The sequence below is a fragment of the Salarias fasciatus genome, chromosome 10 (assembly GCF_902148845.1).
Source record: "Salarias fasciatus chromosome 10, fSalaFa1.1, whole genome shotgun sequence".
Classification (NCBI taxonomy): domain Eukaryota; kingdom Metazoa; phylum Chordata; class Actinopteri; order Blenniiformes; family Blenniidae; genus Salarias; species Salarias fasciatus.
In genome coordinates, this window is record NC_043754.1 from 6923075 (window position 1) to 6995163 (window position 72089).

Here is a 72089-nt window from a genome sequence, read left to right on the forward strand (position 1 = left end):
TTTTAACCACTTTTAGCTATTTTCATACTTTCATATTTGCAGCAATTTCGAGCTGTTTCACGAGTTAAGCAATTTTTAGCTTATTTCCTTTTTTATTTCGACTGTTTCATTTATTTTCTTCACCATGGTTTATCCTAGTAGTTTCAGCTTTTAAATATTTTTGAAATAAATTTTAGACATTTTGAATTATTCATATTTTCTTTACATTTTATCCTTTGCAGTCCTCTTATTAGACTGCACAGGCCGCACTGTCGCCCCACCACGAGAAGAAGGTCATGGGTTCAAATCCAGGCCAGACCTTTCTGTGGAGTTTTCATGTTCTTGATGTACATCATGCCAGGGTTTCCAGTTTCCTCCCACAGCCTAAAAGCATGCACGTGAGGTTAAGCCATTCTTCATTTCACGAGACATCAGACTCTCTTTTAGAGGCTGTCTGCTGTGCAACACAATTGAAATGGAATGTTTGCACACAGTTTTGATAGAAATGCACTGATCTCACAGATTGCAGCCCCCCTGGGCTGCACGCGGTGACTGCAGCAGCGGGTTAAATAAACTGGGTCTTCTGAGGTCTCCTCGAGCGTGGCTCCGCCCACACCGGGAGCTCACGTGACCGACCGTCGCCCAGGTTGTGTCGAAAGCATCCTGGCGTTAGCAGTTCCCTCTCCGCCGACTAAAGCACTCAAAAAAAGTAAAATGTAGACATTTCCGCGGCGAATAATCGCGTCTTTGCTTCTGCCGGAGGTAGAGGAGACAGAGGAGCAGCCGCGGCGGCCCGTTCCGACCCGTTCCGGACCGTGTTATCCGAAGAGGCCAGTCAACACCAGCGACTAGCTAACATTCAAACTTTGACAATTCGCTAGCTCGCTGCTGACGCTACTTTCTCAATTCACTACGATCCACACTAGCTAGAGAGGTAACACCGCCTGCTGTTGTGGCTGCTGGTGTTGTGACGGTTCACACACCGCCTTATTCCGATCAGCCATTTACCAAGCGGCAGGGTTAACGTGAGTAACCTGTAACTACCGCTAACTTGGCCATAATAGACCTCTGTTTTTTTTGCAGCTAACGCTAGCATTAGCCACTTCAGCTGTGTTGTTTTTACTCTGACTGCATATCTGTGATTCACGCACTCTCACACAGCTCTTGTGAGTGATCGAGAGCAGTTGGAGGCGATCGAAAATCAAACAGCAGCGGAAATCTGAACAGCGGTACGTCTTGGACAGTTTTCTGATTGATTTGAGTCAGTGACAGGAGACAAACAGCAGGATGTCAGATTCGAGCGGATTAACGTCGGAACAGCAGCATTGTCTCAAAAACAGTCGCCCTCTCATTCCGATCACGCTCCTGTGAGTCTCCACGATGCTTTTGCAGTAGAATATCTCGAATACTTGTGCGCGTGTCTCTTTAAAATCTGACAAACCGTACAAATCGAATCGTAAACAGTGTGTGTAGGCTTCAGCCTCCTTCTCTTTAAGTTATGTCTGGGGACGCCTCTGACAGCAGCGATGACTCTGATGGGAAAACAAATGAAAAGGCCTGCACTGTCAAACATCAGATCACCAGTGGTAAGTAGGTTAGGGATTACTCAATTCTGCTCTCCACGTTTTTGAGATGTTTACATCTGTACACATGTGAAGTGGGCCAGCAACAAATGGCATTTCTTCTGTGTGAGTCCCTCCAGTCTGTTTCTGTCTTTGGGTGATCAGTAAACACAAGTCTGGATGCTCATCATCATCGTCACTGAACAAAATATAAATGCAAGACTTTTTTTATTTACTCCCATTTTTCATGAGTTGAACTGAAATTTCTGACTTTTTCTATGTACACAGAAGGATTATTTCTCTCAAATGTTGTTCATAAATGTATCTAATCTGTGTGAGTGACCAGTTTTCCCACTGTCGAGATAATCCATTCACCTCACTGGTGTGGCAGGTCAAGATGCTGATTACACAGTAGGATTATTGCATAGGTGTGTCTTTTGGTGGCCACAATAAAAGAACAATTGGAAATGTGCAGTTTTACTGTACTATTTGCGTCACGCAGTGCAGCACATCCCCTTCACATAGAGTTGGTCAGGTTGTTGATTGTGGCCTGTGGAATGTTGGTCCACTCCTCGTCAATGGCCGTGCCAAGTTGCTGGATATTGGCAGGAACAGAAACACACTGTTGTATACGCCGATCCAGAGCATCCCAAATATGCTCAATGGCTGAAATGTCTGGTGAGCATGCTGGCCATGCAAGAATTGGGATGCTTTCAGCTTCCAGGAATTCTGCACAGATCCTGCAACATGGAATCATGTAATAATCATGCTGCAATGTGAGGTGATATTCATAGATGAATGGTACGACAGAGAGCCTCAGGATCTCATCACGGTATCTCTGTGTATTCAAAATACCATCAATAAAATGCAGTGCGTTTTTTGTCCAAAACATTCACCTGGCATCACAACCCTACCACCACCATGGACTGCTGGACTCTCAGCATTCACATCAGCAAACTGCTCACCCATAGATTCTGTCTGCCATCTGCCCTGAACAGTGAAAACTGGGATTCATCAAGAGAACACCTCTCTGAAGGGCCAGATGCCATCGACCGAGAGCATTTGCCCATTTAAGTTTGTTACTACGACAAACTGCAGTCAAGTCGAGGCCCCGATGAGGATGACAGGCATACAAATTCCCTGTGACAGTTGGTGCAGAAATTATTTGGTTATGCAAAGCGATTGTTGTAGCATCAATCTGGGTAGCTGGTCTGAGACCATATAGGATACTGGATATGGAGATGCTGGACTGGTGGGGTTACTCATGGTCTGTGGTGGAAAGGCTGGTTGGATGTACAGCCAAATTGTCTGAAATGCCTTTGGAGACGGCTCATGGTGGAGAAATTAACATTCGAATCATTGACAGTGGCTTTAGTGGACATTCCTGCAATCAGAATGCCAATTACAAGCTCCCTCAAAACTTGCGACATCTATGGTATGGTGCTGTCACAGCTGTGTGATGAAAGGGCACATTTTAGAGTGTCCTTTTATGGAGACCAGCCGAAGACACACCCGTGCAATAATCCTCCTGTCTAATCAGCATATGATGTGCCACACCTGTGAGGTGGATGGAGTATCCGGGAAAAGTGCCCACTAACAGATTTAGACACATTTGTGAACAATATTTAAAAAATGGCCTTTTGTGTACGGAGAAAAGGAGTTAGATCTGTAGACGGTATGAATGGAAGATAATCAAAATATATAATTTTTTTTTTTTTTGTCTTGGATCATTCGGAGCTATCATACATTAACAATAATTCACCATAACTACATTAAGGTGCTTATTTCTTGTTCCTTTTAGGATATTATCAGTATGATTGTGCTTGATGTTTATACTGAAATAATTTGAATCACAGACTTTACACAGACTGTAAATTTATTTGTTAAGTGTGTGTGTGAGCACGAACTGAAGTTACGCATGAAGTTAAACAATTCATATTTCACACAAGGCAGAGAATTGCTGATGTATTTGCGCTCTGTGAGCTGCGGCTTTGAGGCTAGCTGCAGGTCAGGCTGCTCTATAATCACTGCTGTGACTGCATGTTTGTCTTCAGCAGGAATGAATGACTTTAGTCGGTGTGATGTTGACTCGAGGGCGACGTCCTCTTAAGTGCAGCAGGTAGCCAGAGTGCAGCAGGTAGCATTATGAAACATTTAGGAGGATGGAAAGAGACTTTTTGCAGTGATCGTATGTCTTGTAGTTGTACTATTTTGATTTGCCCTGGCAGTGTGACAACTTTATGAAATTCCCGTTATATCAATATGAAAATGAGGCAAATATAAAAACTGAACTTTGTTTTCCTTTGTCTCCCCAGCTAACCTCACAGGTCACACTGAAAGAGTTGGCATGGAGAACTTTGAGCTGCTCAAAGTCTTGGGCACTGGAGGTGAGCGTTGAATATACATACCCAACCTGATTAGATTCAATGTTGGGTAAACCCAGAGGACGAAGTGGAAATAGTTAATATGTGCAGCGTGCAAATTAAAATTCGCCAGACGCTCCACGATAAAGCATTTGTTGGTATTCATATTCTGGCTCGTTGTCCGCTGTCTCCATGTTTATCAGTGAAACCATATGCCGCTCATATCCCTCTTATGAAGCATCGTTCACAGTGATCCAGGAGGCAGTTTCTGTCATCAAAACATCGCCTGATTGAATTCATTGTGAAGAAATGTGTTGAGTTCTGAGTTCACCCCGTGTGTTTGTTTTGAAGTGGCTTCCACACCATTTCACCAGCACTCTGATGGTGTTGCCTGATTTAATTCAGATTGTATTTATTGGTCTTTTTATAGCTTACGGAAAAGTCTTCCTGGTCAGGAAGAACAGCGGCCATGATGCGGGCCAGCTGTACGCCATGAAGGTAAGATTTTCAGTCACCGCACTCTCGGCACGCATAGCTTTCTTTACATGTGAAGTTTGCATGTTCTTCACGTGCAGCTTTCATCAGGTCCTCTGGTTTCCTCCCAGCGTTTATTTTCGATCTCTCTTTCTCACAGGTGTTGAAGAAAGCAGCTATCGTTCAGAAGGCGAAGACAACCGAACACACTCGCACGGAGAGGCAGGTGCTGGAGCACATCCGTCAGTCTCCCTTCCTGGTCACGCTGCACTATGCCTTCCAGACTCAGAGCAAGCTGCATCTCATCCTGGGTGAGTCGTGGAGCAATAAATATAGACGCTTTCCCCTTCTGTTTCTTTATGCTTAGACCTCACTTTTCAATTTGTTTATTGTGACCTCTGTGTGTGTGTGTGTGTGTGTGTGTGTGTGTGTGTGTGTGCACAGATTATGTGAGCGGCGGGGAGATGTTCACTCATTTGTACCAGAGGGATCACTTTTCTGAGGAGGCAGTGAGGATTTATATTGGGGAAATCATTCTGGCTCTGGAGCACCTGCACAAGGTGAGTGTGTCTCTGAAAAAAGTGTTGAGTTCTCTCCATAGTGGGGAAAAAGCCACACAACACATTGTGATTTCTGAGTGACATGTTGCTGAACCTCATCTGGTGACTGAACCCACTAAGACCTGAAGGGAGACGTGCTCTTTATTTCTTTTCAAAAGCCAGAGCCATTTAGTTAATGGGTTTTCAGTTGTTGGTATCTTTGAAAAGATTCTTGTCCAGGGAAATCAGGTCAGAATTAGATTGATTTATTTGTGGCTCCCATAGTACACCTCAGTTTCCATGGAAGCAAGATATCTTTCTCCACATCTCCACATTCATTTCATACGTGAAAGTCCTCAAATGAAACCACAGACCAAACGGGAGCAGACAACAAGAACCAAAAAGCATCAGACAAAACACCATTGTAGCCATAGAAATGAAAAGAAAACACTGGAGCTGCAGCAGACTCCCCCACAGCGGAGGTGCAACTGCAGCACATCTGTACTCTGTCCCAGCTGTGCTCTGAGGTGAGGAGTCCTCGTCCACTGAGAAGACACTGCCTGGACTGTCTGAGGTCTCTCAGCATGTCCTCCATAATCCTAAATATCCCAGCCTGGTTTGTGAGCACATTTAGCAGACTTTAGCCTCATGACCTTTCAAAATAAACATGGAACGGGGTCAAATCACATGCCGTCTGATTCAATTGGGAGGGAGACGAGAAGCATTGCCTCTGGTCGTAATGGATTTGCAGTGGATTTCAAAGTTCAGCAGACCTCACAGCACCTCCAGCTCTCGCCGCTCATGTGAGTTGTGGTGTGACTGAAACAATTTGCAGAGCCGTTTTTGCTTCAATACTGGACTTTATAATGTTTATAAGTTGTTGCTGTTGACAGATAGTGGAATTAATAGACAGTAAAAGTCACAACTCCTCTTAATTTGAAATATGTGAAAAGTCTTTGTACATAGTGCGCCACAGTGCATGAATTAATTTTATGTTCAGTACATTAATGTTCAAACATTTTCGTTAGTGGGTGGAAGTTCAAACTTAACTAATGGAGAATGGTTGACTTTATTATTGGAAAATAATTAGCTTTGTGTGCATTTAATACAAAAAAAAATCTGCATGTATATTGTTTCATTAGTATTCCAGAGACCCTGTATAATGTGATTTAAATCACCGATGTGTTAAAGCTCACACCGATATTCTCATTTGTCTCTGTGGCAGTTACAGGAACAGTTATCCATGTTTTGATAAATTGGTTATTGCTCTCTCGTTTTCTGAGCATAAGTCAAGATAAAAAGCAGAAATCTTTTGGGAAGGCGTCCATCCTCCCCCGATCCCCACATCTTTCCTCCTGCTGTGTCCCTGGAGACCCGTCGTCCTGATTTGCCTCCTTTTATAAATGAATCACCGATTTGATAATTTCGTCTTTGAATGGAAAGCAGGTAGTCTTTTCTCATCGTGTGAAGGCCTAAAAAAACAAACGGTTACATAAGAATGCCTCACCAACACTGTAGCTTTGCATTTGTGTGCTAAACATAGGTATGCACCAGCGTCCTTAAATGATCCACAAGTCTTGCTCCAGCGTGTGAACCAACCACAGAGAGGAAGGCAGATGGATGTTGTGTGTTTTCAAGGGTCTTTAATCAACAGTATGCAGGCTCTCCTGAGACTTTTATTAATATGAGCAGTCGGCAGTATTGAGTTATGACCTTTAGTGTGAGTGGGAAAATTCACTCTAAAGCGTTTCAAAAAATGATTTAGTTACTGTACACGCGTGTAGGTTGTGAAAAGTAGCTCTCGTATTGGCATCATCTGCAGGCAGATGACCAGTGTTTCTCGCCCTGAGCTGTTGCCACTATTAAGAGTGGTGTTTGTGTCGTCGCTCCAGCAGCTGTTTATGTTGGTGTGATAACGGAGGAACTCTGCAGCCAGACCCGGGTTCTCCTCAGGACACCGACACACAGCCTCCTGCTTCTGTCTGTCCTCCCTCCAAACATTCTACTGCCTGACATAAACAATACCCTCGACAGCCTGACATGCTCTCTGTACCTGCGTGTGTGTGTGTGTGTGTGAGCGACTCGCCAACACAACACACCTCTGTCAGCTAGGCGCCCTTTGTCCTTGGCGCCAGTCCCAGAGCCACTCCCACCCTCTCTGACTGCCACAGCCGTGCCACGGTTCACAGTTTACACCGTGGGATGACTACAATACCTGAGTGGGCTTGAAAATACTGTGATTACTGTCGCTTTTGTCTTGATCGCTGGTAAAACGTTTCTTTATGTTTCTTCTATTATATTCGTCCCCCTCTTGTCTCACAGCTCGGGATCGTGTACCGAGACATCAAATTGGAAAACATTCTCCTGGACAGCGAAGGACACATCGTGTTGACAGACTTCGGCCTGAGCAAAGAGTTTCTGGAAGAGGAGGTACATGGTCATTACTGCAAGGAAACATCAGGATGTTTTTGCACAAGGATTCATAGAACAATGTTTGTCCTAGTAACATTATTATTATCTTTTTTTGGCTTTAATTCTTTGGGTTCATTTGTGGCGATTGCAGAAGGAGAGGACTTATTCTTTCTGTGGCACTATTGAGTACATGGCTCCTGAGATCATCAGAGGGAAGGCAGGGCATGGCAAGGTAAAGAACTCTTTTATTTATTTTTTAATCTGCTTTATCTTGATTTATTTCATGATGACCGACTGAAATCCAAACGGTCAAATGAACATTTTTTTTCACCCTTGCGGCAGATCGTCTTCCTCTTTGCTTCTCTTCTTAAGCCAGATTTGGTTTGATGTTGCTGTAACTTCCCGTTAACTTCCTCCACAAACACACCCAACTCCGCGTTATCTTCCTCCGTCTTGCGCTTGGCACTCAGCTCTCCGTCCAATCTCTCCTCCGTGAACAAAAGCTGTCACACACACACAAAAAAACCCGTCATTTTAACACTCCTGTCAATCATGCTGCTTATTCATGTATGATCACCCACAAATCCCATAGAAACCCAGAGCACAGTCTGTTTGCATGAACACACAACTGAATGCTCTTCATTTGGCATTTGCATTTGAAGATATATGGGCTGCAGATTCTTCAGTGTAGCAGTTTTGATCATGGAAGTATTTAAATGTAGCAGATAACCAGGGAGTGTGTGCCTCATCTTTTTCAGATTCGACTGTTATTCCCTCTCTTTAATGCTTTTAACCTGCGCTCTCTTTCAGTCGGTTGATTGGTGGAGCCTTGGGATCTTGATGTTTGAGCTGCTGACGGGAGCGTCTCCTTTTACCTTGGAGGGAGAGAGGAACTCCCAGAGCGAGGTGTCAAAGTGAGTGCTGCTGACCCCATTCCCATCAATCACAGATCAATCCGTCACACAGCCGAGACGTATATGTGCATTAATTTCATGTTACAGGGTGAAAAAATTGTTCCTTACTGAATATTGTTCACTACTTGTGTGCGTTGCTTTTCTGCAGCCAGGCACTCTGAGGTCCTCTCACAGTTAAAAACGTTCCATAATTTGACTTGATTACTTGTTCAGGGTGTAACCTGGGGTGATCTAGGATCAACTCCTGCCTCATGCAACCCTGAGGTCTTTAAAGCTGTGCAGAATATGGATGATAGAACATAACTTAATCGTCTATTCTGATTTGAACCAAAATGGTCACCTCATCACTCCTCCTCCCAGACGGATATTACGCTGTGATCCACCGTTCCCCTCCATGATCGGCTCCACAGCGCAGGACCTGCTGAAGAAGCTGCTGGTGAAAGACCCCCACAGGAGGCTGGGCTCTGGGCCCCGAGGGGCCGAAGACATCAAAGCACATCCTTTCTTCAAGGTCCCGCCTCTGCTTCCAGAAACTGGAGGATCTTTATTCCCCTCTAAGTGTTTCCACTGCGGTGCGACTCGTCCCGTCTTCTCTCCGTTTCCTCACAGGGCCTGAACTGGGCCGACCTCTCAGAGAAGAAGGTGGAGAGCCCCTTCAAGCCCGAGCTGAAGAGTGAACTGGACGTCGGGAACTTCGCGGAGGAATTCACGGGGATGGATCCGGTGTATTCCCCGGCGAGCACGCCCCCGAGCACAGACCGTCTGTTTCAGGTCAGGAGTCGTGATTGCGACCTTCCCGCTCGCTCCTCCGTGACGCCGGCAGCCCGCCTCTCTCTGACCTCTCTCCTCTCTCAGGGCTACTCGTTCATCGCTCCCTCCATCCTTTTCAATAAGAACGCCGTCATGGGAGACTTTGTCGAATCTCAGATCGGAGCTGACCGACCTGCTTCTGCGTCTGTCCAGCGCAGCGCCATGTTACAGGTGCGGACAGAGAAACTTGATTATCTAACATTTTAACATATTAGGAATCATAAATAGTAAAATCAGTTACAAAACCTAAATTGCAGCTGATTCACTGATGTTGACATAAAGTGGAAAATTGTTCATGTTTCATAGTTTAGTCTGTAGGGAAGCGTCGTGTTCTATAGAGTGACAGCCGGGTCTCCTCGGCGGCTTTTGGTGCTAATTAGTTCTCTACCGGCCAGACTGACATTTCCATCAGCTCTCAGTAGGTTTTCTTGCACCTGTCAGTCTGCCTGGTGTTACTCACACTCCAGAGAGCTTGGTGACATCCTGCAAGCTGTAGTTATACCTGACTGGAGTTCATTTATCACCCTCGCTGTTTAAGTACAAGTAACAGTCGTAGAAGTAGAAGTCTCAAGTTAAGAACACCAAAACAATGCTGACTTTTCTGTTTTATTACTGCTTTGCTCAGGAATCCCAGTTTTTCCAGCATTACGAGCTGTGTCTTCACGGCCCGCCACTGGGTGAGGGGAGCTTCTCTGTGTGCAGAAAATGCAAACACAAGCAGACTGGACACGAATACGCCGTCAAGATCGTCAGCCGCAGGTGAGCGCTGATCCGAAGCTGCTTTAATTCACCGATGTGTGTTTGTTTGAGGTTTGAATCAATAGCACACATTCTGCTTTATTTGTCTTAGAATGGAGGCGTACACTCAGAGGGAGATTGCTGCCTTGAGGCAATGCGAGACTCACCCCAACATTGTCAAGCTGCACGACGTCTACACCGATCAGGTAGCATTTATCATATCCACTTTAAAGAATGACAATCAGTAAAAGTTCTGGATATGAAGCTACACGCCCCACCAAGACCAGGAAGTAACTAAGTCTTCTTCTTGTGTCTCTTAGTATCACACATACTTAGTGATGGAGCTTCTGCAGGGCGGAGAGCTGCTGGAAAGGATCAAGAGGAAGAAACTGTTTGGCGAGGCAGAGGCCAGTCAGCTTTTACAGTGTCTGGTCTCAGCGGTCAGCTTCATGCACGACGCTGGAGTCGTGCACAGAGATCTCAAACCGGAGGTGGGCTGAGTCTGATTTCATGACTCTTGTGTTTATGAAGGTCAAAATATGAAGTGCAACTTCACACAGGGAAAAAAACAAAGATCCAGTATGAAGATTAAACACCATCACATCCCTAAGATCCACATATCAACCACAAAATTACACATATATATATATATATACATGCGTGCCAGCTTGTTGTGGTTCCTCAGTGTTAAAGAAAGTGAGTACAGAAAGTGTAGTGGAGAAAAAAGATTCACGCGTCTTGTTGTTGTGTCCGCCCTGCAGAACGTGCTGTTTACGGATGAGAGCGAGGACTCTGTGCTGAAAGTCATAGATTTTGGATTTGCCCGCCTGTGCCCGGCGGGCAGCGCCCCCCTGCAGACGCCCTGCTTCACCCTGCAGTACGCCGCGCCGGAGCTTTTCGAGAGCGCGGGATACGACAAAGCCTGCGACCTCTGGAGTCTGGGGGTCATCCTGGTAATTAAACCTCCTTAATAGGCCGATTCCGCAGCATCTGGCAGAGCGGACCCGCTAACGGCTGTGTGTGTGTGTGTGTCTTCAACAGTACACCATGCTGTCAGGCCAGGTGCCGTTCCAGAGTGAGCAGGGTGGGATGACCTCTTCCTACGCGGCAGACATCATGCAGAAGATAAAAGAGGGCGATTTCTCGTTAGACGGAGAGGCCTGGAAGGGCGTTTCAGACGACGCCAAAGAACTTGTTAAAGGTGTGAGATCTGGCATTTTGCTTTTAAATTCAGCCACGAGGGAAACACACAGGTTACTGCAGCTTTCAGTGTTCCCATGTCTCATTTGTTTTCCTGCTTCAACACGTCACCCTGAAGGCCTGCTGACGGTGGATCCAGAACGGCGTCTGAAGCTCTCCGACCTGAAGGAGAACAGCTGGCTGCAGGGCGGAGCGTCCATGTCTACTACTCCTTTGTGCACTCCAGATGTGTTGGAGTCCAGCGGGCCGACGGTCCGCACCTACGTTAATGCTACGTACAAGGTTTGTGTGTGCGTGCTTAAAATAAAAAAAAAACCTCTTGGAATCGGGGAAGCTTGTGGATTTTCAAACGCTCCCATTTCTCTCTGATCTTTTCTTCCATCAGGCTTTCAACCGCGGCAAGAGAGAGGGCTTCTTTCTGAAGAGCGTCGACAACGCTCCCCTCGCGAAACGGCGGAAGCTGAAGATGACGAGCACCGGCGTGGAGACCCGATGGAGCTCGTCCTCCTCCTCCTCCTCCTCCTCGTCCACCTCCTCCTCTGCCTCCGCAACACCATCCAAAGCACAGCCAAAGCAATCTGTGAGCCCAAAGCAGAGCTAGCTAGAATGACAGGGAGGGAGAGCAGCCTGGAAGTGAAGAGGTATGTGCTCGGTTCCAAACGACACACTGGAGCATCAGAACACTACTGGGTTGAAGCTGGGGGGCAGGTGGTCTTCTGGGGGAAGACGGAGTCGTCCATTCAGACACACATTCAGCATCTGTTTTGCATGGATTCTCATTTAAACCAGCATCTTATCGAACAGCAGCTCAGCGGAACTGAACATATCTGTAGTTTTAGTCACGTTTTCAGACTGCTGCGATCTTTGATAGTGTGTATCAATAAAGCAGAGACGGGAAGACTTTTTCTGCAAATAAACCTGGAATTAGCGAGAAATCTTAATGTCTAATCCTTAATGCATTCAAGATAAAGTGCAGAAGTCTTTGGACGTTTATTTGCTCCGTGACATTAAAAACTGCCTCCCCCAGCTTCGCTCTGAAGCTCCAAATGCAGACCTGATTTGCACATCTTCATCCTTCACGCTGTGATCCCCACAAACCAAACCTGCGCTTTCCTCGGTGCGCCCGGGAGAGACGATGCAGCTTGGAAAAGATTTTATTACTTCTTCAGTATTTACTCGCCATGATCTGGTGACGCCACACACTAAGCGTTCAGCATGAGACATTTCCCCCATGTTCACAGTGCCTGGCTATAAATAGGGAAAAAGGGAAAAAAGGAGCCATAAATGAGCAGAAGCCATATATCTACAGCGGAGGAGGTGAATCCTTTAATTCAGTCGTGGTCAAGACACAAGTTTGCACACAGCAAATGAACAGTCCTTCCAGTGATTTGCTGGCTAAAACCTTTGATCACAGGATCTGTTTTTTTTTTTTTTTCTCTCTCCAGTTTACCACAAATACAGTATTCAGCAAAACAGCAGACCGCAGAAGTGCAGCGCCGCATGTCGCCGCTCTGCTCTGGGTCTCCGGGAACGGTTTCTGGAATTTTTCTGAGCGTAGTTTGAGTTCCAAGTTCAGTGGTTTTGCAGTATTTGCAGAGAATGTAAAGGATCAAATGGTCACAAAAGACCAAATCGCTGTAAGAAATGAGCGCTGAGGGGAAAACGGGAAAGATGACAAACATCTTCCCTGTGGGATGAACTTTGAACTGCGATGACCTTCAGTCCAAAGCAGCTGGATCTCCTTCACACTACAACGCCACAGTTCTCAGCGGACACAGTGGAGCTCGGATCTCGGATTAAACGTCTCGTTGGAATCAGTCGCAGTCCTACAGCGGGCGCTGTTTCTCATCTTACTCGCTGTACATTACTCGCGTTATTGTGCCGGTCTGAAAATTGCTCGCATGCTTATCTCTTGTGACGTGGATCTTTTTCTATATTTTGGTATCTCGGACTGATGAATGATAATGTTATCTTTTAATTTTTCTTTCTTTTTTTTTTTTCTAAATGCTACGAAACGCAACAGGAGTGTTTGCACGTGGAGGAGAGACGTGTGTTTGGGTGACTCTGAGCACACGCTGCCTGGAATGAGTGAATTTTTAACTTTTTAAAGGTATTATTGTTGGGGTCGGCACATATGAGGCTCTTACAAACACAAACCCATTTCATAGAGTCGGATGTCACTGCCCGATGATCAGCTTGTCGTCATTTTCACCTTCAACCTGACGGCGTCACAGGAAACGACATGAAGCCAGGAGTTTTTGGGAGGTCATCTTGTTGCTGTGTATATATTCATTCTGATTTACAGCCACAATCATGTCGGAAACAATTTGACAGTTGTTTTATTGGTATTTAGTCTCCTGATGTAATGTTCTTATCAGACTTTTTCTTTTTTTTTTTTACTTGTTGCACAGTCAGTTGATCAATTAGACACATTTCGGCTTTGAAGGTGCTTTCACTGATATTTATTACATGTATTTGATTTTAATGCTGTGGTAATGGGATGATCGTACTTTGGCTTTTGTTGTGCGTGTGCGTGTGTGTGCGTGTGGTGCTGGGAGATTGATTGTATTGAGATTTCTGTGCCAGATGAAGCATTATTACAAGTTACTGTATTGTTTTCTAGTCATCGTTTGCAGCCATTGTCTGTAACTGATTGTTTTGTGTTTGGTATTTTTCCTTATGAAATGGCTCTTGTTGGTTCATCGCTGTTGATATTTTGTCGTCGTAAATGGTATTTCTCTCCTTTTTTTCCCCCCTATTTTATTTGTGACGTTCCTTCACTGAAATGCACTGTCACTGTTGTTGTAACTGGGATTTGATCTTTTGCACCATGATTTTTCTGACTGGTGCAAGTAAACATAACTTTGAAATAGATGGTCGTGTGTTTTCTCTTCTCTTCTAATTGTTCTGGTGTTAAGAATGATGTGGATATTAATTCATTAGCCCTTAAAATAATTGAGTACCGCATTGATTGTTTTTTTTTTTCCCTTGTCTTCTTATTCTTGATAGATTTCTTTTTATTCTTGAATTATCAACCATTCATATCCAGACTCATTGTAAAAATGTAACACTGAAACGAGTGGTAAAAATGTCACAGGGAGTGGATACTAGACTTTGGGGGATGGAAACTTTAAAACCTCCAAAGTGAGAAGACACTGCCTGGAGTCTGATACAGACATGAATCTCATCAAGCTCATGGAGCAGCGGCAGTGGGCTCCTCTGCAGCTTCGTGAAATCCGCCCAGTTGCTCCGCAGGTTTATATTTTTGGCCCTGATGATGTCTGCATGTTTAACAACGATCAGTTGAGTCTTCGTCCCTCACAGCATCGCAAGCCGGACCTCTCACGATCTGTCTGTGCATCTTCTAAACATAAACGTTGTTCCACAGTTATCCTGCTGATTTCACAGATTTTACTCTTTTTCTCTCAGCCTTTCACAAAGTGTCGAAGTCATCCGAATCTACTCAAAAATGCTCAAATTCACCCAGTCACTGCTCTGAACTGTTCATGAAAGTTTTAAGTTCTCAGTGTTTCTTTTCTATTACATGACATTACATTTAAATAATGAGACTTCTGTAAAGAGACGCGAATCTGCTGTAAATACACCCAACATGCAGAGGGCATTTAATGAGACTATTTTCACGTGATCTTTACTGTTGATCCACTGATATGACTGTTTCCAACTAGACCACATAAAAATTCTGCAGAACTGTCAGAAGGCGGGCCTTGGTGGACCTCCTTAAAAGGATGTTTCATCTGGAAGGGAAGCTCAGAGTCTCTGCAGCAACCCCTCAACGCCATGTCCCACCTGAGTCAGAGTAGTCAGTGGCTGTTTGCGTGCTGCTCACATAATAAAGGCTGCTGTGTTGTTTCTGATGGGGTTTGCAGTCCCCGAGCTCTCAGCCTCTGAGCTTTCCGACGTATCGAGCAGCTCGGTCAGGGGAGCCTCCAGTGCTACTTTCACCAAAGTGCTGAAGAGGATCCAAAAAAGTTTTCAGGAGGATCAAGACCACTTTCTGTCGCTGCCTCCGTTCCCCAGCTGAGGACTAATGCTGTCATGTTTTTGACTTTGTCATTCTGTACTTTTACATTGATGCAGTAAGAAGAATGTTCGCTCCACAAATACTGATTTGAATTGTAATTACATGGACGATATTTTGATGATATCCTAAAATGACAATTTAACACGGGGGTTCAGAAAAAAATGAAAACTTTAAAGTAATAAAAGACCTTGTGTAAGTAAAATAAGTTTAAAAGAGTAAAAATACACAAGGAAATACAGGAATAATGATAAGAATGCAAGAAGAATTTCAAAGGTCAGTTAAAACTCTGATTGAAAGGCTGTGTCTTTAACCTTTTGAAAGTATCGACAGTCTGGAGGCTCTCCAGCAGGCTGTTCCACAGGCGAGGGCCAGAGTGGCTGAAATCTGCCTCACAGTTCTGGTTCTGGCTTCTGGCATGGAATCAGTGCTGGTGAGCTCGCTCCATCCAGCCTTCCATCCATCCAGCCTTCCATCCATCCGTCCATCCATCCATCCATCAAGTTCATGTTTAAATTTAGTTTTTTTTTTCTATAATTATTCATGATCTTGATGTAATTCTATTTCCATTTAAATTTACACGAAACCTATTTTGACTTCTTTATCATCTTTATTGCAAATTCATTGATTTAAATGTAGGAATCTTATTTTTTTTCTTCATAACTTTAAGAGATGGAGTGACATTTCAACTGGTATAGCCCTGCTTTTTAAACATAAAATACATTTTCAGGTCTCAGTCTGTTTAGTCCGTCTTCAGTGACAGGCAACAAAAGCATAGTAGTAACATACTGCTGAGCTTCATTTTCTACATTTTTATGTCTGCAGTTCCACTTCATCTCCATAAAACTCTTGAGTTTTATCATGGTTCAGGTTGTGAAGTGGAAAAACAATGTGTGCGCTGTTTGTAGTTTGAGAGTGTTTGGGAGGCAGAGAACAGAAAGCCAGAGGAGGGATTTCAGCCTGGTTAAATTCTGCCTGTTCCCTTTGAGTCAAACTATCTCTGTAAGTCTTTATTTCTGTTCCTACTGAGCCTCCAGCACAGCCGAGCTTCTTAACAGTGCTCATCCCGGCATTAATGGTGCTTCCAATTGTCACAAGCGGTTCTGTACTGCTGCTGTTGCTACACGCTTTGAAGACTTTTTTTTAATACTGTACATGGTGTTACACCAAATATGATTTTCTTCACTGTGCCGTCCTTCAGGCTCAATAACACACTTCTTTTCTATGTATCTTTCTGAGGACACACACACTAGATTAAGCATGTGCAAACATTTTCACATGATCTTTCAGGTGTGTTTGTCACTTTGTCAGGATTGTGTGTAATGAGTTGGTTGTGCCATTAGGTGGCTGCTGTGTCCTTCTGTCTTGTTTTCTGCCTCTGATTCTATCTGATCTCATGTCAGGCTTCTGCTCTGGCACAGTGCTGTGAAAGATATTAATATGCCACGTGTTGTTGAACAGTTTCTAAAGGCCAAAACATTGATGAGTGGATTTTTCTAAATTATGTGATTGTTGATGACTTTGGACTCAAAATGCATTTTCCTATATTAAAATGGTCTACCATCAAGTGTCTGAAATCCTGCTCAAGACAAATGGGTAATTATGAAGACAGGATGCCTGGATGAGGAAACAGCTGACACATGGCAGGACATGAAAGGACACAGTTCATTATGCAAGACAAGCCACTAAATTAGACCTTCCCACTTAATGACAGCTTCAGCCAAACAGATCAGAGTCCTCAAAAACATGTTTAGTAGTTTGTGTTCAGCAGGTGTTTCCACACATTCAGCTCTAAATATAATATTCAGCAAAAAGGAGAAAGTTCTGTCTTATTATTCAGTTATTGATCAAAATGTTTCCTGTGGTTGACTTTTTTTTTGCGTGTGTGTGCGCCCCCCCTCCCCCGACAAACTTCCGGTTCTAACCGGAAGTCTGTTTTTCAATCAGCAAGCCAGAGGACGAACAGGTGAGAAGTAAGACAAGCCACGCGCTGGATAGTTTTAGCGAACTTTCAGGAATTGATTTGCAGTAACAGGCACAAGCTAACTGAAGGGAAATCAAGTTCTCTCAAGTTTATTGTATTCTTCGTTACAGTGTTTGCGTTCCATAAATAGTTTAATGAGGGATTTTCAAAAAAAAAAAATCTGTGGGACCTCGGTCCTTATTTAATTTGACCAAATGCGACAAAACTGTGAAATATACAAGAAAAATGATGCTATTTATTAAGTACAATTGTTGGAGCAGTTTCTACTCTTTGTGGGCAGCTTGTTTAGTTTATTTAAATATGTTTTGCTGTTGCATGGTTTGAACATTTGGGCAGAGGTTCTGTACTTATAGTTCAGTTAAATTAAAATTAAAATATTTACAACTTTAAAGAGGAAAACCTGGTATGTCCATCCTTCGCTTTTTCAACAAAGAAATCATCAACTCAACTATAAGAATTTTTTTTTTTTTTTTACTGATTTACCCCATATTCCACCTGCACAGTTATGACATTAACCGGACAATGGAGCATTGAATAATTGTCATTGCAGTGATGTTTTATTCATGGTCTGCTTGTTCAGAGGCTGTGATCAACTGGATCACATTTATCTTTTTGATGTTATTTGGTTTGGTGTTTCCTGAAAAAAACTAAATCCAGATATATACAGTGACACTATCATTCTCTTGCAGTGTTTGCAGGACATACTTCCATTAGAGTTTACTCCTGTGCTTTTTTTTGTATTGGATTGACCTGATAGATTTGACCGGTCCCTATCCCTAATCCTGACTAGTATAATGTATCAAGGATAAGTTATGCAGCAGCGACATTCCAAAGCTATACTTCTAGTCACTGTTCCATGTTTTACTACAACTAAAAATCTAACTTTTTCATCCGTCACAGTGTCAGCAGACGTTGGCAGAGTGACCGCTCCCCTTGTGACGATCTGTCTTCAATTGATGCTTTATCGAGCTGGCATGCGCTGGAGCAGATCCCAGCTGACACTGTGTCAAAGGTGAGGTCTGCCCTGGACATGTGGCCACTCAATCACCGGCCTGAGACAGACACACAATCACTCGCACCACATACAGTTACTAATTACATTAACCTGACTTACACGTCTTTGGAGGGCACTAAAGGAAACCCACGCACAGTGAGAATCTGCAAACTTCACACAGAAAAGACCAATCAAACCCTCTAAAGTAACCCCTACATTTTTGGGGTCTCTACCCAAGCATTGGACCCTCAGACTGAATATAGATCCACAAAAGAGAAAATTATATGAGTGGTAGTGATGCATGTGGTAACACCAAAGCAAGGAGAAACCAATAAAACTGATTGGCATGCTTTGCAGCCCGTGTATTGATTGCTGGCAGCAGATGAATCCCCCGCCGAGCCTCCAGGCTAATCAAACTCTCCGCTTCGCATGCTCCACAGACTGTGTGCTGCAGCAAAGGCCGCCGTTATTGGCACCACACCTCCCACAAACGGCTGCACATTGTGAAGGGCAGGACTATTGTCTCTGCAGGAAGCAAGCAAACATTTACTCATGAGAACTCACAAGTCTGGACGAGAAAACTGTGAATTAAAGACCGGTTGCTCGGCCGATTTTAAATGTCAACGTAAGCATATTCTCGGCTCCGCGGACACGTTTGGAAAGTGCCATCAAAGCTGTTGTTGCTTTTCCGTAACAGCCTGCAGTGCACCAAAAATTAGGAGTCCTTCAAGGATACTTTTATTGTGTTGCAATGCATTTTCTGGTTCCTGCATAATTGAAGGGAATAAAGTCCCTTCTGCACCGAGGCGGCTCGTGTCCAGTTTAAGCTCTAAGTCAAAACCAGAAGGCCGAGGGTTTTAAGTGATGGGTGTGCTTAATGACATATTTAATAGCCTATTAAAATATGTAGTTCATGATGCCATATATATATATAAGTCAGAAAATATTGCCTATCAAGGAACCACAATGCTCTATTAGCTCTCTGATAAGTTTCATAAACTCTGTCGCTGTCCGTGGTGCTGAGCGCTGCACCATAAATCCCCCACCACCGGGGGTCAGTAGGGCGCTTGGCACCGACAGCCCAGCAGGCGCAGTGAGCAATGGAGAAGGGATGGATAACATGAATATAATGTGTCACTGAGCCATTAATCAAATCAATCCCTGCGTGGATGATTTGCGCTGCATAAATGTAATATATTGAGCACGACAGAGACGGATCTGCTCCCTCAAAATCATCAATTACAACCTGTCCGTCTTGGAAGTGACCCAAGAAAGCGTGTCTGTGGCAGGCCTGCACAGAAAGATGGGGGAAGCATTTGGCAGTGACACCGTCGTGCTGCAGGAATTCACCACTTGACGAGAGTGTTGTGGTCGGGGAGTCTCCTCTCGAACACTTCGCTGCTTCCTAAATCTGAGCGGAGGACTCGAAGACACAAATATTGACTCGCTGCGAAAGGATCAGCCCGGAGAAAAAATTGATTGGAATACATGATTTATGCATGAAGCAAATTGACAAGTAGATCTGAACAGAACACTTCAGTAATTTAACACATAAAGGTCAGTTTACTCATCATGACGAGCGCGACTCAGCCTGTCACACGGTTGCGTAACGTCGTCTGGGACTCTGAAGCACTGAAAAAAATATCGTAAGAGACACATTAGGCTTTAAAGGTTGACATTAAACAGGACAGAGGATAAAAGCTTTCGAAGTAAAAGCTGGCAAGGTATCTACATAATGTCTATAATAACAACATGAACCAAGTCAGACAGGCTTGGACAGTGATCTTTTGTGGACTCCCTTAACTTGTGGTATGCCAGAGCATTTCTCTGTGGAGGTTGCCTGTTTATGTCAGTTACTACAGGTTCCTCTCACAGTCCAAAAACAAGCTTTTGAGGTTATTCCTTGTCTCTAAATTGCTTGTAGGAGTGAATGTGAGTGTGTGTGTGCGGTTGTCTGTCTCTGCGTTTGCCCTGCGATGAACTGCTGACGTGTCCAGTGTGTCGCCTGCCTTCGCTGCCCCGGCTTCCATAAGTCATCCTGGTTTCTCCGCTCTCGCCCTCTCTCAAGCCCATCTCACTGCTCCGCCTAAATACCTTTTGAAGTGTTGCTTTTAGGGGGTAAATAAGGAGTCAAAGAAAAGTGAAACGAGACGAAGAGGCTTGTCCGTTATTACTGCTGTCAGCCCAGTCCCAAAATGTCACACCGGGGTTTGAACTGAGTGACCGCGCTGCGTCTCTTTGAGCTTCTTCCTGTGCTACTGAAGAGGCTTCATTAACCTGAGGGTCAGCATATTTTCATAGCTTTAAGCTTCTTGTAATTGAAGTTACAAATTAAAAGTAGCCAGTCAAGAGGTTTCCACCCGGCACTGACACTTTGTAAATTAGTGACAGTATGTAAATGAGTGCTGCCTCTCTCTGTATTGCAGGTGAGGCCAGTTTGCTGCATTGTTTCGTGAAATCTGCCCAAAGTGCATGGCAGAGCAGCGACCCGGTGCCGAGGACGAGTATGTAGGAGCCTTTGTTGCGCACGCCTGCGCTGCTTCCTCTCCGACTCGCTATCCTCCTATGACTCGGTGGCATTTACACAAGCAACCTAAATTTTGCAGAAGCTTCCGTCTGTGAATAAATCTGAGAACAGACTGAGGTGGTTCCTCCCCTCCGCAGGTCAGAAGACACCAGGCAAATGAAAACTGATATTATTTTAGTGTTTGTTTGGTAAATTGACCGAAAAATGACAATGAGCTAGAAACATTAGCCGATTCAAATAAGCAGGGACTGGATTTGAAGAACCAAACTTGAAATATGAATAATCCCAAACAGTTGGGGGATAAAAGCCTTGCTCAGAGACCCACAGGAGGATTTGAACCAGTGAACTGAAAAGATTTTGTTTAATCCAAATATTTTCAATCAGGAAACCGACAAAATATTGGAATTCATTTCATGGATTGAAAAGTAGGAAAAAAAGTCTCACTTGTGCTTCTTTTTCTCTGTTTACATGACCTGAGTTAACCCAGTAATGTTGGTCTGATTGCATTAGAAAGAGGCGAGCTGAGAACTGTCTGAAGGACACGCTATTAAAAAACACAATCAGAGATTCAAAATGAGGAATTCATAAGACTAATACAATCACCTCAGACGGACGTGTTGCTTCTAAATACAGCAAATGTTCTGCATTTGATCTGTTTTGCAGCTCTTTATAGAGCCAAGAAAGAAAAGTCCAGTCTGTGAGGGGACATGGGGGAAGGTATAATCCTGCTGTACTGCCTATTGAGACATCCCACTTATCAAAGAATGAGAAACTCTTGGAATTGCCAAGATATATAAGGGATATATGTTACCCATTATCATAAAACTGTTTCCCGTGATGCTCTTGAGGCTTTCGGGAGCGCAGAGAGCCGAAACACACATTGATCAGTGCAAAGAAAGCAATGAAACGAAAGAGGGAAAAACTCCAGCAGGCTGACGGTTTAGTCAAACTCATTTCAGTTCATGGAGCCACATTGAGTGTTCTGTTTAATGCAAGAGTGAGGAGGAAGCACTGCATGCACTGTTATGGGTGAATTCTTGTGCATGGGCAGAGCAGTTTACTACGACTGTGGCATTTCAGAAAAGTTGCGTTTTTGACCTGAGAAACTGTCTTTCACTTTAAAATGTTGCATAAACAGGCCTTAAATATGTCCCCTCTCCCTCCTGACTGAGCGTCCTGTAGGACGGGTGCAGCTGACTGTTTCGGTTGCTCTGAGACTCACTCATGTCTCATGCTTAACAAAGAACAATCGGACAAAAACAGAAAAATCAGATGGTTTTATGGTTCCAAAAACTGAAAAAGAAAATTATTAAACACCTGACTGACTGTCGCAGGATGATTGAAACCACGTCTTCAAGAGATGACGCAAATACATTTGAGCTTTTAGGGAATATTTGATCATACAGAAGGACAAAGTTACTGTGGAAATGTGATATTTATGGTGCTTCTGAACCACTAAAGAAAATCACAACTCCAGAGTGTCATGAATGAATTTTTTTGTCATTCATTTGTGTATATCAAATTAAAAATTCTTATTTGATCAGGTTGATAAGTTTCCATGGTATTTCTGATTTGATACTTTCCCCCTGCCCTTCACCCTCTCACCTCTGCTCGCTGACAAGTTCTCCGAACAGGAGGAACTCCGCATCGATTCAGCAGCTAAAAAGGCCCTTCTCAATTCACATACCATTCCAGCAGCCTTCCCTCCACTTCTTACTCCACCAATTCCATTAACCTCACCCTCCCCTCTGGCTGCGCTTTGCCCCTCTTGCCTCTCTGTTAACCCCGCGCGCTTTATTCTCATCTCATCATTTCTGGCTGAGCCCGGCTCCTGTCATTACCTTTCCGCACACGTCCCTCTTCAGGCGTGATCGTGTGCAGCGGCACAAACAGCACTGTAATATAAGTGTGTTGTAAAGTGTAAAATCACAGGATGGTCTCCCCTGCCAGTGTTACACTTTAACAAGCCTGTTAGAGATTCAGCTGGCAGCAAGGATGCCGCGTAGAAACAAACAGTCCAAGTCTGTTAAAAAAAAAAAAAAAAAGAAAAAGGTAAACATTATTGCAGCATATTAAAAGAAATCACACCAGAGCTCCAGTCGGTAGGGGGGGGGGGGGGGGGGGGGGGGGGGTGAACTTGAGAAGATGATGAAGCGGCTTTAAGCATGTCGCAAAGCTCTAACAGAAGGAGCAGAACAAAAAGGATCATGGGTAAGGACTGAAGCATGGGTGTGATTTCTCCAGCTTTTTTGTCGTATAAATTATGAGGCGTATCTATATCTCCGGCGTTGTTAAGTGCACCCCCTCGGTATTTGATCCGCAGGACTGCGAGCAGTTTATTAAAAATGGAAGTCATTCTAAATGAGGCCGTAATGCTCAACCCTTTCAGGAAATCTTAATGGATCCCAGCCTATCTCTGACAAGGTTAAACGCTCCAGGAGACAGCCAGAAACGTTAACAGAGCAGATTATGGAGAGAGATGAATGCTAACCAGCACGCACCGAGGAACCGCCGGGAACCGCCATTCGCGCCGTGTGTTTACATGCACCAGATATGATCAGAGAAGGAATCCATTAACTGCACACTATCTCCCGTGTTATTGATTCTTCATAATGCTTTTATCCATTGAACTGTTAATTATTAGACACACTCTTTGACACTTTAGATGTCCCCCGAATGTGGTCACAACTGTTATTTTCGCATTTAGTTACATTTCTTAAAAAAAAAAAAAAAAAAAAAAAACCAGTAATTTCAGAATAAAATACAGAAAAGGAGAAAAAATGGATGTAGTGAATAACTAATTATGTTCAGTGTCTGTCAGTGGAAAAAGATATAATTGATCTGATTGTGGAGATACAGGGGTGTAACTACAGAGAGTGCAGGCGGTGAAAATGCACGGGCGGCCCGTGGGATCGGTGGGCCTTGAAAAGAGAGAGCAAACTCTTCAATGATACATAGGGCTCGATACAGAGCCTTATGAATTATCCAAATAAGCATCATGGAATTGTAGCTGAGTCCAACGGACATAAAGTGCAACATACACTGCGGTGCCGTGTGCAAAATCTGAAAGGCAAACCTTTCTTCTGAAGAGTTTTTTTTTTTTTATGTTTTCAAACTGTCAGCAGCAGTTCACACCAACATTCATATAATTTCCAGAATAAACTATAAGTAACTCACACTTGATTCAGTTAAATATATGCAATTCTTCTTTTTCGTTGCTCATAAATCAACTATTGGGAATTATTTGTACGGCCGAAAGGAAGAAAACTGCGGGAAACTACTGACAGATTTGGAGCATGAAACTCTTCATCTCCTTTGAAGCAGTGATGAAGCTGATACTATGGAATGCATCATATTGACCTTTTGTTTTTCTTGTGTTGGCTGCATAACCCAGACACTTGAGCTCACAGGAAGAAGATCAGGGTTCGAGCCCATGCCAGGTTGCACAATGCTACCGAGAGCAGTTGCGTTTTCACAAAGCTAAAGTTTTGATTTGCGAAGTTGGCTGAAGATGGCAGGATGGAAAAGAACTGGCGGATCGGCTTGCAGAGCTTTTCAAATTTAAATTGGCTTAAATAACGTCCAGCCCACAGACAAACACTCCTCCAAAAATCGGTGCAGGTGCGACAAGATGCTGGCATCGGGAAGGTGGCGACAACCACGCAGAAGCGAAACACCTAACGGATATTGTCCGTCGATCCATCCTCTGCTCCTGTTTCATCTCGGTGAGGATCGAGGGGAGTTGGAGGCTCTCCCAGCTGACTATGAGCATGAAGCTAGCACAATCACAATCACACTCACGACTAGATTCAACTCCAAAATAAATGTACTTCAGTTTTGAGAGGAAGTGAAGAATATATGGAAACTCGTCTGCACACAGGATGAACATGGAAACTCCCCAGAGGTTAATTGTTTCACGGCATCATTTCAGTTTTTCCACTGTTAAAACAGTTTGTAAAAACACAACTTTTCTGAGATAAAGCAAAAAATAAAATACTTTCACTTGAAACGTTAACGGGGCCTAATTTTGCAAAACAATATTTTGTCAACTCCTGAGCATCTTTCTTGAAAACGGATCAATTCAATGTTTCTCTTTAATGAATCATGAGTTAAAGCATTTTTTTTTAATAACAAAATGACTAATGAAAGCCATTGAGTGTGGCTTTTCTTCATTTCTAAAGCTGAACTGGTTCTGCAGCTTCAGGAAGAGCAGTATTTGATAGGTAGAAGGTAAAGACGTCGATCTTCATCAAATGGAAGACGCCTGCACTGTCCTGGACTGCCTGACGCTGCTGTGCAGATATTGTGAGCTTCATGTTTGTTACTAACGCACCAGTTCAATTTTGGCTCGTATTACCTCAATTATTTGACTCATTTCCGTGTTCTGAACGGCTTCCTGTCGTTCTCCTCTCAGAAATACGGCTAATTTCTTTTCTGAACTTGGCATTTCCTTGCAGTATCTGTGTGCACTTTGTCAAACTGAAGAAGACGTTTTCTCCACTGTGGGTTTGAACATGTATTTTTGAGCTCGGCCGTCACGCAGCCACGTGTTAAACGTCACCTCAGCCGACCCGTCTCCTCCGCTCGCCGTTCCTCCGGAGGAAGCGGCGAGCGGCCGCCCCGCGGCCCGCCTCCCGACGCTTCACCCTCACAAACGGCCGGCTGAGCCGCTCGAAATGAAAACACATACATTCCCGTTGACTCAAGATCATCGGAGCAGCCAATTTGTTGGATTACCGCACACAAGGTCGCACGTGGTTACGTAAACTGCGAAATGTAAATCTTGCGGTGGGATGATCGGCCTCTCCGCACGTGGAGTGCGTGTCCTTCAGTTGACACTGCTCAGGATAAATTCAGCCTCATTAACTCTGAATAACTCAAAGCAGAGGAATTTGTGCTACAGTTTCCCCGACATAAGATTGTCTGAATAATACATTATCTTTATTTGTTTGGCGACGAGCGCCTTTAAAGTCTTTGGGATAAGCTGTTCGTATGCATCTTTAATGTGGCGCTCACACGTCCCCATGTATAATGAATAAATATAATCTGAATATGCTCACAGATGCCATGGAAACTGTGCTTAAGTTGACATCCTGGTGTGTGTCCGTGTGTGTGTGTGTGTGTGTGTGAGGGAGCACATCCTGGGAGTATTTTTAGAGCTTCTGGTAACTGGAATGAGATCTTGGCTGGAGTTTGAGAGAATATTATGTTTACATGTCCAGGGTTGGGGCCACAAGTGATCGTTCAGCGTGAGGTCGTTTTTCCAGAGGAACTATTAAACTCCGCCATGGAAAGCAGATGGCGTGCGGCCAAGCCTGGCTCAAAGCTTTCACATATAGGAAGAGGTTAAAGTTCCCTCGGATATCAAATGCATGCAGAATTGGATATGTGTATCAAACAACAGGGCCGTGCATGTGATACTCTTGCACAGATGGCTTTGGGTTTCTGGGAGTAGATGGCAGAAAAACGCAAACGCCAGACTGTTCTTTTCGTCGGCAGGGTCTCAGACGTGGAGGCTGGGAATGGCCGGTCCGCCTTTTAGGACGCACGGCTTTCAAAAGGACAACCTGTCATGCATTATTATGTCTATCTGTGATCTGGGTCAAGCCCCTGTAATGCATGAGTGCTTTTATGGGCGCACACAAGGACCCACACGCAGCGCAGAGGACCGCCGTTTTCAGACGAGACACAATCGGGGCTATTGTGGAGTCAGCGGCGCTCCTATTAACAGTCGGCGATTCGCCCTGGGCCGATGCGTGTGCGAGCGGCGGCGGCCGGCCGGAGCGCCTGCAGCCATCGCTCACACATCCAGGAGCTGCAGATCTGCTGAAAGTGGCACAAGCTGCTGAAGGATACGGGAAGCGCATCCTTGCCCTTGTGCACAAACAGCAAAGCATAATAATTACCAGAGAGCCGCTTTCTCCGCTGGATGCAGGATGAGTTGTGACGGCAGTGTGTGTTTATGTGGCGAGGCAGTGAAGGGTGTGTGTGTGTGTGTGTGTGTGTATAGGGGGGCTAGAAGGGACTGATAATGCACAACCCAGGAAGGAATTTATGTTGCGGTGGTTTCATTATTAATTTACTCTCTCCTCATGCTTTGCATCCTAAAGTATCGTTTGAAATGTAATATTTCCTGGCATATTTGCATAGAAAGTAGACTCTGTTCATACGTGGGAGACATTCTTTAATTAGAGGTGTACATATACATGCATGTTCAGTCTATTTACACACAGCGATGATATAAATGGCTTCTGAGTAGTGAGGGAATCCTCATAGATTTGCTGCATAGAAGCAGTAAATTTAGTCGGATGTGAGAAAGATCGACTGAATGTTCTCTTTACATGTCCTGTCTGGGGCGTTCGGGTTTTATCAATTCATAAAAATGTCCTGTTTTCATTATTTTTGGAGAGACCATTATGTGGCCGCCTTGTATTTGCCCACAAAATGCCACGGCGCTGCGTGAGTCGGCAGTTTTATCGTTTGATTTATCACATTGAAAAATAATGTCGGCGATATTTTGTTAAAGTAGAATTATTCAAAAGATTATTTCTTTTTCTATTTATTTATTTATTTGTCCACTAAGACTTGAGAAAGGAACTATTTTGTTGGTTGTGTTTTCATTTCCTGCACAGAAAACACATTGCTGCCATTAATTCATTTCAGAGATTCAAAGGGTTGTTTTGCACAGTTTTCGGCATGATAAAGCCTCACGCTGAGAAGCCTGTCTGAATTAGTGTCTTTGATTATAAAGGGAGCATTTGGTTATATAACTGAATTTTATATCCATACAGACGAGGCATACCTTAAATATGTTATTATTATTGTAGAATCTTTGACTAATCAAGTATCAAAATGAGCAAAAATAATGAAAATACAGCCTTTTGTGAGGATTTTGTCTTAATAAAAAAGGAAAAGTGTTTCAAGATGAATCTAAACTTAACTTTTTTTCTGTTTTTGGAACTATAGACAGTGTCCCGAGGACCCGAGACGAGAGGGACGATCCCGCTTGTTATCAGCAGACATTCCAAAAGCTCTGATCTGTGATGGGACGGGGTCACATTAGTGCCGGCTCCATGGCCGGCTTACACGTCTGGAAAGGCACCGACAATACTGGAAGGTACTGAACCACACACTGCGTCCATCATCACAGCATGTCCTCAGGAGTCTGACAGACCTTTCAGCTGCAGAGAGGATTTGGCACATCGGGAAACCAAAAGTCTGATGGAGAAGGCCGAAATGTGTGTCTGTCGCTCTCCAGTATCTCAGGCCGTTCACACGCAGACAGGTATTTATATAAAACGGATCATTCCCGTGTGTGTGTGTGTGTGTAGATATCCATCGGTCTGTGTTTACCCTGTAATAGACTGGAGATCCGGAGCTGGATAAATGATTTGTAGAATGGATGGACGGTTAGATTTTAGAAGGGTTCTTCACGTTGAGCCAGTCCTCAGACCTCGTCAGGACCATTGTTCGGACTGAGAGGCCTCGCTTCTTCTTCTCTTCTTATCTTTGCACTGCCTGCAGTTGATCTTTTCAGCCGTCCCACGTTTATCGCCAGTTTTTCTTGTGCCTGACCTTTTGCCTTCCTCCGAGTTTTTGCCTTTTTACCTGCTCCTTGAGTTTTTGTAGAGCTGCAACCTGCTGACCGAAAGTAAATTTTGCCTTTTCCTTTAACCCGCTGCGTCCTGTGCACTTCTCTTCTGGTGAACCTGTTACATAAAATCTGACATCTCTGTGCCGTCGACCTGCACAGAACTATTAAAAATACATCAGCGAGCCACACTGTTGCACTAACATGTTCCCTCATTGCGATGAATAAGGACACCGCAGTTTATCTGAGGTGAACCTACACACAAATACACTACAAATCCTTATTGGTACAAATAGTGTATTAATGTGCATCTCAACATAATCCCCAAGAGATTCTCAATTTAATCACAAACCCACAATTCCTAACTGTTTGAAAAGCCCGAGAGCACGGACCAACATGTGACCTGACTCCAGATGCAGGACAGGAACATCAAAGAAAGCTGAGAGAGAAAGAATCACAGCCGAGTTGATTTTAGCTGCGGTCTGACTCTGTGCAGCATCAGATGGAGCAGGCTGACAGTTCAGACTGTCCTGGTGAGTTCGTCTTGTATCATCAGGACACGTCATCCTCAGAGAGCGACAGCAGGTCACACTGCGCTTCATCTACAGCACATTCAGGCTATGCCTTTAATTCTTCTGGAGGTTTCATGATGCTGAAACTGGCACCTCAGTGAGCTGAGGTACCTGAGCATTAGCATGTTGACGCTGGCTGCTTCATGCTACCAGTAATTAAGTGAAACATCTGTTGACAAGTGGATTGTCGTCTCATTTCGTCCTGCCACCGAGGACCGTGAAGCCACTGTGGATCTATATGAGGAAGTGAATTATATCTCATCTGGTTTCACAGACTTCATGTTAGACTTCATGATGAAGAAGAAAGTGAGCAGCAAGGTTCAGCTGCACTTACTTTAGTTCTGTTCCTCAACAAATTTAGACAGTATTTTTCTTTATTACACTAGAGACATGAGTCACAGTCATGAAATTCAATAACAATTTGATTCTGTTTGATTTTATCATATTCGAATCCACTTAAAAAAGATACTAACTTCCTCAAAGGATCCTTCCCAGAATGTATTTTATGTGAAACACGTTTTAGTCCAGGGGCCACGTGCAGCACTGTTTCATCATGAGTTAGCAGGACTGGTGAAATATCGCCTTAATAAACTAATCATAGTTTATTAATCCTCTTCGGGAAATTACAGTCTGTTTCTAGGATGCATAGGTGTTTTGGTGGGTCAGATTTGAGCGTCTTACGGTTCGATTTTGGCCCAGGGGCCTTATGTTTGACACCCTTGCTGTAAAAACAACATGAGTTGTATTTGTTTTGGATTTGCTGACCTTTAACAAAAAAATAAACCATCTCTGTCCTTTCATCCCGTGGGAGCAATGACCTCCTTCTCCACCTAAAATAAAACCAATTGAATTTGAGAAGTCCAGTTAGCAAAGTCAACGCCGAGCTCAGATTCAGCATAAAGGTGATTCACTGTAAACACGCAGCCATAAAGAGGCGGGACAGCTTTCCCACATGACCTTTTTTGATCCTGTTAAAGTTCTGGCAGATGTTGCATTGGGCAGGACAGATGAGAAAGGTGTGACAGAAAATCAACAGCAGCAGCAGCAGCAGCAGCCGCCGCCGCAGCGGCAGCATCCTGCGCCGCTCTGGCTGCCTGGCACCGAGCCATTTACTGCACCAGGGAGCTGGACGCCGCGCTGACCTCCTCGCAAACTCCCAGGCTTTTCTGTCTCCTCCTGCCATAAAGCCGTTTCATGTAGGTTAGTGCAAATAAAAGACTGCGGCTCACTCGTGACTTCCTTACCCGCATGCAGAGGAGATCGCCCGATCAATAGCTGCCCTCAGTTTGGCTCCCCGATGGCTCATGCCGGGGGAGCGAGGGTTGTCAGAAGCACTGAGACGGTTCCCTCAAATAATAGTTTTAAAGGGGCGCAGCGTTTCTATTTCCTGTAACCTGAGATCCATTTTCTCTGTAAAGTCGGAGCTTGGCATCTCGCTGCACCTGCAGCAGCCCCGCTCCTCTTAGGTTCACTCATTAAATCCTCATCTATTCGTTACCGAGCAGTTTCTGCCAACCGCTTCGCTTAAGGCCAGGGCTGTTTCCCCGATTCCTCAGCCCGGTCTTCACCTCCTAATTCATGTAGAGAACGCCTGAATCCTTCTTGACGGACTCGTGGGGAATCGGCCACCCTGAGACAGAAACAGACCGGAAGTAATGTGGAAGTTATCTAACAAACTAGTTTTCTCATAAAAAAACTAAATCTACCAATGAGTTTCTTACCCTGGTGTTTTCAGTTCATGCTGGTTGTTGTTATTCTCCTTTTTGACAGAATATTCAGCGGCGATACATACTGTGGATGTTTCATCTCGCAGCCATTAATGAGATATTTTCTATTCTTTTAATCAGGTTGTAAACTGGATCCTTTGTTCCCCAAACATATGTTGTTCAAAGAAGCTTGTTGTAGTCAGGCAGGAAAGCAAATGTTTCGTCGGACCATTGACAACCAGATTTTAATGAGCACTAGCAGCTTAAATAAAAGTCAAAGTTTACTTCTGGGAAATTGTTCCCATGAAATTAAGGAGTCATCAAAAAATGATAATAAACAAAAGGAAACTTTTAGATCATAGGGAATAAAATGATCACCAGAGTGTTATGTTTAATCTTTTTAGTAAACTTGTATCCCACACATGAAAATATATACTGGGTTTTATACTTAATTTTGTAATATTTGACTGATTTTTATATCAAATTCACCTCATTCCTAAATGACAGGAAGAAGGAAGAAGAATCTGAAAGAAGAATCAAATGATCACACAACTGTTGTTTAATCGACCACAGATTTCATATGTGTTTTTGTGACGTATGATTTAATAGATTACATTTTCATAAAGTGATACCTCGTCACAGACTGGTAGATGCCAGGGTTTTTGGGTCAGGGTATTATTTTAAAACTCCAGCAGCACTGTGTTGTCAGATGTACTTGTTTTCGCTCTGTTTAAATGAAACACACACTCCAAAGCTCACGATGCAGCTGCAATTTGGCGCAAGCCCAGCTTTCATATGTCGCCAGCTGAAAAACAATGCCTGGAGTGAGTCTGCAGAGCAGTGGATAGTTCTGCCCTCTCACGACAGAAGTGTCCCGGTTTGAACCTGACTGGCCGACTGTGACCTTTGTATGGAGTTTACATCTTATCTGTGTCGGTTCTCCTCGCTTCCTTAATCTGATAAAAACAGTTCCTGTTAAGGTAATTTGTGCACTCTGTGAGAATCAAGTCGGTCCTTTGAGTTTTGAGTTTGTGCAGAGTAAATATGAAAAGGTTTCGACTTTTGACAGTTTTTGAAGTTTAAGAAAACCATTAAGAATGCAACCAACCCGCCCATTTGCACCGGTGCACAACATGCAACGCAGCATTGACTTTAAGCCTATTTTGGTGGGTTCATCACATCTGCTGCATCAAATTAGCAGCAACATGTCTGCCCGTGCCTCATTTTAAGGAAAGTTGAGAGTACGCCTACCATTCAGTCGAATAAAGACGCTGGAGCTGGCAGCGCTTCTCCGAGTGTTTAGATAATGTCACAACTCCAGAGTTAAGTTTGGTGTGCGCAGTTCCATTGTCTCTTATGTTTTCCCACTATTTGTCTTCCCACGTTGTCCGTCATGTTCTCTGTACTTTCATAGCTTTTAGCAAGCGTTTGTATTGTGAGTCATACTCACCCATTCACACACATTCAAATACGACCCACCTCACGAAGGAGGGATCTGCGCTGCCATTTCAACTTCTATATATATTCTTTTTAGGCTGCCGGTGAGCGCTTAGAATTCTTTCAGCAACAGTCCAGCTGGCACTGTGTTGCATTTAGATCAGCGTACAGCGTGGCTGTAGAAGTTATGGTGTAAGATGAATGTCATAGCAGCTGTTTTCTATGTTGGCCTGATGTTAAATGCGTCTGTTTGAGAGTGAGGAGAGAAGGCAAAGTGTGAGCTACTTTTTGTTTTTAACGTCCAGTATCTACTTTAACTTTGTTTCACTCTAGATTTTGAGACTGATTTATGGGATCCCTCTCTAGATTGGACTTCCTGCTAGCGTGCGTTGTGTCAGTGATCAACTCAGGCCCCGTTCTTTTGTCGCGTTTTTGATGTCCGTTTACACAACGGTGCTCGGTGTCACGGAAAACGACACTCAAAGTGGAACTTTTCGAGAATGTTCCGACTCCTGTGAATGGAGGAAAAAGCAACTTCCCTGAAATGCTCCTATTGTGCATGAGCACCACGGCTGTTGTAAATAGTTTATTCCGCTCAGGCTCAGTGGATGAACAATAGAATGAACAATAACATTATTAATGTTGACAGTGTGTTCTCTGCCATATTTGTGTGGTTTCTTTACAAAAACAACCAACAGCACCCACTACTGGCCCTACATGCAAACTGCATCTCTGACTGCATTTCTGCTGCTTCCATGTAAACAAACATCCTTTTCAAATGCCGTTATTTAAATGAGAACCTTTCCTGAAATGAAAATACAAGAACAATGGCTTTCCGCTTGAAACGTCAAACAAACCAAGCCTCAGAGATCCTCTTTTATTTTGACATGTGGCTCTGATCAGTGAAATGCTAAGATGTAAACCGTAAAATCCCTTTTTTTATTTTATAAACACATGTAGTTACAATTGAGTCTTTCCCCTGTATTTACTGTTTATCTGCGGTCTGCTCTTTGAGGATTTCGTCTCTGATTGCACAGCTGCACTCTCCCCTCACGGCCGAGGTTCGGTTGAAAGTGAAGAGAGCATCTCGTCTTAACTTCCTCTCACTCCCCAGCAATATACATGTGTGGTAAATCTTGTCTCCCCTTCCTGCCTCCAATATTTCTGTCCCGTATGCTGTAGGACAGAGTAAGTCAGCTCAGCGGTGTGGAAAATGAGATCATTAATTGGGAATCATCAACAAGGAATATTTGATAAGTAATTTGGCCTCAGCGTTTGTGGGGGGGGATGAGCTTCCATCAGAGAGTAACTCCCCCTCTATTGTCTCTGACAAGATAAGGCTCTGGCTTTTTTTTGCTGTCCACAAATCATATTTAAGAACCAAAACCACGTTTCTTTGTGTGGTTGGGGCACGATGTTCGTCTGTCACTCTCACTCAGTCCCATAATGTACCAGTGAGCTTAATCGCTTTTATTTATTTTCGGAAGAACAGTGCTCATGTTGGTTGTAATAAACACATTTGCAAGTCTGCTTAACTGTTTTTTAATCCAAAAAAGATGTTTGCTGTGTGTGACTAAAGCCTGGATGTTTCCGTCTTCATGGTTCATATTGTTGTGGCGAGGAACACCTGATAGTCTTGGTTGCCACAATACAGACACTATGTGTTTCTGCAAAGCACGACTAAACTGAATGTCATGTTTTCAAGCAGTTACAACCCACCGGAGTTATTGATCATTCTGTGAGTGGGCCAGAAGGCGAGCGCCAACATCCATGAGCAGGAATGGAGGAGGCCGGGGTATAAAACATGGATCCTCACCTGATCAGTACAGAGTTCCCCCGAAACTTCGACCTGACTACCAGGAGGCAGAATTAGGATTAGGAGCAAACAACAAAGATTTTTGAGAATGATGGAAACTAATTCAAAGAAATTATTATCAAAATGTTTTTTTAGTTGATATCTTCTACTTTTAGATAAAAATCAGCGAAACAGTAATTTAGAGTGATTTCAATTGAAATCTGGTTAAAAACAGCTTAAAATGATGATGCTCAAGGGCTGACGTGTGCTGTAGATATCTGAATTTTAAAGGCGAACCTGCTTTTTCAGTGAAGATTTGGATGCATTTTGATGTATTTTGTAATATTTGGTCAAACACCATCAGCGTATGTATGCACTGTTTCAACACGGAGCTAAAAATCATGTTTAAAAAGCCCAATGTGACTTATCCCTAATGCTACAAGCTCAAATTGTGGTTGTTTAAACTCATCCATTGCACTGATCCGAGTTAATTTGAAAGCATCCGCTGCTGCTTTTGACTTTTTCTGCGGCGGTGCCGACAGTAAAAATTCCCGAACATCAACAGACTTCTCTCCACTGCCGACCTTTGGACACTTTTTGATGCCGTGCCCAAACCACCTGTTTAACCCCGAGTTCCCGTCGCCCATCCTTTCACCTCCTCTCCGGCTCGCTCGCCCCGCCGTGCCAAACCCGCTCGGTGCCAAGAATGTTTCACATCTGCCTCCGCGGGGCACAAATGATGGCTGCGCTGTGGGTTTAGGAACATGTGCGCCTCTGTAAATATTTGGTTGTGCCGAGGTGAGTCCCAAGAGGAAAGGGAAAAAAAAAAATACACACACAGCTCCATAAAAGGAGGGCTGAGTCCCCCTCCTCCTCCTCTTCCACCACCACCCTCATTTCCCCTTCTTCTGCATCATGAAGGAGTCCAGCCTGAGTGCAGTTCCTCCGTTTCGGCTCCACCGGCAACAGAAAGATCCCCCGAGTATTTAGCGAGGGAGGGAGGAAACAAGGACAGACGTAATAGATGAGACCAACAGCGCTTTTATAAATATAATTAAATTGCCCACAAGGACAAACAAAATCTACAGAGCAGTTAGGATTTATTAGTTGGCAGCTCATGTCCTTTAAGTTGAATCTGACAGCTGCTCCGTGTTTAGTCGAGTGGTCTGACTCAGTTCATCTATTTGAAATGACTGTTATGCTGTAATGGATCACTACCCTTTGCCGCACGCTCAGATGGCTCCATGATTGCATGAAAAGGATAAAAGGGATAATAACGTTTGAAATGAACATTTTAACTCTTTCCTTCCTCCCTTTTTTTTTTTTTTTTTTCCGTGCCCGTTCGTCATGTTCCCCGCGTCCCATTAATCAGGCATTTTATTTTCCTCCTGTTTCGGTGCGGAGGAGACGCTTCACCCGCCCATTGCGTAATTTATGTGTCTCTTTGGAGAATCGCGAAAGCAGATGAAGAGTTTTAAAGGGAAAATGTATGAAATGTAAATACAGAGGAGGAAAGACCGATTGTTTTTATTGCGCGGGGCCCCACGGTGCAGTGATATGTTTTGAGAGCTGACATTGTTATGGTTCTCACAAAACCCATTTACTTCCACATGAATGAGAAATTCCCAGTGGTTATTAGGAGTCCTTTGAACGTTACATATTCCCTCAGTTTTATCTCGCTGTTTAAAATTGGATGATGTGACAGGTGGGAAAATTGCAACTTCACTTCTTTAATCTTCATACTGTAGCAGTCCTGAATATGTAAATTCGTTCAAGATGAGGGAGGCTGAGAGCCATTTATAGTCAAACCGGCGGTGAAACGGCCCGCCGTCGCAGGCTTCACAGGCTGTACACTAAATTTATTATCCACAAATTATCCCCTGATTGTGTTTTATGAGGTGCTTGTATTGGGTCTTGAGGGTTTTTGTGGAAATTTACAACAATGATTTATACCTTTTTTTTTTTTTTTTTTTTTTTCGGTTGGTGAGTTTATCCGTGGAAGGAAACAATGTTTTCAGAAACTTCTCGGACTCCATGCGTCTCACTTTTGAACACAACATGCGAGGTTTTTAGTTTTTAATTTCACTTGAATTTATTTATTTGCTCACCATTCAACAGAAAACTAAAATGAGAATAGACCGTGACTCTGGCCCTGTCGGTAGAGCGAGTCGTCTCTCAAAAATGGAAGGTCAAAGGTTACAGTTTTGTACGTACACAAACATTTCATTTCAGTCTGACTCGTTCCGTTGGGAAAAAAATAAGTCGAGCGATCTCCTCCGGCGTTGTCGGTCAGCAGCAACTCGGTGACATCCAGCCCACGTGATGTTGAGGGATTTGAGGTCGGCCTGAAACGTCCTTCGCCAGATCATCCTCGCTCGTCCCCCTTTCCCGGTCGCCCCCACGAGGACTCGGCGTCATCGCCTCTCTGGCTGGGCGGCGCTCCGGGAGGCGGAGGACGTGACCCGCCAGACGAAAGCCGCGCTCTGTGACAGTCTCCGGTGGCGAGCGAGACGTTGATCTTCATTACTGACCCCGCTCACGCCGGGTGACCTTCAGGATTTTTCACAGGCACCTCTGGTCGGGAGCGTCCATCCGTGTCGGCCGTGTGTTTCTCTGTCTCTCGCAGGCGCAGGTGGTTGTGAGGAGTTTGACCAGACTGAATGTAAACATACAGTAACAGACTGAGTAGAAGTTTCGGGGAGGAAACTCATGCACACGTGGAGAGAACATGCAAACTCAGCCTTGATCTAAGCTTAAATCATAAAACAGTACAACACCACTTCCATCACTTTCTTTCTACATGAAAACAGTTGTTTGTGTACAACTAAACTCCGAGGGCTGCGTCGATCAGTGGCCTCTTGACAGCAAAGTGAAACGTGTTCGGCTGTAAACAACATCAGCATCAGCCTGTATCCACAGTACCTGTGAGCATTAACAGTCTTTTTTAAATACCGGCTCACTTTGTTCCGAGCTGTCTGCGCGTCGGTCGTTTATCTCGGCTGTTTCGTTCATCGTGAGCATCTTCCTCCCACTCGCTGATGTAACTTCCACTGAACTTGGTGAGTGACTCAGTCATTCATCTGACAGCTCAGCTAATGTGTCACAGCAATGGTGCAACTTTAATGAGACGTTTGTGTCGAGAAAAACAACTGAAACTAATGCAAATGCTAATTTTCTCCATGACTAGATAAGCGAAGTAGCTTCGCTTCTTTCTCACACTGCTCCCCACATACATTTAACTTTCATCCTCTCTGAAATCATGGATTTAATTCATGCGTAAATATTCATGTGTGATAACTTTTTAACGGGAACAGTTTAACACATTTTGAAGGGTTTTCTTGTGGAATATGGGACGGTTCTTGAGGGACGGAGAGGAGGGCTTCAGAAGAGGTCAGACGGTTTCTCCTGACGGGGGGGTTAGCCTACATTGTGAAGGAGGGCTGTGTATCTCCCTATACGTCCCCCTCGCCTACAGATATACTGTATGTTGTGTTTTCTGTTTTGCTCTGCTCTGATGTGTTTGCTACATGCTCCGGTTTCAACTTTTTATTTTTTTATTTTTTATTTTTTATTTTATCCGTTGTGCACATCAGTGGCCACAGTGTCGCTCTCTTAAAAGGGAGCCCCACTGATTTCACACATCAAAGTCTGTTTACAGGTGTTGAGGAGCGCCACTGTGAGATAAATCGTATGGAGCGCTGTGTGGCTCCACAGGGAGCAGAGCAGAATCTGATAAAGCACCTGAGTCGGAGGACGGCCGTTTTGAAAATGATAAAAATCTGGCGGCGCCGAATTAAAAAGCGATTTCTGCAGAGAGCTCCACGTCTTTGTTTTAGACTACAAGCTCGAGGCGACGTTAGCTGTAGGAAGAAAAACAAATTTGGGAAAGGTGCATTTGGGGTAATGTAGATGCTGTCAACGGCTTTGAAGCCCGTTAAGTCAAAATCCGAACAGCAACTTCTAAGAAGTATGTTCGAAACATCATGATCTTACTTTCTAAATCCGGCCTTCGTTGAGTCTTGAATTATGAGACTGCCTGTCTGATTTAACTAGATCTGGGGTGTCAAACATAAGGCTCATTGGCCAAAACTGGCCCATAAAAGGCTCCAATCCGGCTCCAACTTATTTTTAGTTTGATCCTGGACAATCCGCAGCTGTGATCACCACTGTCTCCACAATAATGACCACTTGGATAATAATAATAATACCATATTGGTCTGAATATAAAACAACACTCCATCTCACAAGACTTATTGTGAAGAAATGAATTCTGTTTTTAATGTGTAAATTAATAGCTGTTATACATAATTACATATTTTCTAAGACAAGTCTGGTTTCATACAGTTTTATATCCAGTCTCTGAATTCCTGATCCTGGTTTTGTTCTCATTGTCTGGCTCTGCCTCCTCCTCCTCCTCCTCCTGTGCTTCATCATCCTCACTGCCATCCAAAACATTTGAGCTGCAACAGTTTAAAGCTGTGGAATGATTTCGTAACAACAACATCCGGCTCCTGCGGCCGGTTTGTCATCCCCTCAGTGTGGTCACTACGTCCTCATTCACTGCACACACCTGTCATTTAACCGGCTCGTGTGATGTTTTCTAAACTCTGCAAAACGGCTGAATAAAAGACCCCAAATAAAAGATGGCCTGACTTTTTCCAGCTTATTCCCAGGAAGAACAAACATGTCTTATTATTTAGTCACGACATTGTTCTTTCAAAAAAAAAAAGGCTGAATGGTACTTTTTACACTAGGGCCTTTTCTTTCACAGGACTGACACCAGGAGACACACAATTACAACACGCCTGCACCTTTGGATAATCCGGAGTCACCAATTAACCTAACAAGCATGTCTCTGGATTATAGGAGAAAGTCGGAGCGTTACAGAAAAAAATCCCGCAAAGGAAAAGGGAGAAATGCAAACTCCAAACAGAGAGGCCGCTATATGCTGCATCTTCTGGGAGGCGGTTATACTTCACATTGTTTCATTGTGCCGCCCCTCAATAATTTTCAAGCGGTGGTTTTGTGCTTTGTACTTTTTGAAACTGGTGTTTCATGGTGACTTCCTGCTTCAGCTTATGGATAATTTTCAGTCCCCAACTACAGACTTCATCCTGTGTAAAGTATGCAAATTTACAATCTCGTGCAAAAAGATTATGCTTCAGTTTGAATGTGAAGAACTAAGAATGATGCCATGGGAGAAACCATATGCAAACAGAAATATCTAAATGAGCATTTTGAATGTATTACAGCCTGTGTCAACTAAGGAGTGATTAGAGGATGCACTGATCTCCTACAAACACAAAACTAAAGCCACAGAAGACAATCAGAAAGACTGAAAACACAGGAAACATCCCACACTAAAGTCTGCTGATAAAGGTTGTGGGAGCCAGCTGAGGAAATGCCTCACCGCCACTGCAGTGTTTCTAAAAGCTGATCCGACTGGCTCCATCTCTTCAAATGCAGTTAAAAACAGATCCAATCATGAATGGAAAATAATGTGTTGGTCCTCCCCGTATTTTGTGTTCTGTACACATCCCTGATCTTCCACACTCATGAACTGTGATCATTATTTTGTGAGAGGCTTCTTCCTGTTTGTAGATCAGCCTTTTTTTTTTTACAATCTGGCCTTATTTAGACCCATATGTTGATCCAAAGAAGATGGTATGAATGTTTTCTGATTTTCACTTTCTCACCTCTACCTCGTTTAGTAAAAGCAAATAGTTTATGCGTTTGCTTCAAAAGGTCTTTAACAAGTTGACACGAACCAGGTCACAGTGATATGCTGTGTGTTGGCTGCCGCCTCGTCACGACGACCCGGCGCTATCATTTAGTGCCGTAATTACTTGCCAGACCTGCCAGATGCGCCGCTTCCTTGCCAGTCTTGTGTGGTTTCACAGCTGACATGTGTGACCCTGAGCAAATGCAGCCTATTTGCTAAAGTGCACACGATCACATGATTTATTTTTGTCCTCTTTGTGTGTTTGTGGTTTTTTTTTTGGGGGGGGGATGAGGAATCCAGCTTGCTTGCGTTGCGTGTCTCTGCTCTGTGGTCAGCCGCCTTCTCCCCAGTGGCGACAGATCTGTGGCTCCGCCCAGCGCCACGTCATCCCGTCATCGGCAGAGAGTCTCCCTCACGTTTAAAGCCTGTTCCTGTCCTGGTCGTGACCCTCATCCTCACCATGCAACACACCTCATTTCTTCATCTTGCACCGAAATTCCTTGTTTCCCTAATTAGTGTTTCTCATTTTATAAATTATCATTCCAGCCACACAGGAAGATTTGTTACGTTCGGTGTCAGGCCCCTGTGGCTTTGATTCTTGTACTCCTGCTAATGGTCTTATTACTGCCTCGCTGTAATGTCGGCTATCCAGGAATTTGAGCTCATTCTAGCATTACATTAAAATGCAATTTGGCTTCCGTGTGTGAACTTAAGCTCAATGACTAAATGCAAATTGGGATCGTGCAATTAGGAGAGGCCTTTAGGTTTGTCGGTGTTTGTTTTCCGCATGACTATGGCGAATGTGAGAGCAGAGGGGAGCCCGCAGTCCGCGAGGACGGAGCTGCGCGTCGTGTCTGTATCAGTATGAAACCCTAAAAGCAGAATCGGTCTGACTGCAAGATTTTCTGCAAGGCTTCACCGCATCAGATTGCATCCCCGGCTATATTTTTTAAGGCTTTGATGGCCGCTTCAAGAAGGATTAGGTTCATGCTTTTCTCGTCCTTTGTGCCTCGTCCCTGTTTGTTCCTCGTCGTTCAAATTGCACTCAACTGCTGCATCAATACCGCGCTTTCACGCCGAGGATGGAGAGGCGTGTTTCCGCGCCAGCCGCTACAGTTCAGCAGGCTGTTTTTCTTGTGTATCTTGACATGAGTCTTTTGGCGTGGTCATTAAGGTTTTGTACCTTGCCTCACATGGGTTCTGAAAAGTCAATAAGAGCCATTGAGGCCGTTGTGAGGCAGAGGTATGAATGTAATCAATGTCAGTTTTCTGAACGGGGTTAGCAGCTTTAGAGGAGCTGACGGTACGAAAACGCGGGAGTAAGTGCACTTTTGCTCTGAAATGGCACCGTGTTCGCTGTAAATCACACTCAAAAACACACTGATTTTTTTTTTGTTTAGAGCAGGTGGAAATGTAACACACTGAAACCAGTGAATTGTTAGCCGGTCACAGCGTTGTTGAAACGGCACTGAAGTCAAACTCAACCCGTGTTTTTCCACCGTTTGCAGCCGGATATGTCGCGAATGTCAGTCGGCACTTGCTGCAGCTGTATGCAAAAAGGACAACAACAATTTCTCACAGCAACACTGCAAACGCTTCACGACCGTTGACGTCTTCTCCTATTTGCATTCCTTTGACTCGTGAAGCAATCTAAATCCAACCACTGATTAGAGAGAAAGGCAATGTAAATGCGCAGTAAAAGCGATGGTGATGGCTTTTACGTGCGCACACGCCTTGTAGAAGTTGTATTGAAGTGTACTCTGTAATATAACGTCCATATGCTCCTTCCTTCTCCCCTCGTTCCTGCTATCTGCTTCTGTCGTTTTCCCACTGGGTGGAAGAGCTATAAATTAAACTGGGGAATTACTGCTAACTGTTGGAATAAATTAAGGCGCTTTTGCGTCTGTAAACACCGTCTGACTGCGTAATTACACTCCCACTCCCACTGAGACGCCATGGAGAGGGAGGATAAGGGAAGAAATGTGCCGTAGATGGAGAGCGGTGGCAGTGGGAGACGGAGAAGATGAACTAAATGTCACAAGGGGGGTCAGATATTATATGCAGTCCTTTGCTGAGCTGCGGTTGCTGGCTGGGCACGCCTGCAGATTAGGGTGAAGGGTGACTTTGAACCTCATTATCTCCATCACCATATTGTTCATTACATGTTAACGATATGAAGGAAAACACAACAAACCGACGAGTTATTTCCTCAAACTACTGCAGACATCTGCTGTTTTTTTTTTTTGAAGGTACATTTTTTTACATTGGTTCTTTCAAAGCATCCATTGGTCTTACCTTCTTTTAAACTGTACAATTCTCCCTGTTCACGCAATGTTTTCAAATGGAAATGCTAAACTTTAGTTGTGTTTTCGAAGTCCGTTCATACGACAACGCTGCTTGGAGCGACTGAAAACACGTTTTGAAAACACTTGCCATGTTAATGTTTATAGGGTTTTGTTCTCTGCGCATGCGTTTGGTTTCATTACACAAAAAGACAACAGCACCCACTAGTGGCCCAACATGAAAACGACGCTGTTTTCACCATTTCTGCCATTTCCATGTGAACGGACATCATTTTCAAAGTGTTGCCGAGGGATTGCACACCTTCTCTGAAACGAAAAAAATTCAAAAGTAATTTGTTTTCACTTCAAAAATTGTTTTGTAAATGGGGCCTTAGAGTCGTGCAGGGTTCCAGCTCATAATAGCAGTGAGCAGGGTGGACCGCGGATAGGTCAGCAGTCCATTTCAGAGCAAATTCAGAGAGAGTGTGGTTACATGGTGGTTTAAATTTAGTTTATTCCAAACGAAGCAATTCCAAATTGTATTCATGAGCTTCATGTTTACATGGGAAAAACGAAGGATTATATCCTCTGACGCTGGGAGCTGCTAAGCGTTCCAATTGGACATGGGGCGGCCATGACGTAGTGACGTCTACCAAAGTAAACAAAGCACGTTGCTGACAATTTTTCTCTCTTTCTTCTCATTAACTTTGACGCTACAGCTTTGAAAATGTCCGCATTGTTATACGCCCATCCATCCACCCTTTTATTTATATCCATTTCTTCTGAGGCTGATGTTAAATAAACCGTCTTTAGACGAGTCGAACCACAGGCCGCCATCTTGGACTATTGTGAATCATGACGGACCGGAACAAAGTCATGCCTAATTTAGAATAGGATTAGAGAATAAACCGCCCGGTTTATTCAAATTTAAACTTAATTCCTAACAAATCTTTCAGCAGTTTACACGGCCATTTTAGAGCGGAATAAAGCTTTATTCGGATTGAAACGGGAATTAAAAAGTCCCAAGAAAACGCACTGACTTGTGCTTATGTTCACACCTACAGCTAATTTGAACATGAAATGCACATTTCCAAACCCTCTAAAAGAACATGCAAACTCCAAACAGGAAAATACTCAAGCCCATGATTTAATCATGATTTAATTTAAACTGTCAACCTTTGGGGAAGACTTTCACATTTAATTCTTGAGGCGACGTGGGTTCAAACAGAAATGCACTAAGCATCACGTAACACTTGAGCTCCGGCTCGATCTGCAGTTTAATTACAACGTAGCCCTGTTAATGGCGAAGCACGTCTCGCAGCAAAACAGTTCATTAGAAAGACTGAGAGCCACTTTGTCACAAAAGCAACTTAAGGGCTGCTCTGGAGAAGAACCACAGCCACATCCACACAGTCTTCAAGGACAGCAGCACTGTCAGCCGGAGCACGCAGCAAGCCGCAGAGATAGCCAGTATTATGACAACCGGGCACATTTAATTAACACATTTGAAAAACGTGCAAGCTATACACCCACATAGGCACATAGGCTGCCGACACTGAGTCATGCACTCAGCCAAGGTTGCTGACATTATCCAGGACAACACAACTGCTGCAGGAGTCCTCCCGGTTGCCACATGGAGCAAGAAGAAGAGCCAAGACCAGCAAGCTTCGTTCACCTCTGATTCAGTAGAAAGAAGTGAGGGGGAATCAGGAGAGAGAGGCCTGTCAGCGCTGTTTTCTGGACCTCAGCAGGGGTCTGGCCCGCTGATGATGACCTCCATGCAGACAGTCTCAGACCGCTTGTCTCATAGTGCCGTGCGCTCCCCGTGACACACGTCTGAGGACAGCAGGCACATTCGGCTCAGCACTGACACTGTTTGCCAGGGGCACGCACCTTTGATAAGCAACTCTGACAACCCCAAACAAGTCTTTTCACTCAGCACAGCCGTCACAGTGTTTTTATGAATATCTGGCAGCTTTAGGAAAACAATTTTTGCGACTTTGTGACTGTGAGTATCATTCAGATTAGGATTATTAGGCCTCACATTTCCATACACAAGAGATACGTGTCAGGCAGAGAGATGAAGGATGTCACCGAGATGGAAAACAGCACATCTCAGAACAGTTTTAGTTTAGGTTACAGGCTTCCTTCCTTTTCTGTCAAGCTTTATTTGCCACACTCAGATGTTACAGTAATGGTTTCCCTGAGAAACACTGGTATAAATTTGAAAGCTGTGCGAGAACAGGAGCGGATGATGCCAGAGAAACCTATAAGAAGCTGCGTTTTTCATTTTTCAAGGTCCTGCTGAATCATTAATGTAACACGTTGATGCTCTGCATTGTAATTATAGGACCCAGTGGTCTTGACTTACAGTTCTCTATAAAATTTCTATGCAAATCACAAGCCAGACTTACTGTGGAGTCTGATTGAGCAGTGTGGAACAACACACACACACAAAACGCACACTTTGTACACATGTAGGGAGAAGTGGACGGAGGGAGAAACCTTCCCACACATAAAAACACCAGCTGATTCATGGACAGCTCTCAAGCTGGCGAGTATTGGTTTTAGATGTACTGCTGAAGCGCAGGCAGCCGGCGGGATCCACATTACAGGCAGTCCTCAAAGGGCCGGGTTCCTCCCACCGAGACCCCGGCCCGCCGTCACTCTGGGGACTGGAACAGGTTTGGAGGACCACTTTGACGACGCTCTCCTGTCAGGGCTGGGGCTGACAGGCAGAGCTGTGATTGGACAGAGTGACTGGCTGCCTGACAAGCTTCAGGAGAGCAGAGTGGAGATCTGATCATGATTTTCTAATCAGGGGCTCGACATGAGGGGGGGTCACTCTGGAAAACAGGAGGAACTGAGACCAAACAGAGCACCTGTGGGGAAAATGTTTCTTTCGAAATGATTCATTCAAAATGGTGTGGAGGGATGGTAGATAGATAAATGGATGGGTGATTTAGGAGTATATCCAGCAGTCTGTGGTTCACTCTTATTCAAAGGACATATAGATGTGCTCCAGCCTCCTCCTCCTTTAATCCTCTCCATCCTTTACGCCTCAGTCTTTCTCTCCTCTGCTCCGATCACAGCCGGCAGATTGGAGAGGTTTTTCTCTTTTTTTCCCCTCTCTGTCTCTCTTTCTCCTCCTCCTCCTCCTCTCTCAGAAAATAAAACACGTTTCGCCGTCTCTCGGGGACAATTTATTCAGCGCAAAAAAAAAAAAAAAAAAAATAGCGCAGCTGAGAACCGGCGCATATTTTTGCAGGGATGCAACGGGTGAGCAAGCACGGAGCGGTCCGGTGACTAATTCTTATTAGAGGGGGAAAAAAAAAATTAAAAAAAAGGCGCACAAGTTCTCCGGCGCGTCGGGCACGTTTTCTTCCTCCGTGTTCCCGCGGAGCCACCAGTGCCGCAGCGGGGAGAGAACCGGGCGGAGGGAGCGGTAACGCGGAGAGAGAGAGAGGGAGAGGGAGAGAGAGAGAGGGGAGAGAGGAGCTGGCGGCACATGAGCACACAGCCCATCCAGCCACCCGAGCAACTGGAGCGTTCATAATTGCGCTGGAGACAACATATGGGAATACAACAAGGCGAGGTAGTGGTCACACCTGGTGGCGGAGCACGGCGGAGCGGCGCGGCGCGCGGGCGGCGCGGGGCGGACTGAGCGCCGGAGCGGCGGAGCATCATCCGGTAGGTGAGCCTTGATTGATGTGCACGGACTGCCAAATATGCCTTTCATCATCCCTCCTGACAGAAATTTAAATAAAATGGGAATTAAGAATAAACGCGATCCCGTTTTCTTCCGCAGCCCAACAAGTATGTGCCACGTTTATTTATTCTTCTTCTCTTATTGTGGCGCGACTGGAGAAACAATTAGGTCCGTCTGCGAAACAATGCAATCGACTTTGCAAAATGCCAAAGCCACTTGATTGAGGATGCGGGTTTCAGTAAATAGGCTGGCAGTGTGATATATAAGCGGTGGATTCTGGCTCCAAGGCCCAGGCTGGATACAAATTCAAACAAAAGGCAAGAGACACCAGAAAAAAGGAGAGGGATTAGGCTGTAATTGGCGCACATCTACACGCACAGGGGAAAGGAAGAGGCAGCATATTGAGCCGCGATGGAAATGTAAGTTTGCTGTCAAAGCGTGTCACATTTCTTATTTTCGTTTGAGTCAGATGGAATAAATGTGTGCATTTTTAATTGCAACCGGGGAATAGATGCACAGCAGTGCTTGCAGTCATCAATCGGCTCCCCTCAAACCCTTTTGTAGCCCTCCATTCTGCTCTGGAGATAAATCCAGGCTGTAAAGTTGGTCAGGTGAGTTTTGACAGCCCCACCCTGTCATATTTACCCTCACTTATCTGATGGGGAGACTGGTGGACGGAATTAATGCACATATTGCTCTGCAGCAGCACCCCCTGCCATGCATTGCCAATTAAATTGCCATTATGTGGGTAAAACAGCTGAAACCATCCAAACATGCAGTAAATCCAAACACAGGCAAAACAGTCACGTTCAAACAATCATGAATGACTTAATGTTGCTGTAAAGAAAAGCAGTTGGTTAAAATTCAAACACTTTTCAGGGTCTTTTCACTATAATGGTGTGTCTGCGTGTGTGTGTGTTTGTGTGTGTGTACATGTACTTCGGCTGCTCAGCTCAGAACAACAAAAACAGAATTGAAGCTCTGATCGTGACAGGACTTGATGATGTTGACCACCCTATTGTAGTGCAAGCAGATTCTCTCTGCCGCTCATTGAATTCTGGTGTGTGCCGAATGTTCCAATGAAGGTAGTTTAGCCCCAAACCCACAGGGGGGTACATCACAGAGGCGAAATAAAATAAAATAAAATAAAAAAAAGGTCTGTACGACGTCTTGTAAGAAGGATGGGTTGAAGCTTGAGACGTGCCCGCTGCAATAACTGGATCTGACCTGCACACATGGCACCCGGGCGATAGACAAACAGATGGCATCTCGGAAGGAACTCATCTTGTGCAAGTTGGAAGAGGTATTCTTGGATGGGCTACCCTCTGACTCGCTGGCACCGAGGCCTGCGTCTGGCAGCAGTCGTGCTGAATGGCCTTGCTGAGCACATCTCTTGCTCTTATGACTTACAAATACCTTTTAAAATGGAAAAAAAAAAAAGGAAGCCCCTCAAAACCCCCCCCTGTTGCGCGGTAACTGCAACGCTGATGCTGCAGAGCGTCGCTGGACTGATTTGCATGGCTTCATTGTAATCAATAGAAGCAAGCAATTGAGGGCTACAATTGCATGACCAGCTTGGACACAATGCAGCCTCCTCCAGTGCCATTAGATGCACGGCCATTAACGTGGCCACTGAACGGCTTGGCCTCCAAATCCAGATAGAAGAGAAACAGCGTATTTTGTGGTACAAGCTAAAGTATCTTCTCCTCTTTGCAGTGTGCGAGTCTTCTCAGTGTGTTTTCAGTTTTTACATTTGATGATTTGAAGTAATCTTTACTTACTGCAGAGGCCAGATTACAACACATTGAAAAGTGATTTATTTGGAGAGCATGACACTTTTTTTTTTTAATTGCCTGTCAGGAATTGGACCACTCTTGCTGTCGCGTGGCCACGGGCGCTAAATGTTTCCACGGCTGCCGTGCTGAGCAGCCTGGTTAATTACTACATTGCATTAAGGAAGGGAAAAAAAAAAACATTTAAAAACAGTATGCAGTGTCAAATGATTAATGTCTTTAGTAAGGAGCTATGTAATACGCAGGATAATGTATAGGGAGCCATTCATTATTGCGTTTGGCCTCAGGGCTTTACTTTCAGTAATGACCAGCTCACTGTAAGTTGCCTTACTTGGCAACCTGTGGCCGATCACACACCCGTGTTGTTGCTGCCAGTGATAAGCAAGTCTCAGATCATTAGTGCTCGTTTCAATTGGCTGTGAATGCAAGGTAACAGCACTTGCTGGCATTGGCTTTACTGATGTTATTGAAGTTTGATCCCATCCTGTTTTAATTCATGGTGAAATCGGTTCCGCCGTTAGAACCAGCGCTCATCAGAATATGGAGTAAGATACATTTCTGTTCCATCCCAGATCATCCTCAAGATATTTTCTTATTCTTTTCACTATCTGATCGCAGGTGAAAAGTTATATCTGCTAGAAGGTGTTTCAGCGTGGTCATGCTAGCTCCCCTCAGCTCCCATGAAGCCCGCTCACACTGGGAATATGTGAACTTGCTGTCTATAAAACATAACAGCATAGCCATTATATTCATGACAGCACAGTCATTACAGGAATGACAGCCTTCCTGCTATCCATTGTTGCCATTACAGCTCAAAAATTGATGGTTTTGCAGTGTCTGCATTGGGCAGTAGGTGGAAACCTGTCAGAACAGGCTGGAGGTGGACTGAACACCGGGATTAAAACAGCTAATATAAATAAATTCGGGCTGATTTTGATGGAAAGCACCTATATTTGACATTGACTCATATTATTAATTGCCAGGTAAGTCATTCCAAGAATCCCACAATGTTTATTTTGAATGCTACAGTAGTAAAACAACACTGATTGACGATATGTATGAAGGATAAATGGCACTGCTTTGAGATGGATGAAAACGTTTTGAGTGTGCGTTCAAATGTCAGTTATTAAGAAGACCATTTTTCATTCAATACAGCACACATGCTATCTAAATGAAGGAGCACATTTTTACCTGATCTAAAAGTGGAAGTACTATTTTCTGACACGAACACTGCTTTGTTTCCTTTGCGCTGCATTTTTCTCCATCAATAATCATGACAATGCAGAAAGCTGGAGTTGTTGCCGCCTCTCAGAGCTTTAACTCCTGCAGGAACATCTGCGGTCAAACACCAGTTTTTGACTCATTTGTCATAGTTAAAATGCGTTTACCGTCCATTGTTTGTGCTGTTTTAGTGAAAGCTTTTTTTTTTTTTTTTTTTTTTGCCTTTTTGCAGCAGCAGGAACAGAAACACAGTCTCTCTCTTCTCCAGTCAAAGCGTTTACAAGGGAGGAAGGGGGGGTCGGCGGGGAGAGAGGGAGGCAGGAGGGAGGGCTTTTTGGAACCGGCGAGGCTTTGGTGTTCCTACCCTTGCCACGGGGATGCGCCGAGCTGGACAGCCTTTATCTTTGGCCGCGACCACATATTAATTAGTTGTACATTTGCAGGGTAAACAGCACGGCGAAGTACTGCTGACAAAACCGAGGCTCATCGGATGAGTGTAAGTCATCTGGCAGGGAGACAAGAGGAGGGCAGCTAGTGACAGGATGTGTCTGTCTTACCTCAGAGCGAGCCGAGCAGCCGCGTCTCCATCTCCCAATCTCCCGGCTTCCACTAACACCATTCATCTTTCTCATATTCATGTTGTAAATTTTGTCATTCTGATGATAAATACCCATTAACCTAATTTACATGTAAATTAAGGCATCGCCTCGTCTTCTTTGTGTGACTTTTTCAGCAGCCATTAGCGTATTTCATTGGAGAAAAGTTGGCAACGGGGTCTTTCATGGATTTATCCAGACATTTATTGTAAACTTCCTGCCATCCTGTGCGGCAGACGCCTGAGTTTTATGAGTGCTATTTATTTGGCAGAGCGGGAACGGCGATATCAGCACACGCACGCCAAATCCTTCCAAGGCAAATAAAACATAAAGGGACTCAAAAACATTTCCAATTGTCCCCTAATTGCGCTTAATTGTCGGAATTTCGATTTGCAAACATGCAAAAAAAAGTATTACCGCCAAAGTATCAACTTGAGAAAAATCGTGAGTACTTTGTTAAAAGTGAGTATTTTTCGCCGTAAGCTTTGTTACGTGTGAGTGTTTCTGAGATTACACTATCAGCAGCTCTTTTTTTTTTTTTTTTTTTTCCTTGGAGCCAAGATACCTTCTCAAAAATCAGATTTCTGATTTTCCAGAAAATAGCAGTGAAGCCAGACGTATCAATTCTCACCAACACACAAAAGCAGTCGTCTAAAAATGTCTTATTTTGGACGTTCAGAGCAAACAAAGCCTGATTCAGACTGACGAACATGAGACCGACGAACCAAGTGTGTTTGCTTTGTAGTACCTTGCCCATACATTCATTTTATTTTAGTGAAAACACCTCATTTTGCATTTTCGTTTCCAAAAAGTTTTGCCTTCACGTTGTTGAAATGACGTTTGTTTACACTGAAACGACAGAAACCACTACAAGACCACTACAGGGTGCTATTGATTGATTGTTTTTGTAACGAAACCACACACACACACACACACACACACACACACTTGCACTATAAACGGCAACAGTGGCGAGAACAGTCATTCAGTTGGATTGTTATTACAGGTGACTCATCTATAAATGGACCAAACCTCAGGAGAATATGGACTGGGAGTCATGACACCATTCAGGCTATCATCGTTGCTTACCCGGTGGCAGCCATTCAGAAAAATTGCATTTGCCTCTGTTTCCATGGAGACGGAGTCAGAGCATTTTTAAAAAGTTCCACTTTAGCTATTGCATTTTCAGTGGCCAAATCGACCTGCCGAGGCTCCCATTGTCACCATGGGATAAGAGTTCATGTTCCAAAAAAATGACAAGAAGACATTAACTAGACATTTTTCTTAGAGCAGCAACTATTGATAATTTGTTCACTGAAACTATTTTCTGGTGATGAGTACAACCCAACACTGACACCTAAAACTGAAAATCTGACAGCAGAAAGTTATTGTGATGAAAAATTGGGAACCTTTTTGCTTGCAAGAAGCTAATAAATCCAAACTGTGAGGCGAGTTTGTGACGATGTGTGGAGGCCATCACACTGAAGGCTGCAGGATTGTTAAAGGAAAACATTGTGAAAAGATGTGAACTGTGTCAGAATGATTAATCATAGTTCTTTGCATCAGTAGAAGAAAAAAAAAAGAGGTTATTATGCTTTCCTTTGTCCGGTTAATGGCTGGTTAAAAAGAGTGAAGTGATTCATTATTGGAAAATATTACCATCCAGTTCATACTTTAGACCTTTTAGTTTAGCTTTGGCTGTTTTTCATTTCTTTTAGTTGAATTGATATTGAGGATGATTCAGGAAGTGTAAAGTGTTCTTAGTCTCAGAACAGACAAAAGTTAACCCGAGCTTTGGTGACCATCTCTGACTCTTGACTCTTTATTGAGTTATTCATTCTGTTAATCGTAAGTTGCATTCATTTGGTTTTGATCAGATCACAAAACAGTCATCAGTATTAATCCACTGTTGCTGTTCTGACATCAAATAACCCTGTTGTTTTAACACAGGTCACAAAGTTAAACATATTATATGAAAGCTAAACTAAGCTTCAGGAATGAAGTTCAGATCAATGAAGATCTACACGCCCGTCAGCTCAAAGTAAAAGATGATTTTCTCCTTTATCCCAAATTTGAATTTACCAGGTCTCCTCATTATTTTTCATCCCACTGAGTATGATTGGATGTTAATAGCTTAATTGTGTCATGCAGTGCACCTGTGTGCAGGCATCTGCATTTATTATATATTTTTGTTTTACTCATTTGTCATTGTGTTGTCTTAAATTTGTCACCCAGAAAAAACATGTAAATGATACTAAAACTGGATCCGAACCGGGTTCTGAAATGACTCCAGTGAAAAGAACTTTGCTGCCGTGCTTCAGTCTGTCCTTCCTGTGTGTGTCTGTGTGTGTTTCTGCGTGTGTGTGTGTGCGTGCGCAGTGCATTTCCCTTCCTGATTACATCAGCCGTGGTGCTGATATGACCATTTGCTGTGGTTCGAGTCGGGGGGGGGGGGGGGGTGAATACAGCTTCCTGCATGAATTTGGTCCATTTGATTATTTTCTGTCTACCATTTCAATAGAGGGAAGAACAAGAAGAGGAAGAGGGGAAAAAAAAAATCTCTTGATGTGCCAGCCGTTTCGAAACAGAAAGCTGGTTTAATGCTGTGAGTTTCAGAGGCGCGATGCTCGGGCCCCGCATGCAGAGTGACCAGTTCATCCACAGATGAAAGCTGACGGAGGATGTGCGGGTCATCGCTGCACTGACACCGTCCAATATCCGCCTTTTCTTTTGGTATAAGTGATATCCCGGTGTCCCTGAATTGAATCTGGAATAGTAATTGTTGTGGGAACAGACATCAATAGCGAGAAGCTGCTTCTGAGAGCGTACCGAGCTGGAATAAATTCACAGTTTGTCCGTCTCAAAAGAGCCCGTTGTTGCTCAACCACAGCCAATAATGTTTCCTCCATCACACACATTGCAGTGCTATGTTTAGAGAGTGGGGGGAGAGGAGGAAACTATTTCAATTTTCATTCACTTTTCATTTCTGTAACGGGCTCATGGGATGAAGGAGATGTAATGATGGGAAAATGAAATCAAAAACTTCGGCCTGGAAACAAAAACTCAAGTGAGACGGAATGAAAAATGAATCACTGCCGTCTTTACAAGCAGCATGTAGCTCATGACTGTTTTATATAACAAAAATATTGCTTCTGTGCATGAAGATGGTGTTTATGTTGGGAGTTATCAAAGTGTAGGAGGATTACATCATGTTTGAAAAATCAACTCGATCTCGATTTATCGACTCCAACTGTGGCATCGCATTGAAGATTATTTTATCATTGAAAAAACTAGTCTCAAATACAGTTAAATTGCATTAAATTTGGTTTAAAAATGCCTTTTAATCAAATAATAACTTTGCAATTCATTTATCTCCTTTCATCATGGTTTCCTCTTACAAATCAAAAAGCAATAAATAATGCTGTTAAAAGGCATTTTTCCAGCTGCTCCGCCCTCCTGGAGCTCTTCCCCCCCCCAGGGGAGCCCACCCCACACTTTTAAAACCACTCTGTTAAAGTAACAGCAAATTTTTGACCATACAGTCTCATTTATCTTTTCAGAAACGTTTCGTCTTGGCCTGCACGTGCCGCGTTTGTGCAGAAGTTCATCTTCATGTCACTCCAATAAATCTCATTACGTAACAAACTGCTGGTGCTCGACGGCGAAGGTTAAGACAGCGCACATGCTTAAAAAGAATATTTGCATGAAAGATTTTTGAAAATCGGAGTATATCTGCAGAGCTGTCTAATCTAAAATGGATAACAGCCACAGTAAACGCCGTTTTTGCTTTCTGAGGCCCGAACGTATCGACATTTGCCAGCATGAAAGCTTTTCCTTTCGACTCAATGTGTCTTCAAGTGATTTACCGATCTGTTAAACCTTCTTGTTCCCCGCAAATCAAAGAAATTAGCATCTTATGAAAAGCCTGTGTGCATGCATGCTCGGTTGTGTTGGTCCTCGATTGAGCTGCGTCTGACATTTGCTGAAGAAATGCACACACAAATTGCGAATATCGTCAGAACCACCCAACGGTCTTCTATGAGTCTGAACATTTCCCACGAGGCGGAACATGAGGAAGCTGTATCTGCGTGTGTCACGTCTCGTCGTGCAGCGCGAAATCCATAAATCTGCCACAGCGGAGCAGAGGTGGCCTCACGCCACGACTCAATTGGCGGCGTTTTCAAAAACGCACGTGCTGCTAAAGCTTCTCTCTTTGTCGAGGAACGAAGCTGAAATCCTGCGTGTGTCGGTTGATCGATGGTCTCAAGCTCCGACGGAGAAGTCGAGACTTCAGATTTTGCCGTTGGTGCCTCGGTCTCCGTTCGGGTCCTCACAGCCTGTCTTCATTCATCACAGCAGAGCGCAAAAAACAGCTTTCCTCGTGAAACGGACGCTTCATTTCTCCGCCGTTTTCTGGTAATTGTTGTTTGTTTGCGGCTGGATCGCAATGTCGGGGGGGACAATGCACTCCATTTACTCTCTTTGCTCATAACTGTGCTCGCAAATGTGGCATCAGGAAGAGACCTTTTAGGTCCCTCTTCTTTTTATTTTTTTTTTCCCCCCTTCTTCCTCGCATGCTGATGAATTTGTATTTTCATTGCGGTTGGAGCCAGTTTGTCATTGCTGGGATAATAAACCAGGACTTGTGCCTGCTTAATTAGAGGGAGGGAAAAAAAAAAAAAGAAAGAATCCAAACCCATAAGGATGACTGTTTTTGTTCTGGATAAAATGTGGCTTTTTTATTCCTCATGAAGTGCTTCTCCTCCTACAGAGGAGCTTTATTCTTTTTCCCGGTCCGTCCTAATTAGTTGGAGGACTACTGTAATGAATACTGCAACAGGCTGTGGCTAAACGTGTTGTCCTCTGCAAACACAGCCATTTAAAGTATGCATAAAGCGGCGCGTTGTTGTATACGGTTAATGTCGTAGGGAAGCCCCTCCGGGCTCCTCTCATCTCAACAAATGCATCTGGAATGGCTGCGTTGCGGCCTGCATATTTAACTTTCCCCAACATGAGACACGGGAAGTGGGATTCCTCTTCCATATCACGCTCGCACTCTCTTTTCCTTCAGCATTGTTTTCTCCTCTTTCCCTCTGATGTCGCCCTCTGTACGTTTGAGCTGCCGTGTTTATTTATTTATTTTTTTTTATTTTTTTGCGATCATCACAGAGACAAATGAGGAACAAGGGGGAGAGAACGCCTCGGGGCTCGTGTCCTCGCATCATCACCACTCCCTTCATCTCCCCCCCCCCCTCTCCTCCCTCCTTCCCCCGTCCTCCATCTCTCCGTCTTCCTGAGTGACAGCTGGCAGACAGTAGGGTACAGTGGGCATGCCAACCCAAGTGCACATATTTGCCAACTGACTTGAGAAGATACACATTCGAGCGTCAGTGAGTCATGCGTGCTGCTGCTGCGGCTCCGTACCTCCTCTCTCGCTGCCCTCCTCTCCCTCGTCTTGGTTAGCTCGCGCGCACGCATTACGCTCTCCGCCGCCCGCAGAGCTTCCGCGGTCGTTAAAACATGCGAACGGTGCGCGCACAGAAGGCCCATAAACGAATCCGGTGGGACGATCTCCAGGCGGCGGCCACACAGGCAGCTGTCATAAAATCAACCATCGGAAGCAGCAGCATGTGGGCAGGAGGAGATACCGAGGAGACAGACAATTGCTTTTGAGGTGATTTAACATTGAGACCAACTTTAAAAAAAAAAAAAAAAAAAAGTAAAAGAAACAAACAAAGCTACTGAGGCAATCAAACAGATTAGTTTACAGATTATTAAATATTGCAAAAACTGTCCGACGTCCACTGAAGTCACAGAAGGTTTCTAGAATTATTAGTAGAGAATAATTCATCTCAGCGTAATCTTCCTCTGGATTGATTTCTCTCCTTCATTTTAATCGAGGGCAGCGTTATTTGTTCTCAGCTCCTAATGTTATTATTAGCTGGTAATCATTAGTTATTGTTGTGCCGTGCAGAAAGTGGGATAATCACTGTGGATGTAAGTCTCTGGGTGTGTGGGTTGGGTTTTCTGTGAGCGTTTGATAATGCCTTGAAGCTCCAGTAGGTGGAGCGCCTCTGTTCTCTCACTTCATACACACAGCCCAAAGATTATGGAACTATTGTTTTCATTATTAGAGGTAATTGTGATATTAGCTGTCACGTTAAAGTGCAGAATTGTCAGTATTGTGTTGTGGATCAGGGATTACATGTAATATGGTAAAAATACCCTCCGTGCGCATGCAGCTGGTAACTGGGATAGTTCCCAGTAGGCTAGGTCCCATTTCCCACTTTACAACGTTCACATCACAATAACAACAAGCAACATGGCCGCCTCCAGCAGCGCTGCTTTCCTGCTGCTGTCAGACCAGAGGAGGAACAAACAAGCTCATCATGACATGAATCAACCACGACGGCGATGTTCTCTCTCTACATACATGCTCGATCACACAGCTGTTGTCTTCCGAAAACCTTTATAGTTTAGAACATTGTGACTCATTGGTGCAAATTTCTAATCTTCCACCGCAGCAGCTGCCGTGTTGTGTGAAGTCAAACTGTCTCTGAAATCCGTCAGTCGGAGCTGCGAGTTTCGTTTGGTTCAGGTACATTTCTCCCACTTGAACATTAAATCATGAGCTAGTTTCAGCGTTTTAGAGTAAGTTTAATCGCAAATGCGAAGGCATAACACAGAGGATGTGTCGTTCTTCTGCGCTTCTTATTTCTGTGTTTAGGTTACAACAGCTCTGAAAGGTCTTGCATGAGTACTGACAAAACTTTGGTTCATGTCTGCAGAAAGAACACCCGGAAAGATAAGGGCTGTATAAGTAAAACTTCATCTTGGAGACTTTACTCACCATTCAGTAACAACACGCTACACCCGAACCTCTGCTCCGGTCTCATCTTTAAGGTTTCTGTAACAGTGTGTGTTTGTGTGTGTGTGTGTCAGGTTGTTTGGCTCAATGCATTGAATTTACTATCACTGTCTTCTTCTGACTTCTTTCTGGCTGAAACGCAGCGGAGTGACTGATTGGGTGATCAGGGACTGAGTAGGAACACGATTGGCTGGTCCGATGCCACGGCCTCCTGCGTCCGTTTCAGCTGAAGGTGTTTGAGACTTGTTCACTTCCTCTTAAGATTCTGCAGCATCTTTTTCTCTCTGTTTCCTTTTTTAATATAGTTATACAACACAAATTGAGACACGTTAATTTGTGATTTTAGGTTGCATTTCTGCAATTGGTAATAGTATTGTATGCCATGTTTTTTACTGAAAATACCGAGTACATTCAGGTAGTTGATGGTAAATAAATTGTATTCTTTTTTGTGCCATATGTCTCTTATTCTGGATAGGAGTACAGAAAATACTGTTCTGCATATGATATAGAATTAATGTAATAGCACAAGTTTTAATACAACACATTTCAAAACCCCCTGGTTCTCATGAATAACTAACTGTAACTCATATTTACATGTTGAGGCTCACAGCTGCAGCGAAGCTTGTTCTTGGGTCAGCATGTCGTCTTTGACAAGCGGCGATAAGTGGCGTTGAAAACAAGAGCAGCAGCAGCAGCAATGAAAACAGCAGTTTAATCTTTCATAATTTCAACATTTTCAAAAAAAATTTCCCAATGGCAGACAGCGTTCTTTTCATTCCATCACCCCAAATGGGAATAGACATTTGGGTCAGGTTCTCTGGGTGATGCAGAGCGAACAGCAGCTTCAAAAATCCACCATCTGATTAGTGTGCGGCGGTGGCCTGATTGCAGAATTTTTGCAGCAATTGATGGAGGCGCAGAGAGGTCAGGGATTGCAACGAGGACATTAGAGGACACGAGATTAAAGAAAAACATCGAGAGGGAGAGCGAGAAAATCAAAACCGTACAAGAGAATGAATATACAAGCAAACTCACATCGAATATCTCTGTAATCTGGGATTATCGTCGGACAGACGGGGGTCGTGTCCAGCGCCTGACGCCACAAAGAAACACACGGAATGCATGGAAAGAAAAAGAGGCGAACAAAACACAAAGCTAAGACCTGAACCTTTAGGGATAAAGCGAAAGAGGCGGTAATGAAAAATCTGGGATGGAGAGATTTGTTGGGCTTTGAAGGGGAGAGAAAGAATCTGAGACCGAAACAATAATGTGACGCACGCTAGAGACACTCGGCAGACATTTCTACATAAATATGAATATCTGGGTGAACGTCGCCGCGCTCGCCGTTAGCGCCAGTTCTGCATCCAGCTCCGTAGCACTGATTGCTCCAATAACAGTTTAGACGTCTGTGTAATTACCATAACAAACAGGGTAACCACCACCACCACATCGCATTACGTTCCGTCGCATCGCACCGGGAAGACGACAGCGGGACGGAGCCGCGCTGGAGTCAGCAGCATCTTCATCGCAAGCGCGGGGAGAATCCATCAATCGATTGATCGAACGGCCGATAAATAATCAGAGGACCGACCTACCGATCGATCATCTCACAGATGAAGTGATCAGTCATTGTCAAGAGTGAAAATACATTTCAGAGTTATTCAGTGGCAACTGGTGAACTGATGAAAAGACAGAACGAGAAAACAGGAAATACATCATAAGAGCAAAACACCTCTAGAAATTATTGTAAAGATTATTTACACGTGAAGAAATATTTAATTCGATAAAAGAGAAAAGGTATAGTTAAGAGTTGAAATTAGAATTAGAATTTAATCATGGAATAAACAATAACTGCTTGGATGAATGAGAATTTGAAAGAGTTCATACAATTTAGAAGATTAAACTGTCTGATTTATCACTGAAGAGGTTTACTTTAAGCGTTTGGTTACATATTTACCATTTATGATAATCTGTCAGCTGCTCTCATGGAAGTTATATCCAGCAGTTCTTATATTCTGTTGGTCAATAAAGGAAAAAAAAAGGAGCTGGTCCCACTTTTCCAATTGTAAATATCTGGACTTGACTGAAGCACTTTAGTTTTCAAGAAGTCATTTTAAAGACTAAACCATTGAGAAAAGTAGATTCATTTGCAGTGGCAGATAATGCTATTTGTTTTTGAAATGTTTTTCTTTTAGCTCGAGGCTTAATCTTTATCCTCCACATTAAAGTCACGGTTAATACTTCAGTCTGCAGTTAAAAGAAAAAGCCTGTTTTGTTTGCTCCGGAGAGGACGTCGAGGAACTTTCCAGCTGAAAACACTCTCCTGCCTGAAAGAGTTCCAGTGGAAATACTGTTTGCATTAACAACGTACACAGATCATGCCTGAGCTGAGACGGGCGCCTCGGCTCCTCCCTCCAGCCGTTTAAGTCACACTTAGGTTTCAGTGGTCATTGGGATTCCTTTTTACGAGCCCACTGATCAATCGCTCCCGTAATTCGATACCCCGGTCAATCGTGTTTAAATGAATAATTCACAATCCATCAGAGAGAGCTGGCTGGACGGGCTCACACTGCAGGACGCTGCCCTTTAACTGCAGGAAGAGCCGAGAGAGAGAAAACCGGACCGGAGGAAGATGAGTCAGAGCGGTTTGAACGTTGTGAAACGTCATGGCCGCATATTGCCGGGACTCCAACTGTTGAGCTGTACGAATCTCTGCTCATTCCCAGAAGTCTCCGTTCCGTCCTGCAGTCCATTATTAAAATTACTACAAAGATTTTACAGCTCCACACTCATTAAAGCACATCAAAAAGAGATCGCTGTTCTGTTCTATTGTCATCCATACATTCATTCAGCCTTTTCCTCCGACGCTTTTTCCTGCTACGAGTCGCAGGGTGGCGGAGCTGAGGCCATGCACAGGTCAGTAGAGAGGCGCACACACACACACACACACACACACAATCCCACCGAGGAGGAATTTAGGCCCAGTTTACACAAGTTTTCAGGTGAAAAACTCAAACTTTTCTTGCGTTTCCATCATTCATTTACTCGACAGCGGCGTTCAGTCTCAGTGAAAACTGAACTTCACTACATTCCTGACATGAAACCTACAACTATTTTGGTGTTTCCAGAGTGGAAATGACGATGCTGTTTGGCCCCATGGTCGTCTAGAGAGTAGAAACTGTAACATTAGAGGGGAAAGCTGCTTTTGTTAAAGTTTTCTGTTTATTTGTCAGAATACAAGTTAAATTCAATCATATCTGTGACTGAATTTCTCCAATTTTTTTTCCTGTGATTTTTTTCCTTGGAGTTTTGGAAGGTTTTGTTTTGTGGAGCCAAAGGTATTTATGTTTCAGTGGGAGTACATTATGCAACTTTGACCTTTTTTCCAGCCAAAACATTACTTAGATATAAATTTTAGTCGCATTATTGTAAGATAAGTATTTGCATGTCTCACGAGCTTGTACTGTAACTTGGTAGGCAGACACTAATGATCTGCTCGAGGTTTATATGTGAAGATAAGCAGAAACTTCAAGTTTCTCATGGCATCATTCTTAACTGATCATCATGCAAGCCTAGAGCACAATCCGCTCGCAAATTAGCACATTTTATTCAGTGAATCTGTACATTAGATGTTGAATTGTACTTCTTGCACTGGATGTCATTACTGGGTTTGCGTCGGTTGAGTCCCGAAATCAAACTCCGACACGTAGTTTGACTTTTTCACTTCAGCAATTATATAAGTTTACAAGTTTTCTGCATGTTGCCGCGTAACCGGGAAGCAGCTTCCAAAGCCGTGATCCCGCCGCCTTGTTTTTCTAATCCGACGAATCCTCATTATTGAGGGCTATCTGGAGGTCGGCTATGCTAATGAGCAACGCCAAAGCGAGGAAAAGCACGCAAAATTCAAGTTTTCGAGCGGTGCGGGAGCGGATCTCAGAAACAATCAGGGCCGGCTGCGCCTCCCACGTGGGGTCAGATTGCAGCGACACGGCGGCGGCTGGCGGCGCGGACGCCCCGTCAGGGTGCAATAACCAGCAGCCCACACAGACGGGGCCCAGATGGACAGGTTTACCGTTTCTGATTTCCTTCCCTCCTCCCGCCGCCGAGCAGCCCTCTCTCACAGTGCTTCAGGCTTTGTGCTTTGTGAAATGAAGTGCGATGATCAATTGCGCTGAAAATTTCTCAGAAGGTTTAAAATGGAGTTCTGTGGCTGTGGCTTTGCCTCCTGAATTTTTTAGCTTTCCTCCGTGAAGAAAAGACAAATGTCCGCCTCTTTTACGGCAGCGCCTGAAGCAGTTTTGATTGTTAATACGTAGGTGTTTGATATTACAGAAGTGAGTTGTTAAATATACAAAAAACACCTTGGTACAGCTTATAATTTATGAGCTTTTTAGAAAATTGCATCATGCCTTTTTTTATATCAGCATAATATGTCTCAATTTTTCTTTTACGCTAATAAAACCGGAGCGTTTGACCCCTCTGGGAGTCCCTTTGTGTGTATTTTTAGTGTCGTGGCGTTGCAGTGTTTGAGTCACGGAGTCATGGATCAGTTCCAGCACACACACTCTCTCAGAATAAAGGAATGAATTGCAAATAATAAAAGAAAATGCTGGGGAAACATAAAATTTCTTGACATTGAGGTTATTGGTTTTGTGACTGCAGAGAAGGTTTATGGCAGGGAGCGTTTCAGAGGCCAAAAGGAGACAAAGGAAGCTAATCTCACTTAGAACGCTACAATCTGCTATATGGCTAATGAAGTATTATACTGTGGTCAATGAGGTAGAGGCACTGCGGAGGGCTGCAGCTCCGTGTGTGTGTGTATGTGCACATGCTTTGTTGTATGAGTGGAGGTTTGTTTGCAGTGACGGCGCCGCCATCGAGGAGCGAAGTCTTTCACAGGAAAATGAACAGTCGTGAAGGGGAGCGAAAAAGAGGAAGGCAAGCGTAGGAATCATGTCTTTTGAAATGTTTCGTTCACTGTATGGACCACATCAGCAATTTTGTGCATTTGAGCTCAGAAACTTCAAAATCTTTTCGACTAATGGAGAGCAGCTAATGCCTCCCATCGTTTTTGTTAGAGCAGTGTGTGATGTGTCACTTCCAAATGGTTATGCTAATATAATATGCTCTCTAGTAGAGCACTAATCTACTATTATTTAATGGATTTTGTTAATGTTTTAGTCAGCGACATCGTTTGGTTACACAGCAACAGTACGATCAGTCAGCGTCTGTCGGACTGACTGGAGCCTTTAAATGCACCGGTCTAAAAGAGACCAGCTTCCTGAGTCTATTCTAAACTAAAAGGCCTTGTTTCATACACATGTAAAATCACAATAAAGATAGAATTTGGAAGATGCAGGGAAATAAATTTCATTTTTACTCCGCATGCTTCGCAAATTCCAGTCGAACTTAATCGAACGCAATGTACATTATAGCATTTCTGCATTCAGACATGGAAGAAATGACCAACTGTAACAAGTGTATCAGGTGTGCCTTTGGACAGACGGTAGTTTGTATCACAGGTGTCTTTTCTTTTTTTTTTTTTCTAGTTATGTAACATTTCGACATGAGTCGTCTGTGGTTGTGTCGCTCTAAAGGTCCGGCTCAAGGGCGCGAGCTGTGAACGATGACAATTATATTTCCGTCAGCAGGAGAGCAGGTGTCATCGCTTCAGAAAATCTGTCTGCAGCAGCAGTGTGGTCAAAGGTGACAGTGGGCAGTGTTCACACACACACACACACACACACACACGCACGCACACAGCTTTTCTCTGGCCCCCACGACTGTAATGACTGCTATGGAGGCCGGCAAGTTTAATGAGCAGAGATAAAAACCTGGATGACCTGCCGGCGGTGCAGGGGAGGCTTCTCGGTAGCCGCGGCTGATTGCTATTTACTGCTTTCTTCATAATGCACCAACATTAAAGTGTTCAAGATCTCTCTACAGGGCAAAAACACACCATTCAAATCAAACTATTGCTCGTCGACCTTCGAGAACAGAGATGCACTGATAACTTTTTTCATACCCTCGGTAGAAGAACAAGTTCTTATATCTGAGTTCTGTGCGCCGATATGAATACTCAATAATGCAACACAGTTCTTGTAATCACTTAAGGGGGCAAAAATCATTAGATGTTTATGAGATGTGTGTTCCCACACCATCAAACATCAGAAAAACAAACTTACATTTCAAACCGTTTTCTGCATTAGGGTACATTTAGATCAACCTCATCCCTGATTTTGTCACAGGTTCATCATCCTCCCTGTGAAAAGAGGAATCAAAGTGGAAAAAAAAACACCATTTGCCATCAACATGAAATGTTTTTTGTTAACTGGTCGTATTCCTTTGTGTGTTCAGGTGGAAACATTTTCCAGAGTCGTTTCGAGGTAACTACACATTTGCTTTAACTTCTTGCACCATTACAGATCGGCAAAACAATCAAGGTTTCGACGTGTCAGAAAGTGGTGTTTTCGGACACAAACACCCACAATGCAACAAGAAAGGTTCCATTTTCACTTGAAAATGTTGTCGTGTAAATGGGGCTTTGACAGAGATGGTGAAGTTAAGAGGCTCATTGTTGGACGGGTATTGATAGAGGGCGCTGGCGTGGCGCTCAGGTGAGGTAGTGATGGGTGAGATGATAAAACCTGGACCGGATGATCCTCGAGTCTTGTTTCCTCCTTCTGAGAAATGGAGTTTCCCTTCTGGATAATCTGTGTTTTGAGAGTCCAGCCATCACCGGACCAGGTCAAGCTCACTGCGACACTTTTATGATTATAGTTCCACCACACTGGTATCAGTGTCATCTCTAAAAAGACATGACAGCTACATTTTGAAAAATCCCATTATTTTAAATTCAGTTTTTCCCTCTCATGTACATCAAAACTGTAGTTTCGTAATGCTCTTGGTGGTGCGGGTCCCTGGGGCAGTGTGAGGAGACTCTGGAGGCTTTTTTCATTAAGAATGGACGAAGCCTCGAGACAGAAGGGGAAGCCATACCTCCCGCTCCTCCGCTCGTGTTCTTGGTTTTCTGCCTCTTCCCATTTGCCAAATCCTGCAGTATCATTTTATGCTTGATTTTCTTTTCCCATTAACTCACGTACAGACAGTATGGCAGCCCATGGGACATGTCAACATGCGGACCCATTAAATTATTAGACCTCGTTTATTATTAACTCTGTAGCATACACAGCTGGCAGCAACCTTTTAATATTCACACAGCGTGACTGTTCCCAGCTGACGTGAACGGGACCGAGCGGGTTCAGATAAGACGCAGGCAGACCAAAACAGACAAGAAAGTGTCTTGCCATAGTATTTTTTTTAAAATAAGTTGTACAGATATATAGGAGTGCACAGCGGAGCTGTGCAAACGCACGCATGAAGGATTTTGAAAGTTGTTCCGTGCTGCAGCCTGCTCAGATCGACGCGGCCAGTTGGATCAGCTCGGGCTATTTCTGTCTGTTTTGGTCCAAGTCCGCTGCGGGCTGGAGAGGCTGGAACGCCGTCCGTCCATCCCTCCGTCCGCTCGGCTGAGCGGTCCAGCCAGGGCCGGGCGTCACGCGGACAGCCGAGGCTCTTTACCGGGAACAGTCTGCAAGGCGAGAACGCTCTGTGAGCTACGCCTCCCGCCAAAAAAAACTGCTGCAGGCCTCCCGGCGAGGAAGAGCGGGGACACGGGTGGCACTCCAGAGTTTGCGATCGCTCGCTCTCCTCCTCACATCGTGCAGCTGTAAATTTGTCATTAAAGAAGCCATTCAGACATGAGTCATCTGTGAGATTAATCCTTGTTTTCTCCGCGCCCTCTGTCCCCCTCTATTCTTATCCTGCCTAATTTCCTCTCCGTCTCGCACGTTTCCCCACCTCAGCATGTTGACCTTGTCCCTTATTCCACCTTGTCCGATTGTGAGATAGTCGACAATATGTACGTGTGTGTGTATGTGTGTGTGCGAGGGGACAAAGAGGAAACTGAGAGGTGGGAAGGAGAGCGGTGGCGAGAGGAGGGGTTAGAGCAGTGAGGTGTCCAGCACTTAAATTGCCTGTTTATTTCCAGTCATTGCATCAATTACACTGATACGGCTTACAAACCACCGTGTTTGTGTGTGTGAGAGAGATGGGGGTGGAAAAGAAACAATTAACAATGATAGATATGGAAATTTTTTATGCTGTGGAGTGCAGTTTCTGGCCTCGTGTGAGCCACAAAAAGAAAAAAAATAAACATACCGGAGGCAGAAAAGCTGGATTTCTATGGTCTGTTACCAGGCAGAGAAGCGGAGGAAACCCAGATTGCATTTCAGCTGCGATCCGTTTGACAATCACTGAATCCAGGCGTCACGTGTGTGCTGGAGTGTGTGTTTTGTGGGCTTGGTCAGTGGCTGCCCTGCGATCAGGGGTGTGATAGCCGGTGGAGGGGGGGGGTGAAGGGGCGTGTCTCTGACAGGCTGCTGTGATTAGTGGAGCTCAGCGGGCAAAATATATCAGACTCAGCCAAGGCCATGAACCATTTCAGCCTGCAACTCTGCAATTTGTCTCCCATTTTGCGTGGTATAACAGCCTCGGAGCGGCTGGCGACTGCGGGTTTGCGACACTCCTGAATGCCTTGCCTCGTGCCTCTCTCTTTGTGCCTCTCGTGGCGAGGCACATTTGAATTCATCATTGGGGGAAACGCGAGCGAATCACACGTTTGCTTGACAAGGTCGTTTACAAGAGAGGAGATACAGTGCTGTGAATGCAATGTGATTACAGCTTACTGTATCTATTCTGAGGCCAAACACGCGTTGCATTCTGAGCTCGTCTGGGTAGAAAAAGACTCCTCCAGAGATCTACCTCTCCCAGCACAGACATTATGGGAATCTGAAACAACAGTCGCGCGATAATTGACAGAAAATACCCCAACATTGTTACACAATGTTGGGGTATTTTACATACTGAAATGATTAATTCTCTGGTGGATGATTTTTGTTAAATAGTGTTTAAACATTGATTGAAACCAAATAAACAAGAATTATTAATGGCAATTGTAATCATGTTACAGCTTTAACTGCCTATCTGCAAAGTACTTCACACCTGTTCAGATGTGTTTCAGCCTTCAAGTGGGCGGCAGTCATCAGTCTGATTGTAGCTCCGATCACGGTCTCAAATAACTCACTGGAAACTGTTGCTCTCTGAAGCAGCACACCCTCAACCCTCGAGCTGTAATCTGGCAGTATGATACACAACTCAGTATATGTGATATATCCAAAATATATTGCAAAACTGGAAATAAGTTCACACATTGAGATCATTTTAAACTGTATTGTTTGTGAGGAAATTACTTCCAAATGCATTTTTTGTAATAAGAGTGAGATCTGTCTTTTTATTACACCTTTCCTCAAACATCCTATGGCAATATGAAACATCGTACAGCACTTCTGTTTAAATCAGGAGTGTCAAACATAAAGCCTGTGGGCCAAAACCGGTGCACAAAAGACTCCAGTCCGGGCTGCCACTCCACCGCGCAAAATGAAAATATTAAAAAAGACAAGAAAAAAAAAAAGATTTTTAGTGGACATATGAGGTTTTGACATTTTCCTGTTTCCTGCAGCAGAAAGGTCTCATTGAGACTGATTTTATGTAGAAATTGCTGTATTTTTATGTAGTAATTGTTTAATTTTATTAAAATATAGACATTTTCATCTGTGCATCACAACAAAGAAAAACTTGTGAACTAAAAGTTAGCATGTGTTCGACCCACTCAAGGACTGTTTGTGACCCCTGGACTAAAATGTGTTGACACCCCTGGTTCAAGTAGTGCAAGTCCAATAAACCAAACCTGCAGCATGGCCACGGATACGTTTGCGAAGCAGAAGTGAAACAGGAGGTCAAACCAAGCTATATTTTCCAGTATTTACACAGAAGTCCAACAAGACAACAACTTTCCACAATGAAGATAAATCCAGTTCAATTGAAATCAGATGGACTGAACAACATGCAGGCCTTTAGGGATATATTTGGACTCAAATCTCAAGTTTTCCATATTAACAGTTGCACATTTTGACTGCTGCCACATCAGCGCCTGTTGTTTGGGAAACAGAATCATTGACGGTGGTGTATTCACACCGTTCCCTCACCATTACTCCTGTTTACCGAGGGACGAGCACATCAACAAACCAATAATCGCATTCAGCACAGTCGAAGAAGCTACTGGGTTTCTTCCCCAAAGAAACGTCAAAGTGAATTCATGTATTAGAAGGAAGTGGTTTTAATCAGCTGCTGATCGGCCAATCATCCTGGCCCGGCTCATTACTGTCAAACGCAGAGAGCATGAAAAACATGGATGGCAGATTTAGTGGCCGGCTGCTATCCCTCCGGGATGCATACACAGTTTTTATGGTAAGGGAAACAATTCATCACAGGGCAATTCATCAGTGGATAACTTTAATTAACGTTCAAACGCGCAGATCTTTAAAGCACCAGCGTCGGCTGGCTCCCTCTCCAGTCTTCCTGTCTTCTGACACCCATTGCTCCTCTTCCTCCCTTCTTTCCTCCTCGCCTTCAAAGTGTGATTGGTCTATTTACTCATCCACTTTCACTCCGGGCTCTACCCCGCTCTGTTTTCACAGCTTCTCTTTTTCTCTCCACTCTATATTCCCTCCATGTTTACATTAGTTTCACTGGCGAGTCCTTGCAGCTCTGTCCCGAGCCAACATTTGTGTTTTGGTGAATGCTGCCCCCTATTTTCATCATTTTATTATTTTAATATCTCTCCCAAATGGCTCATATTTTTTTTTTTACCCCATGTCCATTTCTTTTGCTGCTCTTCCATTTCCACTGCCTTAAACTCGAATCATGAAGGCTGAGAATTAAAGGAAATGGGCGGATGGGGAGAGTGGTGGAAGAGAATACTGTTGGAAAGGCTCAAAATGGAGCAGACACGAGCAAATTAGACAATCGTAGCGAGCCTTGATGTAGAAAAGTCCACATAATAGGGTAAAAAAAAAAAAAGTCGGACAGATTGATTCAGAATGAAATTAAAGAGGACGAGGGGTAGAATGAGATAGAGTAAATTGAGCATTACATACTGCATTACAGTGTCTCTTAATTAACCGTGTAAAAGCTTTCTTATTAGGACTGATGCACTCCTCAGTTAACGAGGGAAGAGAGAATGCTCTTTCAGTTGTCATTGAGATGGGCCTCTGAGGGGGGGGGTAAAAAAAAAAAAAAAAAAAAAGGAAACAGCAAAGCACTGAATAGGAAAGAGCGAGAACAACTCGGGGACAATGATGGAGAAAAGGTCCGAGCCAAATGTACGTGTGAAATCGTCTCGCTCGCCGCGATTTCTCTGGATTATCTGTCATCTCCGTCACTGCGGACCACGCTGCTCTCCACCACCTCCCTGTTTGGTGAATACACATTATGTGCAGCTGCGTTGAAAGTCTGATCACATCGCAGGGTATCTGTGTGAGAGCTGTGTGTGTGTGTGTGTGTGTGTGTGTGTGTGTGTGTGTGTGTGTGTGTGTGTGTGTGTGTGTGTGTGTGTGTGTGTGTGTGTGTGTGTGTGTGTGTGTGTGAGGGAGAGAAATCACTTCAGCTTCAGGTTCTGCACCTTTGCTGTCTATCACAGTTGAACCTGCTGTGAGAAAGAAGCAATTTAAAACACACACACGCACTCATTTAGATCTTTCCTTTCGGCCCCACATGGAGACGGAAAGGCTGCGCTACAGAAACACAGATTTAAAAAAAAAAACCCCGAACCTGGACGTCTGTAGGCAGGTCTGACCGTCACTTGGATAGTAATTTGAAGTTTTCAAAGCTTGATTCTAAATTACAGCTCTTTCAGTAATTGCTTTCTCACGTTTTGTTCATTTAGTGTGTCTTGATCTTGAAAAGCGACTCATAGATTTCTTATGTGTTTGAATACATAATGTATATTTTCATATAATAATGGACCATCTCATTGCTATGATGTGAAAAACAGTCGTCTCTCACAATATCTCGATATCAGCATAAACAATATTAATAATACCGACAGTGTCAGATCGTGTGGCGTTATCTACCTAATGCATCTTTAATTTTATTTATGATTTGTTTTGTCGTATTTTGCTCTGGTTCAGATAGGAAGGTTGATAAATGTTTTGTCTCAGGCCCTGTTTACACCGCGTTTTCAAGTGAAAACTGAAAACTCTCAGAGCAGTTTGGGAGTCTGGAGCTACTGAAAGTGCAGCTTTTCGAAAACACTCTGACTACTGTACATGGTCTGTACATGCACGAGATGAGCAATAGCACCAACGGTGTCCTCCAGAATGTCATGACTCTCAGGCCATAGTCTCCCTGGATTTGGTAGTCTTGTGTTTTCGTCTGTTGCCGATCAAAGCAACCTGTTTACTGGTGTGCAGTGGTGCAGATCAGTGGCCGCAGCAACGTACAGGGGAGTGTTGTTTTAACTTTAGAAATAGAATTAAAACCTTTCTTTAACACCAACTTCCGATGTTCTTGCCGCTCACTCTCTGTGCTGTGGAGAAATTCAGAGGTGATAGAGGTGAACGTGGTTCGGCGGATTTGTCGCGTTTTAACAAAGTGGTGTTTCGTCCAATTACTGAACGGCTTTACAGAACTGGAACAACTCCCACATGGACAAGTTATCACTTCGCGGTGTCTCACCGTCGTCATGGGCAACCTCCAGCATGTCTCAGTGACAGGAAGGGGGGCCTGGAGGATATAAATGAAGGAAATACATCAGCTGATGCGAGGCTCTGCATACATTTGAATGAAGATCAGGGCAGCATCTCATCTCCAATCCAATAACATGATTGTTATTTTGAATAAAGAAAACAGCATCTTAAGTCAATGGTTCAGTGTTTTCCTATTAGTTTCAAGCTGCACAGTGCTGTGCACAAGCAAGTACATGTCTCACAACTCACGTGCAATCGGCCTAATGCAAACAACTGCTGTTGTGTTTGTTGTTTGTAGCTATTTGGAGAACAATTTTACTACAACTTTAATGAATGCTTGCTGTATGTCTTGCTATATATTCCTATATGTCTCTGCGGACGGACAGTGGGGAATATCAACACTGAGTTGATGTGACATAAGATGAAGCAGTGTGCTTCTCTTTACTCCGGACTGTTGAGATGACGCACTGAAACAGTGTCAGCTGCCACTTTCACTGCTGCTTAGTAAAAATCTGTTCTCATAATAACAATTTTCCATTTCATTTTGATTGCAGTGCTTCCATCATGGCAGTCATCTTGCAGCACTGAACACAGTGTGAGACAAAACCTTCAATTACAAGCTGAATTCAAGAAAGTCACACATCAGCAATGGTGCCTATCAAGTATTAAAATAAACTTGTGCTTTTGTCATTGAATTTGAACCGTGTGCTTTAGGCCTCGTTTAAATGTTTCAAGTGAAAAGGCATCATTTTTTGCATTTTTGTTTCAGAAATGCTTTACGTTTGTCTTTTGAAATCAGTGTCGGTTCACACAGAAAGGACAGAATCGCTGAAAATGAAGCAGTGTTCTTGCCAGGACACGTCGTGCCACCGTTGTTTGTTTTTGCAATGAAACCACTCAGTTGTGTAGATAATAGGCTATAAACAACAGTAGGATTGGTGAGTACAGAGACATTCCTAGTGACTGATGATGAAGTTAGATTATCATTAAGGAACGCTTGAGAGTCAATGCTTTTCCACTCGTTACAATGAAGATGGAGTTGCAGAGTTTTCAGAAAGTAACATTGTGTTTCCAGTGGCTTTGAGCACCGTCGGTGTGTAAACGAGGCCCAAGACCAGGAATTGCAGTCTGCAGGTCTGGACTGCTTTGAGCAGGCCAATCAGACTTTATAGTCATTTAGTTTGTTTTAATGTTCACCAAACATAATTGAGAAAAAGCGGCAGATTAGGCAGCTTTATTCTTCTTTCTGCTCTCTTTCATTCAGAATATTGAAAAGTTTTGTTCTGCGTTCTATTGAATTGTTTTTTGTTTTTACTGTTAACTAAAACCACTTTATAAAAGTCACATGAGAGCAAAAACAACTTCCAAAAAAACTTGTTATAATCCAGGAAATGTGGTTGACACATCTTTTTAGTTTCAAAATTCAAAACTGATGCTGCTGTTGACATCAAGTTGCCAACACTGAACTCTGAAGTCCTATTTCCATGATCGATACAGTAAGCTTAATGTAATATTTGGAGGAAACTAAGAGCAAAAAGTACCGGCAAAGAAAATCTACATCAGTTTAATTCAGTTGAAATTTAAGTTGTCCTTTCTATTAAACTCTTCCTCAGCGATGTCAGATGGATAATACTAATATATTGCTTCGATGGCTGAAAATCTACCCGGTTCACGCTGCTTCCCAGTGCATTACCTCTTTTTGTGACAGTAATGGAAAACAAGGCCAAGTGTATGATAAAGTTTAGCGTGACAGCCGCGATGCAGTTCTATTCAGGGTGCTGAGCCAGATCGAAGCTGCAGCAGTCCAGATGGGAGACAAAGAGTGTTTGTGCAAGCCACTGGACCTGAGTCAGCAGATTTTACTCACAGAAAAATCTGCAATAGCAGCTGTAGCCCTCGCTCGTCTGAGATCAGACCGAACGCGGGTCCGGGAAGGAGCAGCCACGCGGGTGTCGCGGTGATTGACGGCTCTTGTTAAGGGCCGGATTTCTGAGGGCAGAACAGCGGCTCGGCCCCGTCAAGGTCAATTGGGAGGCGTTTGGCAGGACTCCAACTGGAGATTTCGAGCTCGAAAATTGCAGATATGCAACCCAACCTGTGTGTCAGAGCTGGAAATCAAAAGGTCAGTTAAGTGTCGTAGCAATGATCAGAGGAATTATGGGATGCGATGACAGAGCCGAGAGGTTGAGTGCGCCGAGAGAAAAAGGCAGTTCGGCCACGCCGGACCTCCTCTGAGAAGAGGATGCTGACTTTTTCAGGAAAACCTGTGAGTGTTTCCTGCATGCCCAGGAGCTGTCTGACTGCCCAGGAAGAAATGTTTTCTACAATAAATCTTAGTGTCAGAAGAATTTCCTGAAAGCTCTCCAGGTAACCTGCAGACCTTCCTTTATTGTGCCGCAAAACAATAAGTCATGTTTCAACAACATAGAAGTAACAAGATCTATGAAGCAGCGTTGTGCTTTTTTTTTTTTTTTTTTTTTTCACAACCTCTGCTGCTGCTGTTTTGTTTATCACACAGTGAACATGGTGAACATGTGAACTGTGGTGACGCCGCACTACCGCATATGTGCGATTGAACACAGTAATCTGAACATTCTGCCGATGATACACCGCAATTACATGTAGGCGCGCCGCCTTCCGAGTGCGTAGCTAACAGCCAATGTGTTTGTTTCAGTTCCAGTTCAGTGGCAAGGTTATGTTTCTAACTCTGAAAGCATATTTTCATCTGTGCCTTACATCTGCGTTACGTATTAATCTGAATCAGAAGTTTCCAAACTGTGAAGCGCTCCTCCTTTATGGTGAGGGTTGAATTAGGGAGTGCAAAGACAAAAGCATAAAACAATATGAAATATGCTCAGTATGTACCGAATTTCTCCATATTGCAGTGTAAACAGTTGCATCACAAAAGATGGACTAAACTGCAATAAATTGTTTCCATGCAGTGTGCATGTCAGTATGCTGGGCCAATGGGATGCAGCCCTACTGCACTAGATGGCGTTGACGTGAGCTTGTATTTCACTTCGTTATATCAACGTTACATCATTCGTGGTGGCGAACAGCCAGAAGTCAGAAGCACCAAAATCAAGAAGAAATGACTGAAAGCAACAAAGTCAGCCAATTACTCTGAACCAGTGCTGTTGGGAACTGCAGATGTGCATGTGGTCCCTTAACAAAATTAAAAACAAAAGGAAAACAAATGCAATGCAGTTGCACCTGGTTAAAATTGGGGCCAAGAAGAGAACAAGCACTATTATTTGGAAATAAGTCCTATCACAGGTGATTATGGCACGATTGACAAATAGAGACACTGCGAGAAGTAAAATGGTTCGGGGGTATTTGGTGTTGTGCTCACAATAATTCATTGTTGACTTGGCCTGTTTATCAGTAGCCGACAGGTTGAGTCACAGCAGTGACTGTAACACACAAGTCACGGATGCAATTAATGTACTTGCGAGTCCTACTGAGATAGCAGCCAGTCCTGAAAATCACATTCATTGTCTTACTCATGAATTATTTACAGTGCCTCTGAACTCACAGTCATGATGCACATATCATCTGATGTGGTGAAGCTCACACTTCCCAGGAGGGTAAGTGTTCCTTTGGCCATTGGAACTA

General features: G+C 43.9%; 1 protein-coding gene across 2 annotated transcripts; it reads left to right on the forward strand.

The window, feature by feature from the left end:
- Positions 1 to 633: 633 nt before the first annotated feature.
- rps6ka4 (ribosomal protein S6 kinase, polypeptide 4) lies at positions 634 to 26541 on the forward strand. Of its 2 annotated transcripts, XR_003932252.1 has the most exons (19): positions 634 to 1565; positions 3857 to 3928; positions 4335 to 4402; positions 4539 to 4689; positions 4823 to 4938; positions 7240 to 7347; positions 7481 to 7561; positions 8140 to 8243; positions 8604 to 8754; positions 8853 to 9014; positions 9099 to 9224; positions 9679 to 9812; positions 9904 to 9997; positions 10112 to 10282; positions 10553 to 10744; positions 10833 to 10992; positions 11110 to 11273; positions 11377 to 13539; positions 26517 to 26541. XR_003932252.1 is itself a non-coding variant. In XM_030100593.1 (18 exons), exons 1-18 carry the CDS (start codon positions 1478 to 1480, stop codon positions 11590 to 11592), a joined length of 2358 nt encoding a protein of 785 aa, XP_029956453.1. In that variant the 5' UTR covers positions 634 to 1477; the 3' UTR covers positions 11593 to 13865. The 2 variants fall into 2 exon arrangements, 1 of the variants encoding a protein (XP_029956453.1); XM_030100593.1 differs by lacking the exon at positions 26517 to 26541 and having other exon boundaries at positions 11377 to 13865.
- Positions 26542 to 72089: the final 45548 nt, after the last annotated feature.

Excerpts from the sequence above, each read along its gene's own strand:
- rps6ka4 (XM_030100593.1), top strand. The coding sequence starts at position 1,478 with ATGTCTGGGGACGCCTCTGACAGCAGCGATGACTCTGATGGGAAAACA. Across the intron at positions 9,225-9,678 it reads AGCGCAGCGCCATGTTACAG|GAATCCCAGTTTTTCCAGCA; the intron begins GTGCGGACAGAG and ends TGCTTTGCTCAG. Across the intron at positions 9,813-9,903 it reads GTCAAGATCGTCAGCCGCAG|AATGGAGGCGTACACTCAGA; the intron begins GTGAGCGCTGAT and ends TATTTGTCTTAG.